The 72,089-nt window shown below is 42.2% G+C and overlaps 3 protein-coding genes and 1 pseudogene across 9 annotated transcripts in view; 2 read left to right on the plus strand and 2 right to left on the minus strand.

The window, feature by feature from the left end:
• The first annotated feature begins 2,224 nt into the window (after window positions 1-2,224).
• Window positions 2,225-24,306, plus strand: LOC115164627 (lysine-specific demethylase 2B). 2 transcript variants are annotated; one of them, XM_029717309.1, is made up of 10 exons: window positions 2,225-2,420; window positions 17,059-17,283; window positions 17,677-17,817; window positions 18,634-18,720; window positions 19,435-19,725; window positions 19,913-20,721; window positions 21,046-21,209; window positions 21,345-21,506; window positions 21,764-21,982; window positions 22,451-24,306. In XM_029717309.1, exons 1-10 carry the CDS (start codon window positions 2,367-2,369, stop codon window positions 22,630-22,632), a joined length of 2,334 nt encoding a protein of 777 aa, XP_029573169.1. In that variant the 5' UTR covers window positions 2,225-2,366; the 3' UTR covers window positions 22,633-24,306. The 2 variants fall into 2 exon arrangements, with proteins under 2 accessions (XP_029573169.1, XP_029573168.1); XM_029717308.1 differs by having other exon boundaries at window positions 2,226-2,420; window positions 19,426-19,725.
• Window positions 24,307-28,392: 4,086 nt separating this feature from the next.
• LOC115164628 (E3 ubiquitin-protein ligase RNF34) lies at window positions 28,393-52,182 on the minus strand. 5 transcript variants are annotated; one of them, XM_029717310.1, is made up of 8 exons: window positions 51,411-51,724; window positions 45,662-45,880; window positions 42,053-42,442; window positions 39,833-39,895; window positions 37,556-37,757; window positions 37,418-37,447; window positions 37,070-37,114; window positions 28,393-29,164 (listed from the first exon to the last, which is right to left on the minus strand). In XM_029717310.1, exons 1-8 carry the CDS (start codon window positions 51,414-51,416, stop codon window positions 28,977-28,979), a joined length of 1,143 nt encoding a protein of 380 aa, XP_029573170.1. In that variant the 5' UTR covers window positions 51,417-51,724; the 3' UTR covers window positions 28,393-28,976. The 5 variants fall into 5 exon arrangements, with proteins under 5 accessions (XP_029573170.1, XP_029573173.1, XP_029573171.1 ...); XM_029717313.1 differs by lacking the exons at window positions 37,070-37,114; window positions 51,411-51,724 and adding an exon at window positions 51,947-52,182; XM_029717311.1 differs by lacking the exon at window positions 37,418-37,447.
• Window positions 52,183-54,375: 2,193 nt separating this feature from the next.
• Window positions 54,376-62,042, plus strand: LOC115164068 (anaphase-promoting complex subunit 5-like; annotated as a pseudogene).
• Window positions 62,043-65,861: 3,819 nt separating this feature from the next.
• LOC115164630 (glutathione hydrolase 1 proenzyme) overlaps window positions 65,862-72,089 on the minus strand; it is a 7,884-nt gene continuing 1,656 nt past the window's right edge. The window contains exons 2-13 of one of the 2 annotated variants that reach the window (XM_029717316.1): window positions 70,330-70,506; window positions 70,076-70,206; window positions 69,900-69,989; window positions 69,341-69,533; window positions 68,825-68,985; window positions 68,540-68,689; window positions 67,311-67,447; window positions 66,968-67,155; window positions 66,619-66,746; window positions 66,360-66,472; window positions 66,114-66,227; window positions 65,862-66,008 (exon numbers count right to left, since the gene is read on the minus strand). In XM_029717316.1, the coding sequence (XP_029573176.1) occupies window positions 65,862-66,008; window positions 66,114-66,227; window positions 66,360-66,472; window positions 66,619-66,746; window positions 66,968-67,155; window positions 67,311-67,447; window positions 68,540-68,689; window positions 68,825-68,985; window positions 69,341-69,533; window positions 69,900-69,989; window positions 70,076-70,206; window positions 70,330-70,502 (1,725 nt within the window). In that variant the 5' untranslated portion in view covers window positions 70,503-70,506. Of the gene's footprint in view, window positions 66,009-66,113; window positions 66,228-66,359; window positions 66,488-66,618; window positions 66,747-66,967; window positions 67,156-67,310; window positions 67,448-68,539; window positions 68,690-68,824; window positions 68,986-69,340; window positions 69,534-69,899; window positions 69,990-70,075; window positions 70,207-70,329; window positions 70,507-72,089 lie in introns of both variants that reach the window. The other variant, XM_029717315.1, reaches the window with a different exon arrangement.

Below are 72,089 nucleotides of genomic sequence, written 5' to 3' on the forward strand. Positions count from 1 at the left end.
TGGATTAATTATGCAATTAAAGGATTTGATGGAAAACATGCTATTGAGCAGCCATCTTTGACTGACACCTAGTGGATGCCATAGGCTATTATGACAACTCAATGAAGCCCTGAGAATAAAGGCCTAGAAATAATTTTGTTGGCGAGTGCTTTTTATCAATTACTTTCATGTGTTTAACTTCTTTATTGGTCTCCCTTTTTAGCTATTTGGTTAACATTTTCTACGAGTACAATATGTTTTGCCCTTTTTATTGCTCTGATTTTATGTGCACTGGATCTCAATACTTGTCTCTTCCCTCACTCACAGGTGCTGCTGGCTTTGAGTATCTGCACTGTGAAACTTCTCATTGTTTTTGAGAGCAGTTTACTGCACTGACCAGGTATTAAAGACAAGGTAGGTGAGGACACAATCATGTACTATGTCCCTGATGTCAGAGAACATTTCACTGCATTTCACTGTCTACACCTGTTGTATTTGGCGCATGTGACAAATAACATTTGATTCGATTTTTGATTTGAACAAGGCCCAGCTAGGCATGTAGAACAATCTAATCACAACTGTTAATGCCAGTTGTGACCAGATTATACTGCCCCCAAGAAAATCCCGTAAATCTTTCTTACCTAAACACACTCTTCAGGGGTTTGTAGAATTGTTGTCCAGTATAATGCACATTATACAGAGTATACAAAATATTAAGAACACCTTTTCTTTTTATTACATAGACTGACCAGGTGAAACTAAGTATCCGTTATTGAGGTCACTTGTTAAATCCACTTCAATCAGTGTAGATGTGGGGGGGGGGACGACGACGACGACAGGTTAAAGAAGGATTTTTAAGCCTTGATACATGGATTGTGTATGTGTGCCATTCAGAGGGTGAATGGGCAGGAAAAAAATGTATGCGCTTTTTGAACTGGGTATGGTAGTAGGTGCCAGGCACACCGGTTTGTGTCAAAAACTGCCACGCTGCTGGGTTTTTCACGCTCAACAGTTTCCCGTGTGTATCAAGAATGGTCCATCCAGCCAACTTGACACAACTGTGGGAAGCATTGGAGTCAACATGGGCCAGCATCCCTGTGGAATGCTTTCAACAGCTTGTAGAGTCCATGCCCCAACAAATTAAGGGTGGGGGGGTGCGTGCAACGCAGTTTGAGGAACGCAATAAATAGAAACTAGTCAGTGTATTTTCTATTTAGTGGGATACTTAGTATGATGGGGGGATTTTGGGAAGGAGTGTGCAGCTGACTCTTTGTCCATCATATTTTAATCTAACAATTGTATTAGAATATCCTACTGTGTAATCTGTTCATATGCATAGATGCAAGAATTACACAAAATGTCAACAAGAACAAATGGGGTTATGGACATTATTAGATCAGACTTAAACAGTATAATGATGGGCATGATGACACTCTTGTTAAATTGGTAATACTTGTGCAGAAATTAGATGTAATTCTTCCAATGAAAGCACTCAATAATGTCCTACATGTGTACTTTAGTTTCTGGCAATTCATTATTTCTGCTTTGAACTACCAAGAAATCATGAGATGGGTACTTTGTCCTCTATCTGTAGACATTAAGGGCAGAGCAATCAAATCCAGAGCAGCTGATGGCTTCCTGTGTCTGTCGCAGGTTAGCGTTTTTCTTCATGAATCTTGTTCTGGAGGCAGTTCTGCAGAGTGGTCACTAGCTGGCACAGCCACAGTCATAACATCTGATTTTAAACCTAACCTTAACCACACTGCTAACCCTACCGCCTAACCTTAAATTAAGACCAAAAAGCAAATGTTTTGTTTTCATGAATTCTTACAATAGAGCCAATTTTGACTTTGCAGCAGGCCTATCTAAAGGGAAATCACTAAATTCTGCCTCCAGGACAAGACTCGTGACAATAAACGTCAACCTGCGTGTCTGTCACTGTAGTAAAGTGAAACATGTCCTCAATCATTATGATTGTTTTTTGTGTGATAACATGCCACTCCCTTTATTCCCAATGAGCCAGATGTTTTCCCATTGCCCATCTGTACTATTTCTGACCATTCCCTCCCTACCACCCTCCAGTCCCACTCTGACTCTGGGTGCCCTTTGTAACCAACCCTGAAAGCAAATGCATCTGCCTCTCCATTGGCTTTGCCTGCCTCCTGTCTCTCCTGACCTTTCCTGTGCATATTCATGAGGCTTCTTGTCGCCTTGTGTGTGCCTGTACAGCTGCTTGGTCCTGAGCTGTGTGTGGAGAGAGGGAGGGAGAGGGAGGGAGAGAGACGGAGAGAGGGGGACGAGTGAGCAGGGAACAGCAGCAGGGCTGGAGGCTTCAGCCATGTCAGTTTTCTCTACAACGCTGGACAGACGATGAGAAGAGAGGAACCATGGCCTTGTCACTGAGTGCAGACGAAGAGGATTATGATTCAGAATCTGAACAGGTCAGAGAACAGAACATTAGCCACGTTGGGTTTCTAATCTGCATGCTGTTTTGTCTTTCTCAAGGGGGGGGGGGGGCTTTAGACCAGTAATCCTGTGAGTAGAATGTATTTCCTCTCCCTGCCTTCTATTTCTTTCTTTTCTCTATCCCCACTCACTCAGCACCATAAGCAGGGATAGGGTAATAATTTGACTAGGGAATGGATGGAAAAGGGAAACATGGTTTGTTGTTTTGGTAAGAGAACTAATCCACTGGGCAAGAGATAGCTATTTAAGAGGTCATACAGACAGACACCTTCTCCTGTCCCTGGCTCATGTTGTTGTATCCAGATGACCTATCTCAGACCCTAGCAAGAAAAGAATGAGCTGCTCACCAAAGTAGTTACTTGATCCCAATAATTGCTTAGCTTTAAATGTGATCCAGAATCCTCTCACCTTTGGAACAAACCTTTCTCAACAAAAACCCTGAAGAGGACACAAAGAATATACATTGTTGTCTACCAGCTATTTGTCACACACTGACCTGTCAGATTGTGTTCTTGGTCAAGTTACTGTGATCATGGAAAAGGATCGGTCATTGTGACTGGTATTTTTGTGTGAACAGTCAGGGTGTGGGAGAGTAGTGTAGGAGGCAACATGACTATACATGTGAGGCCTTTCACTACACTTCACTTGAGGCTCAGTGTTGACTTTTTTTTTTTAAACTAAAGTAAATAGATTATGCTAAATCAGACCATGCCTGATGTAGCACCATTGTCACATTCAGGTCTAGCTCTCTTGACAGACACTTACTCCTTCCATGTCTAACTGCTCATACTCACGCCTAACCATGCTCTGTGCCTTTAAGAGGGCTGGAAGCAATGTTATTTCGCAGGAACCGAACTAGGGAGGGGGATGGGGAGAGGGAACAATGAGCTGCTCTTACAGCGGTTGACCGCTCTTGCCTGTTTGGAGACTTTAAGTTGTACGTTACGCTACAATAGTACTGAACGATTAACCAATATGTCGTTTTTTTCGGTTATTAAACAACAAATTGAGCGACATTGGTTCAGTTACTTGAATTCCATTTAGTTATGTTTATTGTGAGCCCATGGTGTCTTTTCTCAAGGGATATAAAATAATTTACGAGAGAATTCAAGTCAAGAACTATGCGGGACGCTTGGTCGAAGGGAGTTGTAGTTTTCATGAAGCAAATAATCAACATAGTTCAGCGCAGAAACATGGTATTTAACTACACACAGTAGCTAGGTTTCATTCCAATTTGCGACAGATTTTAATGCGAATATTCTAATATTCAGTATGCACATTTTCCCACCAGAGATGTTTAAATCAAGCGAACTTTTTGCGGATAAGAGGCTGGGCGTCATGACGTAGCGCACATACAAATAATTTACCATCAGTCCTATGTACCGAATTAAAAAGTTAAATGGGTTTCCATCGCATTTTCAACTCTGAGGGCTTTTTCACAACTGTTATTATATAGCAAATGTGAACACTCTTGTCTTGGCATATGCGCTCAAGCTAACAGCTCGCAGATACAGTGCGTGTAGGATACCTACATTGAGATTATTATGGATGAGCGCTATTATTTGTATTTGTCAAACGGCAGCCAAGCATCGATCATCATGTCACCAGAATAAGACCCTCGATATTTATTGTAAAGAAGCATCAATCTCATCACCTTGCACATTCACACATTGCACATTCACAACAGTAGCTATCACTACCCTGTGAAGTTCATAATGTATTTGCCGTTTGTGGCAGAACAAGGGAGAGTTCTAGAACACCGGCAAAAAAAGCCTTTATTTACATGTTGTTTATGAGTGCATTTCATAATACAATCAAGAACCAAAACTTAATTGGAAGGATATGAGAAACCAAAAAAAGTTATTTTGTTTAGAAGTAATAACGTAAATGAAGGCTATGTTGAATGGGTGCAGATGGCGATGGTTTCTTACTGCCGCCAAGAGTCGCGCGCATCCGTGTACTGGAAAAGTGTATATTATTCCAGCTGTAGCCTAATAAACTGCATCCTTTCCCGAGTCGCAATGGGAGGACCACACAACATATCATCGCGTGACTCCAAGTTTACTTCCATGTGATGGTTGTAATATCAATATTTGCGCATAAAGGCGTTTCCACCGACATTTCTCCGTGTCAGATAACTTTAACGCCGGCTACAGGTTAGATACACACAGTCCGCATAGACTTTGAGAGAGGAAAGTACACAATACGATGATGAGAGGGACAGACATTTCGTGAAAGTATGCCTCATCTATTTGATGAAATAGTCAAATGATTTTACTGGAGGGAGCTGGTCCCTCCCCTTGTACTGTAAACCCCCCCCTCAGAATGAACTCAAAATAATATTTATGTACTGTAAACCCCCCCTCAGAAAGAACTAAAAATAATATTTATGACCATAACAATATCGACCCAGTGTTTATAAACGTGGATATAGACTATGCCACTTCAGCATGCTCTTGTGGCACAGTTGATGCCACACAGGGTTATGGGCCAATGCACCAAACAACCAATAAACTAAGTATACTGACTTTGTGTGCTTCAATATCATGGTTTGTGTTGTCAACACCAAAATAAATATTCATCATAGTCTGCTGATGGAAAAACGTATGTATGGCTTTACACCCCCTGCTGTATTGTGGATAAAGAGTTACCTGTTTAACAAAACACAGAGGGTGTTCTTTAATGGAAGCGCCTCTAACATAATCCAGGTAGAATCAGGTATTCCCCATGGCAGCTGTTTAGGCCCCTTTACTTTTTCAATCTTTACTAACAACATGCAAGTGTGTCTATGTATGCGGATGACTCAACACTATATACATCGGCGACTACATTGAGTGATATGACTGCAACACTTAACAAAGAGCTGCAGTTTGTTTCAGAATGGATGGCAAGGAATGAGTTAGTCCTAAATATTTTTAAAAAATAAAATCAATTGTATTTGGGACAAATCATTCACTAAACCTGAACTAAATCTTGTAATGAACAATGTGGAAAATTAGAAAGTTGAGGTGAATAAACTGCTTGGAGTTACCCTGGATTGTAACCTGCATGGTCAAAACCTATTGATACAACAGTAGCTAAAATGGGGAGAAGTCTGTCCATAATAAAGCACAGCTCTGCCTTCTTAACAACACTATCAACAAGGCAGGTCCTAAAGGCCTTAGTTTTGTCACACCTGATTATTAGTCAGTAGTGTGGTCAGGTGCCGCAAAGAGGGAATTAGGAAATGTACAATTGGCTCAGAACAGGGCAGCACGGCTTGCCCTTAAATGTACACGGGGCGCTAATATCAATGATATGCATATCAGTCTCTCATGGCTCGAAGTGGAGGAGAGATTGACTTCATCACTACTTGTTTTGTAAGAGGTGTTGACAAGCTGAATGTACCGAGCTGTCTGTTTAAACTACTAGCACACAGTTCGGACACCCATGCATATCCCACAAGACATGCCACCAGAGGTGTTTTCACAATCCCCAAGTCCAGAACCGACTATTGGAGGCGCACAGTACTACATAGAGCCATGGCTACATGGAACTCTATTCCACATCAGGTAACTGATGCAAGCAGTATAATCAGATGTAAAAAAAAAATACAGGGAAAAATACACCATATGGAACAGCGGGGACTGTGAAGGGAGACACAAAGGTACAGACACACATACACACACAAGCGCTAGCACACGCCCTCTACACACACGTACATTGTAATGTTGTTGTATGGTGGTATTATACATTTTGTATTGTAGATATGTAGTGGTGTTATAATGTAGTGGTGTTATAATGTACAGTTTATCTTATGTTTTATATGTAATGTAAGTGCCTAAATGTGTTTGGACCCCAGGAAGAATAGGCAGCAGCTAATGGGGATCCCTAATTAATACAAATAAAAAGACTGTCAATCTGGACAAACAGAAAATTCATCCCTCCCTACCTTGAAGGCCTACCCAGTATCGAAGGTTTGGCTTGACAGTCTCTGAATATCATTAAACGTTTTGGTGTTTATTAACAGATGTCTATTTCCATTCTTCAAATGACCGTGCTGCACAGTTTGGATTGATTAGATTTTTATTTGCCAGTAAAAATAAAAATACATACATATAGAGTAGAACTATTTTTAAAAGTGACTGGGATTACACCATAAAGTTGGGGTTTATTTCCATTGTGGTCCCTATTTTTCTTCACATAGATACAGACACATTACAGAGATTCTACTGTTCACACATAAGCCAGCTTTTGACATTCTTTTAAAAAGTGGTTTTGGTTGGTATGACTTTGAGTTCCTGTGGTAGTTGGTTCCACTCAACAGCGCCAGTATATACAAATGTGTTCTTACCAGTTAGACTCTTAAATTTAAAACAGTGAATATTAGTGTCTCTGGCTCTGGTATTATGCTGACGGACATCTCTGACAAATTCAATATTTTTGGTTAGTACCAGGGGGCTGAGTCTGTGATAATTCTGTGGACCAGACCAAGTTGAATTAATACTACTATTTCTTTCTACAGATAGCCAGCCTAGCTGCTTAAAATGCTCGACCTCCAGATGGGGGGAGGGGGAGTTTTAGTACAATTCTTACATGCTTGTTTTGGCTGGTCTGTATCTTATTCTTTAGATGTTTGGGGCTGCTGGTGAACCATGATGTGCAGGCATAATCAAAGCGACACTGGACAAGCGCACTTGGCAGAGTCTTTAGGGTGTCTATAGCTAGGGTTCCATCCAATTGGCAGCAGATTTTGTTATTTCCATCAAATTGTTGTTTCCATCAAATTGGCTTGTTGCAGATAAAAGTCTGTGCGTAAATACATAGTGCACATGAAAATTACTTTTGCGGTTACATTCCCATGTACGGTTAAAGTTAAATAGGTTTCCATCGCATTTGTCACAAAAAATGTGTCGGTATAGCAAATGTGTCAGTATACCACTATGGTATTGGCACTTTGTATTTGTCAAACAGCAGCCAACCATCGATCATCATGTCACCAGAATAAGACCCTAGATATTTATTGAGCATCAAGCTCATCCCGTGCACTTTCACCACCCTGTGAAGTTCATCATTTATTTAATCTGTAGCCTAATAAATTACAAGCTTTCCCAAGTCTTAGTGGGAGGACCACACAACATACCATCACGTGACTCCAAGTTTACTTGTATAATATGATATAATAATCATGTCTAATCCTGATGGCTGATTGGTTAAAATGTATTACCACCGGCTAAATCTATGACGCTAAAATGCCTGTTTACTCTGTTCCATCTGACTGCGCAATCCACTGTCTCATCAGCCCAGCCAAGCAATTTATAAACTTGATCACTATTAAAAAGTATCTAGACATTCTCACATTTCTTTTAGACTAACATTTTGTTTTCAACAGCAGAGATTTGTCTAAATGTCACGATTGTCGTCGGTTAAGGAGGACCAAAACGCAGCAGGTATGTGCAGGCTCATCTTGACTTTTATTACCTACAAAATGAACGTACAAAAAATAACAAAAAAACATGAACGATCAACAAAAAAACAGTCTAAGGCTAAACACAGAACAATCACCCACAAATAACAAACACACCCTAATATATGGGACTCTCAATCAAAGGCAGATAGACAACACCTGCCTTCAACTGAGAGTCCCAACCCCAATTAACCAAACATAGAAAACGACACACTAGACTCAACATAGAATTCATGAAACTCACCCAGTGCCCAAAACCCCGGAATACTAAATCAAATGCCCTCCTAACTCATACAACACCCAGAACCACATAAAACAAATACCCTCTGCCACGTCCTGATCAAACTACAATACTAATTAACCCTTATACTGGCCAGGACGTGACACTAAACCTTGCTGTCTGTCTCTCCAATATTTTGTAACATTGTTTCAATATTCAAATTCGATCTCCAGCTGTCCAATAGTAATGAACTCAGGAGTCAGGACAAGACAAGGCAGGCAGGTAGCTTTTCTCAGCTAGTCAAATCAAATCAAATTTATTTATATAGCCCTTCTAACATCAGCTGATATATCAAAGTGCTGTACAGAAACCCAGCCTAAAACCCCAAACAGCAAGCAATGCAGGTGTAGAAGCACCTGCATTGCTAGAAAGGCCAAAACCTAGGAAGAAACCTAGAGGAACCAGGCTATGAGGGGTGGCCAGTCCTCTTCTGGCTGTGCCGGGTGGAGATTATAACAGAACATGGGCAAGATGTTCGAATGTTCATAAATGACCAGCATGGTCAAATAATAGTAATCACAGTGAACAGGTCAGGGTTCCATAGCCGCAGGCAGAACAGTTGAAACTGGAGCAGCAGCACGGCCAGGTGGACTGGGGACAACAAGGAGTCATCATGCCAGGTAGTCCTGAGGCATGGTCCTAGGGCTCAGGTCCTCCGAGAGAGAGAGAGAGAAAGAAAGAGAGAATTAGAGAGAGTATACTTAAATTCACACAGGGCACCGGATAAGACAGGAGAAATACTCCAGATATAACAGACTGACCCTAGCCCCCCGACACATAAACTACTGCAGCATAAATACTGGAAGCTGAGACAGGAGGGGTCAGGAGACACTGTGGCCCCATCCGATGATACCCTAGGACAGGGCCAAACAGGTAGGATATAACCCCACTCATTTTGCCAATGCACAGTCCCCACACCACTAGAGGGATACCTTCAACCACCAACCTACCATCCTGAGACAAGGCCGAGTATAGCCCACAAAGATCTCCGCCACGGCACAACCCAAGGGGGGTGCCAACCCAGACAGGAAGACCATGTCAGTGACTCAACCCACTCAAGTGACGCACACCTCCTAGGGATGGCATGGAAGAGCACCAGTAAGCCAGTGACTCAGCCCCTGTAATAAGGTTAGAGGCATAGAATCCCAGTGGAGAGAGGGGAACCGGCTAGGCAGAGACAGCAAGGGTGGTTCGTTGCTCCAGTGCCTTTCCGTTCACCTTCACACTCCTGGGCCAGACTACACTCAATCATAGGACCTACTGAAGAAATGAGTCTTCAATAAAGACTTAAAGGTTGAGACCGAGTCTGCGTCTCCCACATGGGTAGGCAGACCATTCCATAAAAATGGAGCTCTATAGGAGAAAGCCCTGCCTCCAGCCGTTTGCTTAGAAATTCTAGGGACAATTAGGAGGCCTGCGTCTTGTGACCGTAGCGTACGTGTAGGTATGTACGGCAGGACCAAATCAGAAAGATGGGAGCAAGCCCATGTAATGCTTTGTAGGTTAGCAGTAAAACCTTGAAATCAGCCCTTGCCTTAACAGGAAGCCAGTGTAGGGAGGGTAGCACTGGAGTAATATGATCAAGTTTTTGGGTTCTAGTCAGGATTCTAGCAGCCATATTTAGCACTAACTGAAGTTTTAGTGCTTTATCCGGGTAGCTGGAAAGGAGAACATTACAGTAGTCTAACCTTGAAGTAACAAAAGCATGGATAAATTTTTCTGCATACATTTTGGACAGAAAATGTCAGATTTTTGCATTGTTACGTAGATAGAAAAAAGCTGTCCTTGAAACAATCTTGATATGTTCGTCAAAAGAGAGATCAGGGTCCAGAGTAACGCCGAGGTCCTTCAGTTTTATTTGAGACGACTGTACAACCATCAAGATTAATTGTCAGATTCAACAGAAGATCTCTTTGTTTCTTGGGACCTAGAACAAGCATCTCTGTTTTGTCTGAGTTTAAATGTAGAAAGTTTGCAGCCATCCACTTCCTTATGTCTGAAACACAGGCTTCCAGCAATTGCAATTTTGTCGCTTCACCATTATTCATTGAAATGTACAGCTGTGTGTCATCCGCATAGCAGTGAAAGTTAACATTATGTTTTCGAATGACATCCCCAAGAGGTAAAATATATAGTGAAAACAATAGTGGTCCCAAAACAGAACCTTGAGGAACACCGAAATTTACAGTTGATTTGTCAGAGGACAAACCATTCGCAGAGACAAACTGATATCTTTCCGACAGATAAGATCTAAACCAGGCCAGAACTTGTCCGTGTAGACCAATTTGGGTTTCCAAATTAGTCGAAATCATGACTCAGCTGGCATCATTTTTATGGATATATACAAAGAAATGTAAATTGTAAAAAAGTCAAACGAAATTAAGTGCAGCTAGTTTGCAGTCTTTACAGCTTCAGTTTGGAGTGATTTTGTTATCTGTTGTTTTTGCTGTTGTTGGCTAACTCCTCTGAACAACAGTGTCCTGACGAGCGAGCACATTTTCTATGCAAGGCAAAATTGTGCCTCATTAGCTCATTGTTATGGATGTATCCATATATATATTGGCACGGTTAGCAAAATGGCTTGACAAAATGTAATTCTAGCATCCTCAAAATGGCTTCAGATTAACCAGGTTTCCATCCAATCTTTTTATGCGAGTCAAGTAAATGCCGGATAGAAAATGACACAACAGTCCTGATGGAAGCAGCAAATGTCAGTATTTTGTTGACAAAACAAAATACGCTAGACAAGGTGAGATCTGTTTTTGTTGGTAAAATGTGTTATGTGCGAAATAGCGGTTATTTAAGTGATAATGCCCAAGAAGACATGTTTGACTTTTGAAGTAGCCTAATCAGATTAAAACATTGTCTGGTTGTGTGTTTATGCCACACACACAAGGTAATACATTTGAAAAGGTAAATTACAAATATTTTGCTTATTTTGAAGCATTAGGTTCTAGGTGTGCTAGGAATAGGTACTCTGATTGGAGGAGGTAGAGTGCACATTATGCTTCCGGCAGGCCCAGTTATTCAGGTGACCACACCGCGTGCGTTGCAAAATAAATGTACACATACATGTTAATCAATCATTGCACCCACACTGCTCGCGCATTTCAATAAGCGTCTGCGTACCCAGGCGCTTAAATAGAACTTGGTTCTATTTGTGATGCTTGACGCGCTACAAGTCCCACCTTTCCCATCTCCTCATTGGTTTTTAGGACCATATACCCACGTGGGTGATTGAAAGATGAACTGAGGTTTACACTTCAGTCCAGTTGGTGGTGGTAATGCACCTTGCCAACCGCCATATAAAGTCAGAAGAAGAAGAAGCCTGGCTGTGTCAGCTGATTGTAAGTTAAACTTAGGCATCACACTACCCATGAAGGAATACCTAAGACACATTTTTACTGTCAGTCATTAGCGGCCGTTTAGAATCTATGTTCCTTTTTCCTTCTTCCTTTTCCTTTTTTGTCGGAATAAAACAGGATATAATGAGGACTAGATCAAATATGTCTTGCATGTAATGGACATAAAGAACTGGTCTTGTGTGTGTGTGTGTGTGCATATATGTGTGTGTGTGTGTGTGTATGTATATATATATATATATGTATGTATGTATGTATGTATGTATGTATGTATGTATGTATGTATGTATGTATGTATGTATGTATGTATGTATATATATATATATATATATATATATATATATGAAGTGCACCAGTCCCTCCTGCAGCAAAGCACCCCCACAACATTATGCTGCCACCCCCGTGCTTCACGGTTGGGATAGTGTTCTTTGGCTTGCAAGCCTCCCCCTTTTTCCTCCAAACATAACGATGGTCATTATGGCCAAAGAGTTCTATTTTTGTTTCATCAGACCAGAGGACATTACTCCAAAAAGTACTATCTTTGTCCCCATGTGCAGTTGCAAACCGTAGTCTGTCTTTTTTTATGGCGGTTTTGGAGCAGTGGCTTCTTCCTTGCTGATTGGCCTTTCAGGTTATGTCGATATAGGACTCGTTTTACTGTGGATATAGATACCTTTGTACCTGTTTCCTCCAGCATCTTCACAAGGTCCTTTGCTGTTGATCTGGGATTGATTTGCACTTTTCGCACCAGAGTATGTTCATCTGTAGGAGACAGAATGCGTCTCCTTCCTGAGCGGTATGACGGCTGCGTGGTCCCATGGTGTTTATACTTGCGTACTATTGTTTGTACAGATGAATGTGGTACCTTCAGGCGTTGGAAATTGCGCCGAAGGATGAACCAGACTTGTGGAGGACTACAATTTTTTTCTGAGGTCTTGGCTGATTTCTTTTGATTTTCACATGATGTCAAGCAAAGAGGCACTGAGTTTGAAGGTAGGCCTTGAAATACATCCACAGGTACACCTCCAATTGACTAAAATGATGTTGATTAGCCTGTCAGAACCTTCTAAAGCCGTGACACCATTTTCTGGAATTGTTCAAGCTGTTTAAAGGCACAGTCAACTTAGTGTATGTAAACTTCTGACCCACTGGAGTTGTGATACAGTGAAATAATCTCTGTAAACAATTGTTGGAAAAATTACTTGTGCCATGCACAAAGTAGATGTCCTAACCAACTTGCCAAAACTATAGTTTGTTAACAAGAAATTTGTGAAATGGTTGAAAAACGAGTTTTAATGAATCCAACCTAAGTATATGTAAACTTCCGACTTCAAGGTCCTAAACGATATCATAACCGCCATCGATTAGAGACATTACTGTGCAGCCGTATTCATCGACCTGGCCAAGGCTTTCGACTCTGTCAATCACCACATTCTTATCGGCAGACTCAACAGCCTTGGTTTCTCAAATGACTGCCTCGCCAGGTTCACCATCTACTTCTCTGATAGAGTTCAGTGTGTCAAAACGGAGGGCCTGTTGTCCGGACCTCTGGCAGTCTCTACAGGTTTCAATTCTCGGGCAGACTCTCTTCTCTGTATACATCAATGATGTCGCTCTTGCTGCTGGTGATTCTCTGATCCACCTCTACGCAGGCGACACCACTCTGTATACTTCTGGACCTTCTTTGGACACTGTGTTAACTAACCTCAATACGAGTTTCAATGCCATACAACTCTCCTTCCGTGGCCTCCAACTGCTCTTAAATGCAAGTAAAACTAAATGCATGCTCTTCAACCGATTGCTGCCCACACCTGCCCGCCCGTCCAGCATCACTACTCTGGACAGTTCTGACTTAGAATATGTGGACAACTACAAATACCTAGGTTTCTGGTTAGACTGTAAACTCTCCTTCCAGTCTCACATTAAGCATCTCCAATCCAAAATTAAATCTAGAATCGGCTTCCTATTTCGCAACAAAGCATCCTTTACTCATGCTGCCACACATACCCTCGTAAAACTGACTATCCTACCGATCCTCGACTTCGGCGATGTCATTTACAAAATAGCCTCCAAAACTCTACTCAACCAATTGGATGCAGTCTATCACAGTGCCATCCGTTTTGTCACGAAAGCCCCATATACTACCCACCATTGCGGCCTGTATGCTCTCGTTGGCTGGCCCTCGCTTCATACTCATTGCCAAACCCACTGGCTCCAGGTCATCTACAAGTCTCTGCTAGGTAAAGCCCCGCCTTATCTCAGCTCACTGGTCACCATAGCAGCACCCACCCGTAGCACGCGCTCCAGCAGATATCTCACTAGTCACCCCCAAAGCCAATTCCTCCTTTGACCGCCTTTCCTTCCAGTTCTCTGCTGCCAATGACTGGAACGAACTGCAAAAATCACTGAAGCTGGAGACTCATATCTCCCTCACTAGCTTTAATCACCAGTTGTCAGAGCAGCTCAGAGATCACTGCACCTGTACATAGCTCATCTGTAATATAGCCCATCGAACTACCTCATCCCGATACAGTATTTATTTATTTATTGATCTTGCTCCTTTGCACCCCAGTATCTCTACTTGCACATTCATCTTCTGCACATCAATCACTGCAGTGTTTAATTGGTATATAGTAATTACTTCGCCACCATGGCCTATTTATTGCCTTACCTCCCTTATCTTACCTCATTTGCACACACTGTATATACATTTTTTTCTACTGTGTTATTGGCTGTATGTTTGTTTATTCCATGTGTAACTCTGTGTTGTTGTATGTGTCGAACTGCTTTACTTTATTCTTGGCCAGGTCGCAGTTGTAAATGAGAACTTGTTCTCAACTAGCCTACCTGGTTAAATTAAGGTGAAATAAAAAAATTAAACCCACACACCCACTCAGTCATTGTTTATGAAGTGGGTTATTTTGATCTTATTCTTTTGGTGCAGTTGTGGAGATGTCATGGACTTCCCTCCCTTTTGTGTGCATTGTTGTGGTGTGCTGTGGTCCACTGAAGCCAGGCAGATGGTGAACCCTGTGACTTCCCCCCACAGCACTGGGATCCACAGTGAAACTGATCAGATAAGGCCCCCATCTCGGCCTAGTGTTTTAGGGCCTCATCAAACAAACCTAACATTCCTAGCACATTAATCAGCCAAGTTACAGTAAGTGTTGGTAATCAGTCTGGAACTATTATAGGTCAAGATGCTTTTGTAAACAATCATCAAATGAGTGTTTCATAGGCCTACTTTTGACTCAGACAACTTTATTTATTTATTTTTAAAGACGATACACATGTCTTTAAGATTGGAGTTATGATTTCTTGGAAGAGAGGCATAGGAGGAGGATCACTCCTCATTTTAGCCACCATATTTAGTACTTTCTCCTGTAATTCAGAGGTTTCACATAACATGGCATAGATGGACCATACACTTGTTGATTAAAACAAATAAAAGATAAACAAACTCATGCCCCCTTGGCAGAACAGATATTCGAAGAACATCACTCTTTTCATAACTTACATACACAGAACACTTTGTCAAGCATTTTGTCATGCTGTTGCACAATTAACTTGAATATTTGGAACAAGAGGGTATCAGCTACTTTATTCAAGGTCTCCTTCAGGGTAAAGAGGAGTTTGTTTGAGAGGAAAATAGGTCATGTAGCACACGTGGGTTTCTAATAGTCCTACGTTGATTGCTTTGGTGATCTGTTGTGTTGGATATAATGTTGTAGAGATTTCTGTTAAAAGGTCTCTAAAAAATCAGTTAGAGGAATTTCAATATTTTAAGATAATGCCAGGAATGTGCCAATCACACTTGAATGTTGTGCAATGCTGATAGTCATAGCATTTGCAGCCTCTGCCCTCCTTCTGATGTCTTCCTTGTACACCTTTCCATACACTCCTTGGTTGAACAGATTTATTAGGAAAACCATCAGATTGTAGTCTGTTTCCCATTTCCAGTTGGATGTTGCGTCAACAACAAACCCATATGCTTGAGAATCTGTTTAGGATCTGGAATTATGCTTGAGGATGGCCAAAGATGAGATGAAGGTAAAAGGTTATTATAACAACTCTCTTTCCAAACCTGAAGAAAAGCTTCCCGGTGAAGAATCGTCTTGTGGTATGTCTCCCCAGTGACATCTTATTCTAGTATTCATGAAGGAACACTTTGTTCTCATTGACCCTGGTCGAGTGTTTTTATTCTCTCTCTTTAAGCCCTCTGCAAGAATTCCATCTGCTTTTATAAGATGGCGGTTTGGTCCTTATTAGCTATATCTGTTCCAGGAGGATGATTATGTAAGGGCTGTGACATGACAATGTTGCTCAGTATTTGTTTGGGAGTGGAAGGTTTTCACTGTTGTGTATTAATCCTTAACTGAGGAGCATTGCCAGGTGGTAAGATTTTTTGTGGACCTGTGTGTGTTGCTGTCTTGTGATTTAGTTTCTTTAATGGATGGACCTACTGGCTCACACAGTGGTAGATAATTTTCCAGAAATACACACGCGAACCTCCAGATAAAACCATATTTGACACCATGCAATTGGTTGTACCTTTTATTTAGGGGAGTAGGTTGTGTAAACAGCGTCTCAGCCTTATAGATGTCCTTTGCAGGAGATCAGAGGCAGGACATAAATGCTCGACTGGGACTGAGTGACAAGCAGCAGATTCTACACTACACTAATCGATCTCCCCCAATAAACAGTGTTTTTAGTGCCAGTAAGAACAGCCTCCAGGGGAATGAATGACCCAATCTACAGTAGCACATTCAACTCTGTTTTTCCAGCGTGTCTCCTAGGGCCTGAAGCGATATGTGTACTTTATGAGAAAATAAAGTAACAGTTTTCCTTCTGCCAGAGGAGCCATGAAAATGTTCAATTTCAAAACAATCCTAACCTCTCCACAGCCCTCCCATTTAAAGCTAAAGTACAGTATGTCTCTGCTAGTTCTCATCTCCTTTCATTATTCTATTCAAATGGTTAGGAAAAGCAGGGGAACTGTGTTGCCAAGGAAACACTCGCCTCTGCAGCAAAAAAATACATTTCTCAGTAATGGCGTAGGGAATATCTCATTTTTATTGTTCTGGTGGCTCTAGGCTCGGGTAAAGAGGATTGAAATGAATTTTTACCTGTGAACCTCTATTTGTGGTGTCACAGGGTGGGAGAGAATCTTTTTATTTTCTTGGACAGAGGCTGATTTTTAGATTTGGCATTTAGAGAGGTTTAGAAAGGTACTGTATGTGGCTCGCAGCCGGTGGCTTCAGTGCAGTACTGTTTCACTAGCTTTATGACTGTCAGGAGTAGACCATACTAGATGTTTTGTGTTCCATAATGAAGCAGAATGTAGGTTACTGTCTTAGGCAATTGTGCCCATTTGAATTGCCTTTCTAAAGTAGTTTCCAAATACTCAAGATTGAATATTGGTTGGAGAGGACCAGGGAGCCAATGACCGGACTCAAAAAGTCTTCTTCCAGGGACAAGAGGTAATGGATGTTATAACATAAATGTTATTATTTTTCTCTCTGCAGAAACGGGAAGCCAACCGGCCAAAGCCCAAGATGGGGACTTCAGCAGCGGTCAAGCTGCCGTCCAATCGCAGTGCGTCTGGCGCCAGACGCAGGAGAACACGCTGCCGAAAGTGTGAGGCGTGCCTCCGAACTGAGTGTGGAGAATGTCACTTCTGTAAAGACATGAAGAAGTTTGGAGGACCCGGGCGCATGAAGCAGTCCTGTATCATGAGGCAGTGCATTGCAGTGAGTAAAGCCATAGTAACCACACAGGCTTTTCATCATTCATACTATTTAGTAGATAGTTCAGTTAGCCTATATTGTCTTATCCAGTGCTACAGTGCTGTGCCACAAATACAAAAGACTGTGCATTTGACATGAAAATCATAAGACTCATTCATGTGTCAAAGGTCTCTCGATTCTGTTGAGTCCATTCAGTGGATATTTGTCTACGGCTTGGCATAGTCGCCAATGTCTGTTAATGATTTTCCTAAAACAGGAAACAGAATGACCAGTAGCAGCTTATCAACACTATTTGCAAATATTATTGCACACCGGCATAATGGAGACACTGTGTGTGTACCTGTCAATGAGTTTGACAGTTGTCAGTGAATGTGTTTTTGTATTTGTCCTTTGCAGCCTGTCCTGCCCCACACAGCTGTGTGTGTGGTGTGCGGAGAAGCAGGGAAGGAGGACACATTGGAGGAGGAGGACAAGTTCAACGTCATGCTCATGGAGTGCTCCATCTGCAATGAGATTGTCCACCCCAACTGCTTAAAGGTGAGACAGGATGAGCATGTCGAGTCGTGATTGAACACAACCATGACTGAACACGAGGCCAAGCCTCCACCTGATGAGTTTGATGATTAATTATTTGTGTGAGTGAGATTCACCTGAATGTTTATGATACGGTTCAGTGATTTATATGCTTTGACACACACATGAAGGCAAAATCCTGGAATGTTTGCCTTTGTACTAACGGCAGATGATTCACTGTGTTTGACTGTCAAACAGTTTTACAAGGCAACTTAATGAGTCATTGGTGTGGTGGGGACTTCCTGTTGTTGTTTGACACTGAGTCACCTCATCACTTTCCCTCTTCCAGCCAGACTTGCAGAAGGCTGTGTCCAGTTGAAATCAAATGATGCTAGAATACGACTTTGCAGTGTTGTTGACATTGCTGGGTGGAGCCGGATGCAAATGAAATGCAAAGCTGCTCATGCACTCTTAGGAGCCATTCAGCCAAAGCATAACATGTCATAGCATGTCCTTGCTCGAATGAAGTGAAGTTGTGAACTACATCAGATATTAGGAACACAGCCTTTGTGTTTGTTGTATTCCAGGCACATAACACACTTCTGGTAAGGTATTTCTGAAGAATATTGATTTTTCATTGTTAGAGGTTGTTGTTTGCTAGAGTTTCTCACTTTTTAAATGTGTCAGAAATAAAGTGTTAAACTGCCTCACACAAAGAGGTGACAACAGTCACTTTCAGTTCCCTGTTCATTTCTCTCTGTGCTGAACACATTGTACATTAGACTGACTCCCCTTCTGCCCTTTTCATCTTAACTCTCTCTTTTACTTCATGCTTTTCAGGTAAAAGATGCCTCTGGCGTGGTGAACGATGAACTTCCTAACTGTTGGGAATGTCCCAAATGCAACTACGCTGGGAAAACCGGAAAAGTGAGTACCTACAAATGTAGGATCTTAATTTGAGCCAGTTTGCTCCAGCAGGAACTTAATCCTGCAGCAAAAGGATATGCGGATTATAGTTAATTGATATTTTGTAGCGGTTGATAAATTTGAAATTATAAACTTCAGAAGACTTATTAAACCTCAAATTCACTTAAAGTTTTAAATGTCCTGCTTTGCAGGACAGTTCTCCTGCAACAGGGTGATCAGACATCTGTATATGAATGCATCATTTTAAGTACTTACTGTAGGCAGCCCGTCATAGAATACTATCTATTCTGAAGTTCATAAGCATTAATATGAAATTGATATTTTAGTTTCCCCTTTCTCCAAAGATAAAGCACACACCAATTTTGTCATCTGATGTTGGACTAGGAAACAGTGCTGTGAACCATCTTTGGAAAACACTCTCCAAATAATGATTCTTTAAAGTCAGAGGCATTTCATAATGTCTTTACTTTGTGGTTTCTTACTTCCTGTTCATCTACTTACTATATCACATGGTTCAATGCCCTGTGTCTGTTACACGGGAAGGAAACAAACATCTAATTCTCTAGAAGTGGCACAGTCACAGTCTAAGTAGTTTACAATGTCTGACTTGTTTCACCATTGAAACAAGTACAGTATCTCAGTTTGGTGACCCTGTCGTGATAGGCGAAATATATAAAGTTGTCTTCCCTGTTTTTCCACCTTCTGGTCTGCAAGCAAAAAAGGGGACCGGGGTTCAAGTATGCGTCTAACCTCCCTGGCTCCCTGCTGAAGGAGCAGAAGGCAGTGAAGGAGGAGGGTGAGTCCACATCTACGTCTACAGCCAAGAGGAAGCCTGAGGGGGATGATATCTCCAGACACAGACCTGAGGAACGGGAGCCCCTCTACAGACACCCCCCTGTCCTGACCCCCAGCACCCTGCCTCGGCCCAGACCTGAGGACAAACTGAGGAAGAAGAGGAAGCTCTTCGACGATGACGAGGAAGAGGACTTCAGTGTGAGGAAGAAGGTAGATTCCTATTTCATAATGCGGTTTCTGTTTCAGTGTCTGTTAGTATAATGTTACTCATTGACTATGCATGGCAATTTTCATGCTGTGCCAAGCAACTCCTTTTGTAAAATGTTTGGATGTTGATATGTGCTCTGGTATCCATAGTTGAACATGCTCTCTAACTAAACCTCCCTCTCCCCCACAGGGAAAGGCAGATGAATCTCTGTTCCCCAAACTCCTTCATCAGATCAAGACTGAGGAGGAAGACCAGGAGGAGGAAGTGGATAAGGAGGATACAGACTCTCTTTTCTGGCGAGGCCTGGAGAGGAGAGATCGTTTAGGAGACACCGAGGACTGGGCAGAGGACGGGGATGGCAAAGACACAAAGACAAACTTTCCAAGGCCTCCTCTCAAAACTCCTGTTCTAGACAGTGACCAGTCTCACTGCAGCTCTCCACAGGCTGGCCCCAGCAGCGAGGGTGGCAGTGAACCCCAGGAGAAGGGCCCACGCCCCAAAGTGCGCCGCAAACGCCGTTTACCCAATAAGGAGCTGAGCAAAGCACTGAACCAGGAGATCCAAAAGACTGAGGACTGCCTAGCCAATGAGAACCGCCAGCCCCTCAAGGTGGAGCCAGAGAGTGAGAATGAGGAGCCCAAGAGGGGCTTCCGCATCGGCAGTGACCTGGGAGGGGAGCGCCCCCACCTCCGGACCAAGGAAATGAACGGCACCCCCTGGGAGCTGCGCCACTTCTACCCCAGCCAGATCACCCCTCTGGGCTTCAACAGGAGCTCCCCTGGCACCCGGCCCCTGCCCCCACGCTCCCCACCCAAGTGTGTCCAAATGGAGCGCCACGTAATCCGGCCACCCCCCATCAGCCCCCCGCCAGACAGACTGCCCCTGGTGGACGGGAAGACTCATGCGGTGCAGCGAGAGGTCTGGATGAAGCTCTTTGGACACTTCACACACAAGGAGCTGTGTGTCTGCATGCGTGTCTGCAAGACATGGAATAGATGGTGAGAGCTCTTACTATTCCCACTCATATTTTTACTTTACATTTAAGGGCCTATAAAACATAAAATAAAGATGCGTTATAAAAGTTGGGTCCCTGAAAATTGTGCACCATTGTGTACGTCATCCATTTCGTATGATGTGTTACGTCCTGCATAAAAAATTGTTAGGAATTCCAATTCATAAAATATGTTACTAATTTGTAAGTGCTTAAGATCCCATTCAATCTCTTTAACACTCACATTCAAATATACTAATTATCTACAACATTGTGAATTTTAGTCCAAGCCGGATAGCTAGTGTGTATTTCTATTGTCTATCTCTGACAGGTGCTGTGATAAAAGACTGTGGACCAACATCGATCTGAACCGCTGTAAATCTATCACTCCCCTCATGCTGAGTGGCATCATCCGCAGACAGCCCCTCTCACTGGACCTCAGCTGGACCAACATCTCCAAGAAGCAGCTGAGCTGGCTAATAAACCGCTTACCAGGTACATACCAGGACCATGTGAACCTCTGATCTATGGGAGAGGAAAATCTTTTGGCTAGACACCAGAGACTGTCCAAATGTGATTGTGTCTCAGCGTTGAAACCCGTTTAACGCTACTCCACTCTGTGTCCTGCAGGTCTGCGCGTGTTGCTGCTCTCAGGGTGCTCGTGGGTGGCTGTGTCTGCCCTCTGCACCTCTAGCTGCCCTCTGCTGCGCACCCTGGATGTGCAGTGGGTGGAAGGGCTCAAAGATGCCCAGATGAGGGACCTGCTCTCGCCCCCGACCGATAACAGACCAGGTAACCACCTGCAACAAGAGGGGAGAGTTAGGTGAAATTGACATGAGTGTATTATTAGCAACCTCTGGTGGTTCTCCTGGGTGTGACAGGACTGGGAGGCTTTTCTTTCTAAAAACCCATTAGGAAGAAAAATGAGTGTATCTTAAGATAGTTCACGTTTAATTGAAGGATGTTAACGAAAATGTATCAGATTACTTGCCATGTTTGACTGCGAGATGAGAAATCACTCCTATTTTGTTCATGCTCTCCACCCTCAGGTCAGTTGGACAACCGCTGTAAACTGAGGAACATCCTGGACTTGCGTCTGGCCGGACTGGACATCACAGATGCCTCTCTGCGTCTGATTATCAGACATATGTCGTTACTTTCCCGACTGGACCTGAGCTACTGCAACCACATCAACGACCATTCGGTCAACCTGCTGACGGCCGCAGGGACCACAACCAGAGATTCCCTCACAGAGATCAACCTGTCAGGTATGAACCCTGTCAGTCACACATCTCTCACAACCTCAGTATTAGCACCAGGGGCTAGAGTGATACAACATTTACTCTGCTATGTCACTTGTTTATTTTTTGGGGCTACCTTCGGAGGACAAAATGTAACTTTTTACAGCTTTTTCTTTTGTTGTTACATGTACATTCTAAACACATTTTAGATACATACCACTTATTTTAACTTTTTCTTTACAGTAGTGACATTATACAATTTTACATTATACATCGTGTTTTCAGTCATAACTATTATAGAATAAGCTATTTAACTTGTTTTTCTCTTAATATTAAAGAATATCGAAGATGTATTTATTTTCTGTCTTATCTGATTTCAGTTATTTTTTATTTTTATTATAGTTTGCAAGTCTGTTGCATTTAGGCTTCATAATATTCAATCCGGTTCTCTACGGGTTTCCTCATGCCTGGCTCTGTTTTTGTCTCCACCTCAAGTTTGTAATAGGGTGACAGACCATTCCCTTACCTTCTTCAAGCGCTGTGGAAGCATCTGTCACATTGACCTGCGCTATTGCAAACAGGTGACCAAGACGGCCTGTGAACAGTTCATAGCAGAGATGTCTGTGAGTGTACAGTTTGGACTCAAAGAGGACAAATTACTGCAGAAACTCAGCTAGACACTGACATTAAGGCCAAAATGTGCACAGCAAAAAAGAACTACTCTTTGCACTTAATGGAGCAAGACAAGGTTTCCCCATCAAGCCTGCACTGGTTGGTTTTGTGTTTATTTCTTCTTCATTGGAGAATCTACTGTGTTTAGATTTGTGAACGAACAATGTCATATAAGTTTATGAGAGAAGCAGAAGTGTGTAAATTAACAAGGGGGGTGGTCAAAATGTTTGCATCAATGTCTTTCTGGATGTTACAAACCCATTATTGTACTGAAAGGCAAATATGTACTGGACAGGAGATGGGGAGGGAAAACAAAGCATGCATTAGTTTATTTTTGTGTTAAGATTGTACCTTTTTCAAAGGCTTGTGTTTGTTGCATTTAATTTGTTGGGGGATTTGTTTTCTATTACTTATACATGTTAAATGTTTAAAAAAAAATTATACAACAATAATTCACACATTGGGCTAACATTTGAGGTCATAGTGAAGCTTTATGTGTGCAGTACCATACACACCCCAGATTTCAACTCCTAGAACTGAATATTTGCCTATAGTACTTTAAATCAGTTTGCCTTGACACCGATGGTAATATGTATTTTTGGATGCTGTTTTTTTTACCTGATATCATGTGCCAAATTCTGAAGGTGACATTACAAGTTAATGGTAGTTACTGACTTGGACTGGATTTAATTTAATACTTTACTTAAAAAAATGAACATAAGACTATTATTATAAAATAATACATGTTTTAAATGTTTAAATAAATAAGAATTAAATAAATGTTGCAAAGATGGTTAGGTTAATGAATATATCTTGAAATTAATCAGTCAATAAATATTGACATAAGGAATGTTAGTCAAATGTATTTTTTCAATCTCTCAGTACCTTCTGCATTTTCCTATGTTTCGTACATATGTCAATCTCATTGTGCTTCACATGTTTTAGCACTCAAGAGCCCATAATGTGAGATTCTGTCAAGTAATTGAGTCATCTGCTTTAAAGGGCCAATCCACATTTAAAACAATAACAAAGCATTCCCCCGCCTCTGTTTTGGTAAAAAGCTGAGGGCTGGGCCTGGAGAAATGTAATCCCTCTCAAATCGAGGACTTACAAGAATGCAAAGACTGACCATCCACGATATCATAATTATAGTTTTAACCATGTTTTGTGGCAATACAGTTTGTTTACATTTGTTTACAAACATTGGAGGAATACAAGCTTATATTTTGAGTTCTGATGGGATACGACAGTTGAACTAAGCTCATGAGGCATTTGTAAGGTATATTCAAGAATCAATGAGTATATATCATTCATTTCTAAGTCCAGAAATGGGTGTAGCAACTGCAGACTGCCCCTTTACTGTTTCCACAACTGCATACAGTAACAGTGGCCTCCACGGACTTGGCATGTAATGAGTTTCTTTGAAAGAGCATTTGATCATCCTATTATTAATTCAAGATTGACTATCTATTCATTTTGTATTTATTTATATTAGTTATCATCCATAATTGTGATGTAATTATAATTTGCCATTATCTGTTGACCGTGACCTACAATGTCACAAGTGAATGATATTGGCCACCTTGAATACAGATGCACATGATGCAGTTGTTTATATTTGTAAATCTAAAATCTAGTGCTATGATTGTCATTAAAAGTATATTTCTATGTATAAAATGTATTTTCATATACTATAACATTTTTTTTTTACCCTCAGTTGTGTGGCCTTTTGATAGGGCACAGCAGAGACCTCGGGTGGCTTAGCTTCCAATGAGCAGGAAAGAACATTGGTATATGGACATTTCTGGAACCTTCTCGCCCAACTCGGGTCATGTTTTAACCATGTTTTTTAGTTTTACATTCAAGCGTTTGCCACATGGAAGCTGCTATCTGCAGCTGTCCTCTCCTAGACAAAGGCATAATCTGGCACTCTAAACACTAGTTCAACCTACAGCAGGTATTCCCAAACTGGGGCAGGTGCAATGCCGTCAGGGGTACTCCAAATAAAAATGTGATTCACATAACTTTTAATTTTTATTTAAAAAAAAATTCTTCACATTTTCAAACAGTCCATTTATATATTCCAACGGGGCTATACATTTGGGTGAGTTTTTTTTCTCAACTGAGTAGCCTCGTTTCACTGCCAAAAATAAAATTAAACCATCTAGTGTTCAGTGAAATAACAACAATGTCAAATACAGGTAGCCTAGTCAAATAATTAACATCCAATCACATTAACCGTTACTCTCTCGCGGAAATTCCACTAATGGTCCATATGTAGCCAAATGTAGCTGCTGTTCATTCAGTTTGCTCGAAAAATTTATAAATGGTTAAAAAAAGTAAGGCCCTCATCCATAGAGACACATACCAGCTCTACTAGTAGTACTGCTACTACCAGCAGTACTACACCTGCACCTGTCAACGACACAAGTTGTTCTGCTTCCACGAGCACATCCAATGCTAGCATCAGTAATTCTACATTTGTTGTTAGCCCAGGTAGCATGGACACTGACAGTTGTGAATCTGATGCAGCCGAAGAGCTACTGCCCCCTTACCCGAGAAAGCACCGAACAACAGACAGGGATGTTGGACCATCGAAGAGGCTCAAATATGATGAGAACTACATTGATTTGGGGTCCACTTGTATTGGGAGTAGGGCCTTTCCTCAGCCACTGTGTGTTATAGTACTTTTGCACATATTTCACAACACGATGAAACCTTCATTCACCCTTGCGCAGACATTTAGAAACATAACATGCCAATTTGAGCGAGAATTAAGATGACTTTCGAGTAGTAAGACATGTATAAAAGCAACAGATACCATTAATAAGAAGGGGCTAGAAGCGTCTTATATGGTGAACTACTGAGTGGCTAGGACAGGCAAGCCCCATACTATTGTGGAGGACTTAATTCTTCCTGCTTTCGCGGATATGGCTGGAACAATGCTGGGGGCCCAAAAAATGATAGACAATGCCTTCATCAAACAACACTGTTTCACGACACATCAGTGACATGGCAGGAGATGTTTTGAAACAATTACTCCTTTGCATACAAGCCAGTGAATTCTGTGCGTTACAGCTAGATGAGTCAACAGACGTGGCGGGCCTGGCACAGCTCCTGGTATATGTCCGTTACGTTTATAGGGGGTCAATTAAGGAAGACGTCTTCTGCAAACCACTGGAAACCAGGACAACAGGAGAGGATATTTTTAAAGTACTGGACAGCTTTGTGACATCAAATGGACTTTGGTGGTCAAGATGTGTTGGTGTCTGTACTGATGGCGCAAAAGCCATTACAGGGAGACATAGTGGAGTGGTAACGCGCGTGCAAGCAGATGCTCCTGACGCCACTTGGGTACACTGCAACATCCACCAAGAGGCTCTCACTGCCAAGGGAATGCCTGACGGCTTGAAAGACGTTTTGGACACTACAGTGAAAATGGTTAAATTTGTTAAAGCAGGGCCCCTGAACTCTCGTGTATTTTCTGCACTATGCAATGATATGGGCAGCAACCATGTAATGCTTTTACAACATACACAAAGAAGTGCACTGGTTATCAAGGGGCAAAGTACTGACACGTTTTTTTGAATTGAGAGACACAGGTCTTTCCATCAGTGTATGATTTTTTGTGTGCAAATGAACTCAAGCTAACGGACAATGTCAAATGTGATATAACGAAGCACCTGAGTGAGTTGGGTGCGCAATTACGCAGGTACTTTACCGAAACGGATGACACAAACAACTTGATTCGTTCTGTTTCATGCCCTGCCTCCAGTCCACTTATATCTGAACAAGATAGCCTCATCGAAATTGCAACAAGCGGTTCTGTGAAAATTGAATTTAATCAGAAGCCACTGCCAGATTTCTGGATTGGGCTGCGCTCAAGAGTATCCTGCCTTTGCAAATCACACTGTTAAGACACTGATGCCCTTTGCAACCATGTACCTATGTGAGAGTGGATTCTCGGCCCTCACTAGCATGAAAACGAAATACAGGCACAGACTGTGTGGAAAAAGACACTCTCCAATACAGCCCAGAGTTATGTGCATCCTTTCAAGCACACCCTTCTCATTAACCTGTGGTGAGTTATTCACAAGTTTTGATGAACAAATAAGGTTGTAAGATGGCTAAGTAAAGAGCAAAATTGATTATTATTATATTTTGTACCCTGGTCCTATAAGAGCTCTTTGTCACAACCCGGCTAGAGAGAAGTGACAAACTCACACTCTTTCTTATGTTTAATAAATGTATCGTACAGTGTGTGTGTGTGTGTGGCAGGCTTACAATGATGGCAAAAACATTTGAGATTGTGCTGAGCGTACCGCAGCTGGAGGTTGAATGTTTGAAGGGGTACGGGACTATAAAATGTTCGGGAACCACTGCCCTACAGGATTGCTTTCATTTTCCTAAAGCATTTCCCCATTAATCAAATTATGTCAATTTAGTTTTTCAAAGGGGTGCCAAGAACAAGTGGTCTGGGCATCACAGCATACTAGACAAGTAAACAGCAATGTATTTTAATAAAAATCTTTAATTACCAAAATATAAAGTTCAACATTCCCAAAGACCAGACCTTACTGTTTAGCATACCCTTCCAAAGTGAAGTGCAACCTGCTCAGCTACTCTATATGCTTGCATGTGACATTTTCTGAAATAGCAGCAACGTTGACTTTGTGTGATACAGTACAGTGCTTAGTATTTTAAAAGGGTAGAAAACAAACAGATCAGTATGCAAATAACATCTCTAACCCTATGTAAGAAATGGCACCCTATTCCCTGGCCTATATAGTGCACTACTTTTGACAAAAGCCCCATAGGTTCTTGTCGAAAGTAGTGCACTTGATCAGGAATAGGGTGCCATTTCAGACGCAACTGTGCATGTCTTTATACTCTGCTTCTCATTTGGGAACACAGCTCAAGCAAACCAATGCAGTAACAACACATTTCAATCCACCTGACAGTGAAACAACTCTTTAATTATAAACTAGCCTAATCTGAGGGACATCTTAAATAATTCAATATTACACGTTCAAATCAAATGGAAAAAAATAGATATGAACATCTCATAGTGATATGAAACATATGCAAATGTACAGCAAGTCACCTCTCTCTCACTCGCACTCTCAGTTTTGACACCTACTCATTCAAGGGTTTCTTTATTTTTACTATTTTCTACATTGTAGAATAAGTGAAGACATCAAAACTATGAAATAACACATATGGAATCATGTAGTAACCAAAAAAAGTGTTAAATCAAAATATTTGAGATTCTTCAAAACAGCCAACCTTTGCACAATCTTGGTATGTGTTATTTCATAGTTTTGATGTCTTCACTATTATTCTACAAATGTAGAAAATAGTAAAAAAGGTTCCAAGAGTGTGCAAGGCAAAGAGTGGCTACTTTGAAGAATATCACATAAAATATATTGATTTGTTAAACACTTTTTTGGTTACATGATTCCATATGTGTTATTTCGTAGTGTTGATGTATTCCCTATTATTCTACAATGGTACTAATATTATATATATATATATATATATATATATATATATATATATATAAATAAAATGACACACTTTATATTTCAGTGTCAGTTAAGTTGCAGCTCTCTTCGATTAGTTAGTTCTGTGTTAACTACAATCATTTATCAATTAAAAACAAACTATTCCTTCCACTTTCAAAAGAAAATGGAAAATATTAATGAAAGAAAATCTAAAATGTTTAAGTTGGAAAAACATTTGAATGTATTTAGCACCTGTTTTTCTTTTCCATCTTAACACTCAGTGCTAAGACATGACAAAAGAGCAAATGACATTGGATATTGCTGTTTTGAATTAAAATCCAAATAGACCTCTAATTTGCTCATCCCCCATCCCGTTGCACAGTACAGTATTTTCTTCAGAATTACTAAGATATGCAGTTATTTGCAGCAAATGCTACAGTTCATAGCAGGCAGATTCGAAAGTGATATGTCATGTTAGACAACAATGCACATGTGATTGAATAGCTCACATTCTTGATAGGAACAAGTCAAGGATGTGTTTAGTAATGAAATGGATTAATACGAAGGTAGACTGCTGCCCTTTTTTTCCTTCAAACACTGATTAGTCTGACTAAATAATACAAGGTAAAAAGAGAACACTGCATTTTTAATATTCACGTTTAAGTGTGCAAATAATGTAAGCGTTTCAGGAGATGATAACAGAACACCCACAACAAGAAGTACTGGTGGTGAGAGCATGGAGGCAGTCTCCCAGTATGGACTGTGACGGAACAACAGATCTCCGTTTCTCTGGAGATGAATGTTTTGTTGAAGATGTTCTGAGACGGTGGTGATGGGTTGAGACATTAGGACTTGAAGACGTGCACAGCTCTCAGAACGTACTGCCTGCAGATGGGACACTCGCTCACCCGCTTACCACACTTGGTGCAGGTGACCATGTGACCACACTCCAGAAGAACGCAGTCAATCGCAGCGTCCATGCAGATCCTACACAGGCTGTCATCCACGTTGGTCAGCTGGGCCTTCTCCCCATCTGGAGGAAGACAGAGGGGAGGAATCAGAAAAAATAAAAAGAACAACATGACATACAGATCAGAGTGGAGGAGAGCAATGATGATGTCATGCCCCGAAGAGGTAGAAGAGAGTGACACTGCCTTGAAGAGAGATCACAATATCTCCTCTCTCTCTTATCTAGGGTGCCTTATCTTAGATAGGTAAAACAACAAAAAAAAACAGACATTGAATATCCCTTTGAGCATGGTGAAGTTATTAATTGCACTTTGAATGGTGTATCAATACACCCAGTCACTACAAAGATACAGGCGTCCTTCCTAACTCAGTTACCACAGAGGAAGGAAACCGCTCAGGGATTTCACCATGAGGCCAATGGTGACTTTAAAACAGTTACAGAGTTTAATGGCTGTGATAGGGGAAAACTCAAGATGTATCAACAACATTGTAGTTACTCCGCAATACTAACCTAAATGACAGAGTGAAAAGAAGGAAGCCTGTACAAAATACAAATATAACAAAACATGCATCCTGTGTGCAATAAGGCACTAAAGTAAAACTGCCAAAAATGTGGCAAACAAATAAACAAATAAACTGAATACAAAGAGTTATGTTTGGGGCAAATCCAACACATCACTGAGTACCACTTTTCATATTTTGAAGCATGGTGGTGACTGCATCATGTTATGGGTATCATCGGCAAGGACTAAGGAGGTTTTTTTTTATAGCATAAACAGAAACAGAATAGAGCTAAGCACAGGCAAAATCCTAAAGGAAAACCTGGTTCAGTCTGCTTCCCAGCAGACATGGAGACAAATGCACCTTTCAGCAGAACAATACCCTAAAACACAAGGCCAAATATACACTGGAGTTGCTTACCAAGACGACATTAAATGTTCCTGAGTGAACTAGTTACAGTTTTGAATCTGCTTCAAAATACACGTAGCAAAAATATAAACGCAACATGTTAAGTGTTGGTCCCATGATCTAAAAAATAATAAATCTCTGTACAGATGAACATGCTCTGCATGGTACTTCACTGCCTCAAACCAGCTATTCCATCTGGAGCTCACTGCTTCAGGAGGAGCCTTGTCCTGCACAAACTCCTTCATAATGAGGAAGCTCACCCATCTTCTCTTTCTGGCAGGCTTCTCGAAGAAGACAGATCTCATCCATGTCACAAGTGATGCAACTTCAGAGAGGTATTTGTAGTGCTGCCAGGTCTCACCCACCAGATTGATGACATGGCAGAGACAGGTTATATGGACACTGTTGGGCATCACTCCTTTCAGAACCTCCTTGTATGCCTTCAGGCAGTAGGATGCATTATCTGTGACCACTGCCCAGGCATCATTCCGGTTCAGATGGTTGCTGTGGAGGGAGGCTAGTATAGATTGGGAAAACGTTGGGTAGTTGGATTTGTCCATGAAAATGACATCCACCAGAAAGTACTGGTTTTCAACACCTGCAATTAAAGATAAGGAAAAACTTTGATTTAACCTAAAATAATATTGTGACAAAATAAAAGTCTTATTTAAATTCCAAGTGTAAACACAATATAGATACAGCGATAGTTAGCTAGATGGAGAGGCAGACAGCTGCTAACATTATGCATCACTATATTTCAACACGATAGCTCGTCGTTTGGAATATCACAATTTGCATGCGGACAATTCACATTGCAAAATGTAAATGTCGGCTAGTACAACGGTATATTAATAGGCTGTTAAGTTAACTCACCAATGACGATGTTTAGAACGCTGCAAATCCCTTGCATCTGTTGTCTCGTCAACAACCACCGCAAACTTCTTGCCACGGATCTTCTGTAGAACGGCAGTCATATGTTGGTCGAACACACGGGCAGGTGAGTTTGACAGAGGCTGCTCTCATTTTCGGACAACGGTCCTCCCTGTTTGCAATGCTTCACTAGAAAGGGCCGTAGCTTTCTTAGCTTTTCTAACATGCTGACCACACAGCTCGCGTAGCAAAATACATTTATACAAACTTAGCAAAGAAAGAAAAGTCCCCTTTTCAGGACCCTGTCTTTCAAAGATAATTCATAAAAATCCAAATAACTTCACAGATCTTCATTGTAAAGGGTTTAAACACTGTTTGCGATGCATGTTGAATGAACCATAAACAATTAATGAACACGCACCTGTGGAATGGTCGTTAAGACACTAACAGCTTACAGACAGTAGGCAAATAAGGTCACAGTTATGAAAACTTAGGACACTAAAGAGGCCTTTCTACTGACTCTGAAAAACACCAAAAGAAAAATGACCAGGGTCCCTGCTCATCTGCGTGAACGTGCCTTAGGCATGCTGCAAGGAGGCATGAGGATTGCAGATGTGGCCAGGGCAATAAATTGCAATGTCCGTAATGCGAGACGCCAAAAACAGAGCTACAGGGAGACAGGACGGACAGCTGATCGTCCTCGCAGTGGCAGACCACGTGTAACAACACCTTCACAGGATCAGTACATCCGAACATCACACCTGCGGGACATATGTGAATTGATTGCCCCCATCTATCTTCAGAGTTCGTTCTGTTAGGTGACCTAAACTGAGATATGCTTAACACCCCGGCCGTCCTACAATCTAAGCTAGATGCCCTCAATCTCACACAAATCATCAAGGAACCCACCAGGAACAACCCTAAATCCATAAACATGGGCACCCTCATAGATATTATCCTGACCAACTTGCCCTCCAAATACAACTCTGCTGTTTTCAATCAGGATCTCAGCGATCACTGCCTCATTGCCTGCATCCGTAATGGGTCCGCGGTTAAACGACCACCCCTCATCACTGTCAAACGCTCCCTAAAACACTTCTGCAAGCAGGCCTTTCTAATCAACCTGGCCCGGGTATCGTGGAAGGATATTGACCTCATCCCGTCAGTAGAGGATGCCTGGTTGTTATTGAAAAGTAATTTCCTCACCATCTTAAATAAGCATGACCCTTTCAAAAAACATAGAACTAAGAACAGATATAGCCCTTGGTTCACTCCAGACCTGACTGCCCTCGACCAGCACAAAAACATCCTGTGGCGTACTGCACTAGCATCGAATAGTCCCCGCGATATTAAACTTTTCAGGGAAGTCAGGAACCAATACACACAGTCAGTTAGGAAAGCAAAGGCTAGCTTTTTCAAAACAGAAATTTGCATCCTGTAGCTCTAACTCCAAAAAGTACAGGGACACTAAAGTCCATGGAGAATAAGAGCACCTCCTCCCAGCTGCCCACTGCACTGAGGCTAGGAAACACTGTCACCACCGATAAATCCACAATAATCGAGAATTTCAATAAGCATTTCTCTACCCCGGCCAACAGCTCCGCACTCCCCGCAGCTACATGCCCAAGCCTCCCCAGCTTCTCCTTCACCCAAATCCAGATAGCAGATGTTCTGAAAGAGCTGCAAAACTTGGACCCGTACAAATCAGCTGGGCTAGACAATCTGGACCCTCTCTCTCTAAAATTAGCCGCAGCCATTGTTGCCACCCCTATTACCAGCCTGTTCAACCTCTCTTTCGTATCGTCCGAGATCCCTAAAGATTGGAACGCTGCCGCGGTCATCCCCCTCTTCAAAGGGGGTGACACTCTAGACCCAAACTGTTATAGACCTATATCCATCCTGCCCTGCCTTTCTAAAGTCTTCGAAAGCCAAGTTAACAAACAGATCACTGACCATTTCGAATCCCACCACACCTTCTCCGCTGTGCAATCCGGTTTCCGAGCTGGTCACTGGTGCACCTCAGCCACGCTTAAGGTACTAAACAATATCATAACCACCATCGATAAAAGACAGTACTGTGCAGCCGTCTTCATCAACCTGGCCAAGGCTTTCGACTCTGTCAATCACCACATTCTTATCGGCAGACTAAACAGCCTTGGTTTCTGTAATGACTGCCTCGCCTGGCTCACCAACTACTTCTCAGATAGAGTTCAGCATGTCAAATTGGAGGGCCTGTTGTCCGGACTTCTGACAGTCTCTATGGGGGTACCACAGGGTTCAATTCTCGGGCCGACTCTTTTCTCTGTATATATCAATGATGTCGCTCTTGCTGCGGGTCATTCCTTGATCCACCTCTACGCCCCTCTTCTGTATACATCTGGCCCTTCTTTGGACACTGTGTTAACAAACCTCCATACGAGCAATGCCATCCAACACTCCTTCTGTGGCCTCCAACTGCTCTTAAACGCTAGTAAAATTAAATGCATGCTCTTCAACCGATCGCTGCTCACACCCACCCGCCCGACTAGCATCACTACTCTGGACGGTTCTGACTTAGAATATGTGGACAACTATAAATACCTAGGTGTCTGGCTAGACTGTAAACTCTCCTTCTAGACTCATATTAAGCATCTCCAAACCAAAATTAAATCTAGAACTGGCTTCCTATTTTGCAACAAAGCCTCCTTCACTCACGCTGCCAAACATACCCTCGTAACACTGACTATCCTACCGATCCTTGACTTCGACAATGTCATTTACAAAATAACCTCTAACACTCTACTCAGCAAACTGGATGCAGTCTATCACAGTGCCATCCGTTTTCTCACCAAAGCCCCATATACCCCCTACCACTGCGACCTGTATGCTCTCGTCAGCTGGCCCTTGCTACATATTCGTCACCAGACCCACTGGCTCCAGGTCATCTATAAGTCTTTGCTAGGTAAAGCTCCACCTTATCTCAGTTCACTGGTCACCATAACACCCACCCGTAGCACACGCTCCAGCAGGTATATCTCACTGGTCATCCCCAAAGCCAACACTTCCTTTGGCCGCCTTTCCTTCCAGTTCTCTGCTGCCAATGACTGGAACGAATTGCAAAAATGGCTGAAGTTGGAGACTTCTATCTCCCTCACTAACTTTAAGCATCAGTTATCTGAGCAGCTTACTGATCACTGCAGCTGTACATAGCCCATCCGTAAATAGCCCATCCAACTACCTACCTCATCGCCATGTTGTTTTTATTTACTTTTTTGCTCTTTTGCATACCAGTATTTTTACTTGCACATCATCATCTGCACATCTATCACTCCAGTGTTAATTGGCTTATTTGTAATTACTTCGCTACTATGGCCTATTTATTGCCTTACCTCCTTACTCCATTTTGCACACACTGTATATAGATTTTTCTATTGTGTCATTGACTGTACTTTTGTTTACCCATGTGTAACTCTGTGTTGTTTTTTGTCGCACTGCTTTGCTTTATCTTGGCCAGGTCGCAGTTGTAAATGAAAACTTGTTCTCAACTGGCCTACCTGGTTAAATAAAGGTGAAATCAAATGTTTAAAGAAAGGTACAGGATGGCAACAACTGCCCGAGTTACATCAGGAATGCACAATCCCTCCACCAGTGCTCAGACTGTCCGCAATAGGCTGAGAGAGGCTGGACTGAGGGCTTGTAGGCCTGTTGTAAGGCAAGTCCTCACCAGATATCACCAGCAACAACGTCGCCTATGGGCACAAACCCAACGTCACTGGACCAGACAGGACTGGCAAAAAGTGCTCTTCTCTGACAAGTCGCGGTTTTGTCTCACCAATGGGTGATGGTCGGATTCGCGTTTATCATCGAAGGAACGAGTGTTACACCGAGGCCTGTACTCTGGAGCGGGATCGATTTGGAGGTGGAGGGTCCATTATGGTCTGGGGCGGTGTGTCACAGCATCATCGGACTGAGATTGTTGTCATTGCAGGCAATCTCAATGCTGTGCGTTACAGGGAAGACATCCTCCTCCCTCATGTGGTACCCTTCCTGCATGCTCATCTTGACATGACCCTCCAGCATGACAATGCCACCAGCTATACTGCTCGTTCTGTGCGTGATTTCCTGCAAGACAGGAATGTCAGTGTTCTGCCATGGCCAGCAAAGAGCCCGGATCTCAATCCCATTGAGCACATCTGGGACCTGTTGGATCGGAGGGTGAGGGCTAGGGCCATTCCCCCCAGAAATGTCCGGAAACTTGCAGGTGCCTTGGTGGAAGAGTGGGGTAACATCTCACAGAAAGAACTGGCAAATCTGGTGCAGTCCATGAGGAGATGCACAGCAGTACTTAACGCAGCTGGTGGCCACACCAGATATTGACTGTTACTTTTGATTTTGACCCCCCTTTGTTCAGGGACACATTATTTCATTTCTGTTAGTCATATGTCTGTGGAACTTGTTCAGTTTATGTATCAGTTGATGAATCTTGTTATGTTCATACAAATATTAATATTTAATATTTACACAATAAACGCAATTGACAGTGAGAGGACGTTTCTTTTTTTGCTGAGTTTACATGTTATGCAATCATTGCACCCACACTGCTCGCGCAAGCCAACACGCATCTGGGTTGCCAAGTGCTAAAATAGAAGTCAGTTCTATTTGTGACGCTGAACACGGTACAAGTCCTGCCTCTCCCATCTCCTCGTTGGTTTATAGAGCATATACCCATGTGCCATCTCCTCATTGGTTATACCCAAGTGGGTGATTAAAAGATGAACTGAGTTCGGTCGGTCGTGGTAATACTATGAAAGTTTAGATGCCAATCGCCATATCAAGTCCAAAGAAGAAAAAGCCTGGAAGGAGGAGAGATGACTAGAAACGATTCGGTTGACCGTTTTATGTGTCGATTAATTGTCGGAGTAGAGGACCTTGTGCATTTCACATAAAATAACAACTCAACATTTATATCCCAGGGCAAATTAGCTAGCAACAGCAAGCTAGCTAACTAAATTGCCATAAATGTTTAATGCTTTTCGACCTGTCCCCAAATTAATATAATTGGGTCAGAGTTTGTTTTAATATTTCAACCTGCGTGTCGTGATCACGTTTGGTGTGGGGGGAAAATCAATTTGCGCACGATTTCACGCGCACGTCCAGTTTGGGTACGGTGTAAGGGGATGTCAGATTCGGCGCACACAGCCACAAAGTCCTGAATAAATTTTCGTCTTGAATCTGCTGATGCGCTTGCACAAGTAATGGTCGTTTGAAGAGGCATGCTCTGGCTAACACGGTGCTTTTCCTTGTTCTTCATATGAGCTTTACACTTTAAGTGGTCGCCACACATATTTTAACGGGTCCAATCAATAGCATGTTGACCTAATTTGCAAAACAGCTTATCACCTGACTCATAATAGTCCTTTGGGCATTGCTCTGCTCTGAATTTAGGGGTTAGGGTCAAATCTTTCTGTTTTTTTGACGACTTGGCCTCTTCGAAATGTTTCTCAACAGCCTCAAGTTGTGAGGTGACGTAAGGGTCCCACGCACGACCGACCCCCCCTTCTCAAAACACCCTAATCAAAAACGGAATTATTTCTCCTGGCCTAATCACCTGTAATTTTACAATTATTAAATAATTTAGGTTACTACAATAATTAGGCCTACTTATTTTATTTTTTTAAATACATTTCAGGCAAATTATGAACAATTCTGCAATATTTCACATTTTACATTTGATTCCATTTTTATTAGCAAATTCCGCAATTCCATCCAGGTTTTCCGCATTGTGGAAATCATAGGGCCCTAATACTTTCTGAACCCACTGTATGTGTGTGAAGTTATTAAATACCATCTTGGGCTTTCCAAGAGGTAATACACCTAAGGATTTCACTTGGGTGACCGGTTCTTATACACCAATGGAAAGGGGCAACAATGGCGTCCAATAGCTAGACATGCTCAGAATGCATGGAGGTACCCTTGGTATGGATGAGATACAAAAACACCATGACTGATGTGCAGCAGTAGTAGTGGTGGTGGTGGTGGAACCAGACGTAGTAAGTAAGGTGAAACTCCTGCATGCATCACTAAGGGCTGTATATGAGGATGGATGCCTGTGTTACATGCATGCTGAGGGGCCGGGCCATGAGATGGTAAGAGTGACTAGGTCAACAGTAGGAGTGACCAGGGGAACACTTGCCTTTTTCAGATACCTTACCTCCAATCTCTCCAATGCAGATGGGAGGAAGGGGCAAGGCCACCACTTGAAAGGAAGGAGTAAAGCAACTGTCATTAAATACTGATTCTGATTTTTTTTTAAACACTACAGAAATCACCTCAGAATCAACCCCTGGTAGAAAGCATTGATGGTATACAGGAACTCTGAAGGTACAATATTAAAGGCAGCTACAGTAATGAACATACTGTACGTCCTGAGCTAGAATATCACTGACGAGACAGAAAATGAAGGGTTACATGTCAAGTAGCTGTACTTTCCATTCCTGTTCCAAACGTTACATATCGTCATGTACCATCACAAAAGACAGACAGAGCAGTGATTTCTTACCTGAAGTTATAGCTGTGTTCACGTTTTCCACTAGAGGAAAGTAAGAAAAATTTCAATCGGCAAACACGGCGCGGTAATGACCATACGAGTTGACGGGACAGCTTAAACAGATCTGGGACCAGGCTCACTGCTACTCACATGACTTCCTGTTCTCCTCTGTCTCTCTGTACAAGCGGCTGACGCGCTCTACCAGCTCCCACTTCTCGCAGCAGCCTGAATAGTTGACAAAATTCCTGGCCAGGATCTCCTTCAGTTGTCTGACGGACAGGCCCTCGATGTCCCTCAGGCAAGAGATGTCTGAGAGAGAGGCCCGTGCTCGCTGCCACGTCTGAGGGATCACCTGCAGGAGGAGAGAGGGGAGCCATTAGCCATTACATACAGTTGAAGTCAGAAGTTTGCATACACCTTAGCCAAATACATTTAAACTCAGTTTTTCCACAATTCCTGACATTTAATCCTAGTAATAATTCCCTGTCTTAGGTCAGTAAAGATTGCCACTTTATTTTAAGAATGTGAAATGTCAGAATAATAGCAGAGAGAATGAATTATTTCAGATTTTATTCATTTCATCACATTCCCCAGTGGGTCAGAAGTTTACATACACTCAATTAGTATTTGGTGGCATTGCCTTTAAATTGTTTAACTTGGGTCAAACGTTTCTTGTAGCCTTCCACAAGCTTCCCACCATAAATTGGGTGAATATCGGTCCATTCCTCCTGACAGAGCTGGTGTAAGGCCTCCTTGCTCGCACACGCTTTTTCAGTTCTGCCCACAAACGTTCTACAGGATTGAGGTCAGGGCTTTGTGATGGCCACTCCAATACCTTGACTTTGTTGTCCTTAAGACATTTTGCCAGAACTTTGGAAGTATGCTTGGGGTCATTGTCCATTTGGAAGACCCATTTGCGACCAAGCTTTAACTTCCTGACTGATGTCTTGAGATGTTGCCTCAATATATCCACATAATTTTCCTACCTCATGATGCCATCTATTTTGTGAAGTGCACCAGTCCCTCCTGCAGCAAAGCACCCCCACATCATGATGCTGCCACCACCGTGCTTCACAGTTGGGATGGTGTTCTTCGGCTTGCAAGCTTCCCCCTTTTTCCTCCAAACATAACGATGGTCATTATGGCCAAACAGTTGTATTTTTGTTTAATCAGACCTGAGGACATTTCTCCAAAAAGTACGATCTTTGTCCCCATGTGCAGTTGCAAAGCGTAGTCTGGCTTTTTTATGGCGGTTTTGAAGCAGTGGCTTCTTCCTTGCTAAGCGGCCATTCAGGTTCTGTCGCTCTAGGACTCGTTTTACTGTGGATATAGATACTTTTGTACCTGTTTCCTCCAGCATCTTCACAAGGTCCGTTGCTGTTGTTCTGGGATTGATTTGCACTTTTCGCACCAAAGTACTGTAATGACCCTGGGTTTATATGCACGGACATCGACTCTGCCGCTCGAGAATGCTTTTGGGGCACAGTCGATAGCGCGCTGGACTTCGGGCTAGAAGGTCGAGGGTTCGAGACCTGCTCCCTGCCTGTTTCATTACATTGGTGTCAGAAGTGGGATCGGACCTTGCATCCACAACAGTGCGTGTGCTTGGCCGGTGAGCACGTTCCTGTAAGACGTAGAGTCGCAAGCTAGCACGAGGACGCGCTCTTTGAAAGGAGGGAGTAGTGTAACGACCCTGGGTTGATAAGCGCGGATATCGACCTGCTCCTTGCCTGTTTCACTACAGTATGCTCATCTCTAGGAGACAGAACGTGTCTCCTTCCTGAGTGGTATGACGGCTACATGGTCCCATGGTGTTTATACTTGCGTACTATTGTTTGTACAGATGAACTTCGTAACTTGAGGCGTTTGGAAATTGCTCCCAAGGATGAACCAGACTTATGGAGGTCTACAATTTCTTTTCTGAGGTCTTGGCTGATTTCTTTTGATTTTCCCATGATGTCAAGCAAAGAGGCACTGAGTTTGAAGGTAGGCCTTGATATACATCCACAGGTACACCTCCAATTGACTTAAATTATGTCAATTAGCCTATCAGAAACTTCTAAAGCCATGGCATCATATTCTGGAATTTTCCAAGCTGTTTAAAGGCACAGTCAACTTATGATCCACTGGAATTGTGATACAATGAATTATAAGTGAAATAATCTGTCTGTAAACAATTGTTGGAAAAATTACTTGTGTCATGCACAAAGTAGATGTCCTAACCAACTTGCCAAAACTATAGTTTGTTAACAAGAAATGTATGGAGTGGTTGAAAAACGAGTTTTAATGACACCAACCTAAGTGCATGTAAACTTCCGACTTCAACTGTACATGACACATACTGCATTGGAGAGAAAGTTGCACCCCTCTGAATAAACTCCAGATGCTGTGAGAGGTAGAGCCTACTGGATGATGTTTATTATTTACCTCTGGTGTGTGTTCACTGGGTTCCAGGTTCAGGATGGAGAGAGACGTGGCGTCTCCTATATCCTGTACAGCCAAAACAAACACAAAACACATGACTCAGACGGAAACCTCCACAGAGAACTATAAATACTTACTGTACAGTCCAGGCAGGGATTAGGATTAGTCACCCGCTGCTTAGTCCATAGATACCTTGGGGACTACTATGTTTACCTTCCATTCATAGTAAAGCTTCTACTGCTGTCTGCACCAGATGAGCTTTTTGTTTACAGGAATAGAAAAACAGGACAGGGCTACTTCCTACATCTTTGAGAGAGGAGGCTAGGGGAGAGTCCAAGAGGAGGCCTCATCTCTCTATGGGTGTGGGGGGGGGGGGAGTCCAACAGGAGGCCTCATCTCTCTATGGGTGTGGGGGGGAGAGTCCAACAGGAGGCCTCATCTCTCTATGGGTGTGGGGGGGGGAGAGTCCAACAGGAGGCCTCATCTCTCTATGGGTGTGGGGGGGAGAGTCCAACAGGAGGCCTCATCTCTCTATGGGTGTGGGGGGGGGAGTCCAACAGGAGGCCTCATCTCTCTATGGGTGTGGGGGGGGGGGGGGGTGAGTCCAACAGGAGGCCTCATCTCTCTATGGGTGTGGGGGGGGGGGGAGTCCAACAGGAGGCCTCATCTCTCTATGGGTGTGGGGGGGGGGGGGAAGAGTCCAACAGGAGGCCTCATCTCTCTATGGGTGTGGGGGGGGAGAGTCCAACAGGAGGCCTCATCTCTCTATGGGTGTGGGGGGGGGGGGTCCAACAGGAGGCCTCATCTCTCTATGGGTGTGGGGGGGGGGGGGGGGGGGGGTCCAAGAGGAGGCCTCATCTCTCTATGGGGGGGAGGAGGAGTCCAACAGGATGCCTCATCTCTTCAAAGGGGGAAACACTCTAGGCCCAAACTGTTACAGACCTATATCCATCCTGCCCTGCCTTTCTAAAGCCAAGTGAACAAACAGATCACCGACCATTTCAAATCCCACCGTACCTTCTCCGCTTTGCAATCCGGTTTCCAAGGTCCTAAATGATATCATAACCACCATCGATAAAAGACAGTACTGTGCAGCCGTCTTCATCGACCTGGCCAAGGCTTTTGACTCTGTCAATCACCACATTCTTATCGGCAGACTCAACAGCCTTGGTTTCTCTAATGACTGCCTCGCCTGGTTCACTAACTACTTCTCAGATAGAGTCCGGACCTCTGGCGATCTCTATGAGGGTGACACAGGGTTCAATTCTCGGGCCGACTCTTTTCTCTGTATATATCAATGATGTCGCTCTTGCTGCGGGTGATTCTTTGATCCACCTCTACGCAGACGACACCATTCTGTATACATCTGGCCCTTCTTTGGACACTTTGTTAACAAACCTCCAAACGAGCTTCATTGCCATACATCACTGGTTCCGTGGCCTCCAATGCTAGTAAAACGAAATGCACACTCTTCAACCGATCGCTGCCCGCAACCATCCGCCCGCCCGACTAGCATCACTACTCTGGACGTTTCTGACTTATGTGGACAACTATAAATACCTAGGTGTCTGGCTAGACTGTAAACTCTCCTTCCAGACTCATATTAAGCATCTCCAATCCAAAATTAAATCAGTGTTCACCTGCTCCAAAATTAAATCAGTGTTCACCTGCTCTTTGCTAGTCTGAGTATCAGACATTCCGGATTAATCCATAAGAATCACAACCCTGAAATGTATACCTCAGTCACAGAGTTTGAGAAGTCAATGAGAAAAGTGAAAAGATCTTCCTTAGTTGTTAATTTTCTCGAAATCTAAAGGCACAATTCAATTCGAGCCAATGTCATAAGTAGTTTAACATCTTATTACTCAAACCTCTTGAAAGTGTCAAACTGACCCGTTCTCATTTTTGTCAAAAAACAACTTTATATTGAAGGAATGCCTTTGATTTACCGGCCTGCACATGCGCAGTTCGGCGTGAGATGACCGTTAGACCCGATTACGTGTTTCTGTGCATAAGCTTTGAAAGCGGACGTCGCCATGACATCGCCTACCAGTGTGATCAGGATTTCTATTGGAGAAGCAGTTTCTGCCTATCTTCATACTGTACCGTCTTTGCCTCAGTCACTTCCAGAGCAGACCTAATACCTTTTACACACTCTCTACCTGCATGACGTGTACTGTACCTGGTTGATAGTTGGGGAGGGAGTAGAAGAAGTATGTGTACCTGGTTGGTAGTCCCTGAGCTGTCGCTCCTGCTGAGCGCTTCCCCCTGAGAGACGGAGAGCGTAGACAACTCGGAGGCGGACCGTGTGGCGGAAGGGGGCGGGGTGTAGAGGGAGCGGGAGTTGAAGCTAGCCATGTCGGGGTCCCCCTCCCTTTCGGTCCCCTGGTGACACAGCACCAGTTCCACCAGGTCCTCCTTCTCCCTGCATGTGTCTGTGGGGACGTTGCGTAGCAGCAGGTACTGCCGCAGGTCTCTGACCCTCAGCCGCATCAGCTGTGGTCTCTGGAAGGCTGTCCCCTTCAGCAGGTGACACGTGGCACATATACGCAAGTTCTCCTGAAGCATGGAGCACAGCGTGCAGAAGCTCTTCTTACAGTCGCAGCAGATATACTGGGGGAGAGAGCGATAGAGAGAGTGTAGGCATTAAGCAAGAGAAGATACAGGAGAAGTGACATGGACAGTAATGTAGGCTCCAGGGCACACTGTGCCTTAATAGGATCTGCAAAGCCTGCCCAATATTCAGCATTTAGAATGTATCTCCATTAAAACATTAGTGCGGAAGGAAGATTCAAAATGATTAAATCTCAGATAAGCAATCACCTCCCTCATCTGGCTCTATATACAGTACCTTGAACGGTCGTTTGTTCTTAACAAAGCTACACTCATGTTTAATCTTCAATAGAACCTTCACAGGCTGTGGTGGACAGATGAGAGGAATGTGGGGTATTGGAGCTCAAACAAGGCATGAGGAAGCAGAATATCAATGTCTTGATACTGTTACCGCATTTTTCAATCATGTGCATCTGTTCCACTCCCTCTCTAGACAGTCGGGAGGCAGGCAGTTCATTTCTTTCATGTCACAAACATCAAACAGTAATAACATGCAAGCCTCGAGATTAGACGCTGTATTGGCATGGTGACTCAGAGGGACCAAACATCAGAGGGACCAAACCAGACAAGTAATGGAATTCAACCCTGCAATATGGAGAGGATCTCTCCCTCTGTCATCACAACAGAACAACCCCCCCCCCCTCCCAAATAACAGACAGGTGTGTCTCGCCAGTGGGAGGGGACCACCACACATTTAATTCAATTCTGGCTAGAAGTTTGATGAGGTACAGTGGCACACTGCTTACCTGCCAATTCTTACTTTTTAATTTTATATTTTGTTCTAACAAACTTTATAAAACCATAGCATTAGGGTGTATCATCAACAAAACCCCAGACTGATCTACAGTGCATTCCAAAAGTATTCAGAGACATTTACTTTTTCCAATTTTTTTTACTTTACGGCCCAATTCTAAAATGGATTTAAATCTTTTTTTCCTCATTGTAAGAATATTTCCAAGATAAATACACAATGCAGAGGACAAGCGGTCAATAGAGTACTAAAGGTCAAGAGGAATAAAAGTCAATAGAGTACTAAAGGTCAAGAGGAATAAAAGTCAATAGAGTACTAAAGGTCAAGAGGTATAAAAGTCAATAGAGTACTAAAGATCAAGAGGAATAAAAGTCAATAGAGTACTAAAGGTCAAGAGGAATAAAAGTCAATAGAGTACTAAAGGTCAAGAGGAATAAAAGTCAATAGAGTACTAACGATCCATGGAAATAGTGGTTTTTCTGTAATAGGGGATTAATGATCAATGGGTCAGAGATATGGGAGGAATTTCAGTCCGGGACCCATAGCTACATGGCAAGTTCTCATTGGTCCAAATTGTTTATACATTGAACCTGAAATAGGATACTTGTTATTTGGCCATTGGCCCAGTTTTATTGCAAGGAATTCTAATTGGTCAACCACAGGCTAGGTTATAAAACTACATCCTGTCCCTTTGTTCTGAAGAGAGAATCACAGGAGAAAATGACTGACGGGAGAATGAACATCCCCTCCCCGCATGACTTGTCCTATTTGAATAAACCTATTTTCCTCCCCCTGATTTGCTTTGGGGTCTGTGTTATTGAAAAGTAACATCAACTGCTAACATCATCAATCTACACACAATACCCCATGATGACAAAGCAAAAACAGGTTTTTAGACATTTTTGCAAATGTATTAAAAATAAATTACAGCCTTCTTGGGTATGACGCTACAAGTTTGGCACACCTGTATTTAGGGAGTTTCTCCCATTATTCTCTTCAGATCCTCTCAAGCTCTGACAGGTTGGATGGGGAGCATCGCTGCACAGCTAATTTCAGGTCTCTCCAGAGATGTTAGATCGGGTTCAAGTCCGGGCTCTGGCTGGGCCACTCAAGGACATTCAGAGACTTGTCCCAAAGCCACTCCTGTGTTGTATTGGCTGTGTGCTTAGGGTCGTTGTCCTGTTGGAAGGTGAACCTTCACCCCAGTCTGAGGTCCTGAGCGCTCTGGAGCAGGTTTTCATCAAGGATCTCTATGTACTTTGCTCCATTCATCTTTCCCTCGATCCTGACTAGTCTCCCATTCCCTGTGCCAGGTTTCCTCAAGTGACACATGGCATTTAGCCCAAAGAGTTCAATCTTGGTTTCATCAGTCTTTAGGTGCCTTTTGGCAAACTTCAAGCGAGCTGTCATGTGCCTTTTACTGAGGAGTGGCTTCCGTCTGGCCACTCTACCATAAAGGCCTGATTGGTGGAGTGCTGCAGAGATGGTTGTCCTTCTGGAAGGTTCTCCCATCTCCAGAAAGGAACTCTGGAGCTCTGTCAGAGTGACCATAGGGTTCTTGGTCACCTCCCTGACCAAGGCCCTTCTCCCCCGATTGCTGAGTTTGGCTGGGCGGCCAGCTCTAGGAAGAATCTTGGTGGTTCCAAATTTCTTCCATTTAAGAATGATAGAGGCCACTGTGCTCTTGGGGACCTTCAATACTGAAGAAATGTTTTGGTACCCTTCCCCAGATCTGTGCAAAAAAAAATTGAAAACGTTTTTTTTTTAATTTGTTATTATGAGGTAGTGCGTGTAGAATGATGAGGGGGGGAAAACAATTTAATCAATTTTAGAATAAGGCTGTAATGTAACAAAATGTGGAAAAAGTCAAGGGTTCTGAATACTTTCCGAATGCACTGTAAATCTACACTAAATACATAGCCTAAGTCGTTGTCTATTTTTAGCCCACTTAATTAAAACGTGGTTTTCACAAATTACCTATGGTGGTGGAGAGTAGCAATTACAACTGATGTGCCCTAGGCCTGTAGTAAGTGCAGTCTCATGACGTAACTGGCTGCTTTTGGCGTCTCTTATCTTGGCTCTCTGCAAGGACAGTTTATGTATTAGGACGTAACTAATCAATACTGGCCCTCCCTTTACAACATGTACTGGAGTAGAGTGTGTCTGTTTGAGGATGAGTGGCAAAATAAACATGGGGGCTACTCAAAAGCCTACTCAAATAAAATATCAAATAATATTGGTGTATTAAATGTAATAGTCTCTCAGTCCATACCAACTATAAACTATTCCTTGGATCAAAAACCCTATCAGGTTCCTTCTTGATCACCCCAAGCCTATCAAACAACCCCTAACCATCACCCCAAAGCCCATCAAACAACCCTTAACCATCTGGGACTGGCCTACAATCATATAGGACATTCACAGTCAGTCTACTAGCTACCCCAATAGTCCCCAAACCAAACACCTACCTTCCTCCTGAAGACAGAGAATGCCTGGCCACAGGCCTTACATACAAGGCTGGGGCTCCCTGAGGTTGTGGGCGGGTATGTGGAGTATCCTGCGCTGGGGGCAAACCGGAAGGGTCCAGCACTGGCTCCGAACCCGGGCTGCTGGCCTCTCACTGCCCCTGTGCCCATGACTTCATTCAGCAGACCACAGCATGAAGCCCACATGGACGAGGCCCCCGCCTGGAGAGCACAAAACACAGACAGCAGTTTTCAGACTGCAGAGCTCCACAGATGTGCGAAGGGGTCTCCCCCTCTTCTCCTTGAGCTGAGACCTATCTGCGCAACAACACACAGCCTATAGTCATTTTCACAGTGATACCTACAAACGGATTGGCTAGGTTCTGCAATGTATTGCACAGGTTATTGCAAGTCTGATAACATCTCCTAAAAATAGAGTGGTCATGGAAACACCGACTATTATACTATTATGCAGCCACATGAGAAACTGGGGGCATCACGTTGTTATGGCTGAGGAAATGAAAAGCATAAGTTGAGAATGGCACAATAGAATAGACATGCCCAGGGACCGCATGCAGACCAGCCCTAATAGACCAACATCTAGCACAAATTGGATACTTTGTCTGCAGGGGAAAATTTGTGAGAAAGCAAAGGCATGTAGCGGAGATATGATTCATGTATCAGATAAACTAACCTTGATGAGTGGCTGCAAATTATAACTCCATATCTGTTCCCTGGAAATATAACACTAGAGAATGCATTCCCCTGTATTACCATGGGAAGATAATTCCACATACTAAATTTCAGTTCAGCTCCTATCTCTATTAATGTTTCCAAACTAGGCTCTATCAAATGGCCATTGCATATTATAATGGTCTCTGTTACATGAACAATAGTACAGTCGTGGCCAAAAGTTTTGAGAATGACACAAATGTTAATTTTCAAAGGCTGCTGCCTCAGTTTGTATGATGGCAATCTGCATATACTTCAGAATTTTATGAAGAGTGATCAGATGAATTGCAAATATTTGCAAAGTCCCTCTGCCATGCAAATGAACTGAATCCCCCAAAAACATTTCCACTGCATTTCAGCCCTGCCACAAAACGACCAGCTGACATCATGTCAGTGATTCTCTCGTTAACACAGGTGTGAGTGTTGACAAGGACAAGGCTGGAGATCACTCTGTCATGCTGATTGAGTTTGAATAACAGACTGGAAGCTTCAAAAGGAGGGTGGTGCTTGGAATCAATGTTCTTCCTCTGTCAATCATGGTTACCTGCAAGGAAACACGTGCCGTCATCATTGCTTTGCACAAAAAGGGCTTCACAAGCAAGGATAATGCTGCCACTAAGATTGCACCTAAAGCAACCATTTATCGGATTATCAACAACTTCAAGGAGAGCGGTTCAATTGTTGTGAAGAAGGCTTCAGGGTGCCCAAGAAAGTCCAGCAAACGCCAGGACCATCTCCTAAAGTCGATTCAGCTGCGGGATCGGGGCACCACCTGTACAGAGCTTGCTCAGGAATGGCAGCAGGCAGGTGTGAGTGCATCTGCACGCACAGTGAGGCAAAGACTTTTGGAGGATGGCCTGGTGTCAAGAAGGGCAGCAAAGAAGCCACTTCTCTCCAGGAAAAACATCAGGGACAGACTGATATTCTGCAAAAGGTACAGGGATTGGACTGCTGAGGCCTGGTGTAAAGTCATTTTCTCTGATGAATCCCCTTTCCGATTGTTTGGGGCATCTGGAAAAAAGCTTGTCCGGAGAAGACAAGGTGAGCGCTACCATCAGTCCTGTGTCATGCCAACAGTAAAGCATCCTGAGACCATTCATGTGTGGGGTTGCTTCTTAGCAAAGGGAGTGGGCTCACTCACAATTTTGCCTAAGAACACAACCATGAATGGCACCAACACATCCTCTGAGAGCAACTTCTCCCAACCATCCAGGAACAGTTTGGTGACAAACAATGCCTTTTCCAGCATGATGGAGCACCTTGCCATAAGGCAAAAGTGATAACTAAGTGGTTCGGGGAACAAAACATCGATATTTTGGGTCCATGGCCAGGAAACTCCTCAGACCTTAATCCCATTGAGAACTTGTGGTCAATCCTCAAGAGGCAGGTGGACAAACAAAAACCCACAAATTCTGACAAACTCCAAGCATTGATTATGCAAGAATGGGCTGCCATCAGTCAGGATGTGGCCCAGAAGTTAATTGACAGCATGCCAGGGCGGATTGCAGCGGTCTTGAATAAGAAGGGTCAACACTGCAAATATGGACTCTTTGCATCAACTTCATGTAATTGTCAAAAAAGGCTTTTGACACTTATGAAATGCTTGTAATTATACTTCAGTATTCCATAGTAACATCTGACAAAAAATATCTAAAGACACTGAAGCAGCAAACTTTGTGAAAATTAATATTTGTGTAATTCTCAAACCTTTTGGCCACGACTGTACTGTGCGGTAGTAAAAATAAATACAAATTTAATAAAATAAGGAATATGACCAAAAGTGGACACCTGCTCTCATTCCAAAATCATGGGCATGAATATGGAGTTGGTCCCCATTTGCTGCTATAATAGCCTCCACTCTTCTGGGAAGGCTATCCACTAGATGTTGGAATATTGCTGCAGGGACTTGCCTCCATTCAGCCACAAGAGCATTAGTGAGGTCAGGCACTGATGTTGGGCGATTAGACCTGGCTCGCAGTCGGCGTTCCAATTCATCCCAAAGGTGTTCGATGGGGTTGAGGTCAGGGCTTTGTGCAAGCCAGTCAAGTTCTTCCACACCGATTTCAACAAACCATTTCTCTATGGACCTCGCTTTGTGCACGGGAGCATTGTCATGCTGAAACAGGAAAGGGCCTTCTCAAACTGTTGCCACAAAGTTGGAAGCACAGAATCGTCTAGAATGTCGTTGTATGCAGTAGCTTTGTGACATCCTATGTCAGTGCCAAGTTGAAAGGTACAGAGGTCTTCAGTAAGGCCATTCTACTGCCCATATGTGTCTATGGAGATTGCATGGCTGTGTGCTTGATTTTATACACCTGTCAGCAATGGGTGTGGCTGAAATAACAGAATCCACTAATTTGAAGGGGTGTTTACATACTTTTGTATACATTAGTGTAGTTACTCAGGCAACAGGTCAGTTGGTATATTACGATTGTTACTACTGTTGTAATACCTTTGCATTTTCTGCTCTCAAGTTGTTAGTCTAAATGGGAGTCTGTATTAACTTATTTTTTAATGGATGTGTTGCCGGGGTGTTTCTCTTGAAGATGCAGTTTCTCCTGGTAAACAAGCTTGTGTACATTGACCTGTATCTGCATTGAGTCCCCTGCTAGTTCTACCAATAATAGTTCTACCAATAATCATTCATTCATATCAGCAAAATGCCTCAGTTGTCTCTCAGTTTGAGATTGTATTATGATGAAATGAAATACAGTACTCGTTCAATAATCTTTACTAATACATATTGATTGAAGAGAGATAGTACAACAATTACAAAATGGCATTAGGTGGGCAACAATGTGATGATTGTCTTTGAACATTATAACTCCCGCTATAAACTTGGCTAAACATAATTTGATAGATGCGCGCGCGCACACACACACACACACACACACACACACACACACACACACACACACGTGTTAATGTTTTTAAATGTATGTAAATTGTGAAGTCTTTTGTCTGTAATTATTTTCAGCATGTGTCGGACCCCAGTAAGACTAGCTGTCGCCATTGGCGTCAGCTAATGGGGATCCTAATAAATCAAATCAAAATTATGCCCAATGAATGAACTTCATGATTTCTACAGATGTGCAACCAGCCTACAGACAACGGTAACATACATAAAAAAAATAGAATCATTAATTGACAGGAAGCGTGCTTCCTAGGGGGGAGGATTTGAACTATGCTATAAATATCCATTCAAATCACAAATATCAGTCACAAGCAAGGAAAGATTTCAATCAATCTGCTGTGCTTTTACAAAGCTGACTACAACTAGCAGTAGGTACAGATGCAAAACATCAAGCTACCCTTGGTCTTGGGGGCAATCTTCAATAGTACTGATATTGCAAATTAAAGCTGGTTAATGAGAAGCTCTTACAGTTAGAAAATAAAATCTAGCTAATAGTAGCTAGCTAACCTTATTTCGGCATCATTGTAACTTAGCTAGCTACAGTGCCTTCTGAAAGTATTCATACCCCTTGACTTATTCCACATTTTGTTGTGTTGCAACTTGAATTCAAAATGAATAAAATATATATTTTTAAATCTCACCCATCCTCACACAATACCCATTAATGACAAAGTGAAAAAAAAATGTACACGTTTTTGCAAATGTAATACAGAAATATCTCATTAACATAAGTATTCCCACCTCTGAGTCAATACTTTATAGAAACACCTTTGACAGTGATTACAGCTGTGAGTCTTTCTGGGTAAGTCTCTAAGAGCTTTCCACATCTGGATTGTGCAACACTTGACCATTATTCTTTTCAAAATTCTTTAATCTCTGTTAAATTGGTTGTTGATCATTGCTAGAGAACTATTTTCATGTTTGCCATAGATTTTCAAGTACATATAAATAAAAACTGTAACTAGGCCACTCAGAAACATTCAATGTCATCATGGTAAGTAAATGTCGTCATGGTAAGCAATATCTGGCCTTGTGTTTAGGTTATTGTCCTGCTGAAAGGTGCATTTGTCTCCCAGTGTCTGTTAGAAAGGAGATTGAACCAAGTTTTCATCTGGGATTTTGCCTGTGCTTAGCTCTACTCTACTTTTTTTATCCCAAAAAACTCCCTAGTCCTTGCCGATGACAAGCATACCCATAACATGATGCAGTCACCATGTGGTACTCAGTGATGTGTTGGATTTGCCACAAACATAACACTTTGTATTCAGGACGTAAAGTATATTTATTTGCCACATTTGTGCCTTATTGCAACAGGATGCCTGTATATTTGTAGTGACTGGGTGTATTAATACACCATCTAAAGTGCAAATAATAACTTCAACATACTCAAAGGAATAGGTGCCCTACTTTGCGAGGCTTTGGAAAACTTCCCTGGTCTTTGTGGTTGAATCTGTGTTTGAAATTCACTGCTCGACCTAGGGACCTTTTACAGATAATTGTATGTGTGGGGTACAGAGATGAGGTAGTCATTCAAAAACCATGCTAAACACTATTATTGCACACAGAGTGAGTTCATGCAACTTATTATGTGACTTGTTTAACCTATTTTCACTCCTTAACTTATTTATGCTTACCATAACAAATAGGTTGAATACTTACTGACTTAAGACATTTCAGCTTTTAATTTCTTATTAAAAATAATCTAAAATCATAATTCCACTTCGACATTATTGGGTTTTGTGTGTTGGCCAGTGACACAAATTTCAATTTAATACATTTAAAATTCAGGCTGTAACATAAAATGTGTAAAAAGGACAAGTGATGTGATACTTTCTTTAGGCACTATACATACTGACAGTACAGTAGCTGGCAATAACGTTAACTGCATTAGCTAGCGATGCCAAGCATCTATGCCAAGAGCTAGAGATGATTGAGCTAAGATCATTTAACACAGCTAGCTAGCTATATCTATCTGGGTAGATAGCTAGAGCTAGCTAGCTAGCTAGCTAACACATTTGCTGACAGTCAACTAGCTTGACAGCAATCACCTATTGATTATTGAGGAAAGTATAATTTCAACTAGAAATAATTGGGAAATAATTGTACCTTCATAGCAACTCCGAGTTGTGGAATGTGTGGCAATAAATGGATAGTCTGACCATTGCAAAAACTCAGGAATCCTCACTTCATGTACATCTTCCTTCTTTCCACCAGCATTTTGAGCGTTAAACTAGACAGCGAGAGTAACAAGATGGACATAAATTCCACCAATTGAATCGAAGTCTCGTGCAGCAGTACCCATAATGTCCAATCACAATTGTAAGGGCGTTAACTTTACTGCTGCTGTTCACTGCTTATCCACCATTGTACGTTTTAATCATTTAGCAGACGACGTACAGGGGCAATTAAGGTTAAGTGCCTTGCTCAAGGGCACATCGATAGCTTTTTAACCTAGTCGGCTCGGGGATTCGAACCATAACCGCTAGGCTACCTAATATTTGTGCCCGTTTAATAGAGAGCCGTCTTAAGCTTAATTTGTGTCGGTATGTCTTCTTCACTAGCTAGGTTTCCATCCAATTGTCGACAGATTTTTATGCGCATATTCTCAAATCCGCATAAAAACAATATGCAAATTATCTCACCAGCGATTGGTCCCATCAAATTTACTTTTGCTGTTACATTTTCATGTACCAAATCAAAATATTTCCACCGTCATTTCTTGCATAACTAATTGTACCACAACAAAAATATCCCGTCGAGTCCAACTGCAGCCCGCAATTAGGGGCGTTTCTGCATGTGGGCATCGAGCATGAAGTGTCCTTCGCTCCCAACTGCCGAGCACCTGCCCTCACTTCGTTTCATCCAACCATACATTAATCCCTCCATCCATTAGGTGTTCCACCCCTGTATCCTTACTTTATTTATCTATCTTTCTTTATCTATCCAGTCATAACTTTATTTTAACAGCTTTATCGTTTGATTAAGAAATGTATGCATGTTTGAAGTAAAGGATAAAGTTTTTTTAACTTAAACTTGGCTTAAATTGTATTTTTAGGGGGATGATCAGCTTTAATATTGCATATAAATTGTGGCTTCTATCAATGTAATGTCTGCATCATTTCCAAACGCGCATATATATATTTTTTTGTAAATATATCTATATAAAATGTATACTTTTAACATTTATTTTCCTTTATTATTTTACCCTAACTCGACCCTAATTGGAGTAAACTAATGGACAACGACACTTAGGCTTCTACTTCCAGCTTATACATACTATATACATTTTACAGACACAATATATTTTACAGTAGTTATCTTTTGTTTGTTTTTAGTCCTAGCCTTCAGCTCCACTCAACCCCTCCCATTAATCTATCCCTGAACAAATCAAATGTTATTGGTCACATACACGTGTTTAGCAGATGTTATTGCGTGTGTAGCGAAATGCTTGTGCTTCTAGTTCCTACAGTACAGCAATATCTAACAAGTAATATCGAACAATTTCACAACAAATACCTAATACACACAAATCTAAGTAAATTAATGGAATTAAGAATATATACATATATGGATGAGCAATGTCAGAGCGGCATAGACTAAGATACAGTAGATAGTTTAGAATACAGTATTAGAGCATTGGACCAGTAACCAAAAGGTTGCTGAATCGAATCCCTGAGCCGACAAGTGAAAAATCTGTCGTTCTGCTCCTGAACAAGGCAGTTAACCCACTGTTCCCTGGTAGGCTGAAATTGTAAATAAGAATTTGTTCTTAGCTGACTTGTCTAGTTAAATAAAGGAAACAAATAAAATAAAATAAAGAAATAAATAATACAATGAGTAATGCAAGATATGTAAACATTATTAAAGTGACATTATTAAAGTGACATTAATAAAACACCATCCAGTTTTGATTTCTATTTGCCATATATTGTGATGTGTCACAAAAGTTCCGAACCTTTCTTTTCTCATAGTTTCTACAGATTGTAAATTAAAGATAAACATTTCTACTAAGAGTATTATTAGATTTTTGATCCAGGTAAATGTTGCAATTCTTCAGCCGTTGCTGAACCTGCGAACCTTCTAACGTTTTTAAATTTATTTAAACTTCAACAATGCCTACTTATCTTCTGTACTCTATTATTACAGGTGCATATACTGTGGTATTCTAGTAGGATAGTTTATAAAAGTGTGGTAGGCTAGTCTGAGTGTAGTTATTTGTGATGTGATCTAAGTGCCCCACAATCCAAAGTAATATGGTTGATAGTGTAGACTATCAAACGAATCAGACCAATTATTTTACTAAATGTAACTTTGACTATATTTAACTGCTTGGTTTAAGTAAAACATTTTAACCTACCACTACCAGAGAAGTACTTAAAATACTTATTAGTTTTCTATTATTTCTCTATTTTCTCTCTCTCTGCATTGTTGGGAAGGACCCGTAAGTAAGCATTTCACTATTATTTGTTCACGAAGCATGTGAGTAACACAATTTCATTAGATGAATCTGTAATCGACTCTACAGTATGTACTGACATGTAGAGGCGTGGTCATATAGCTACGTCACTAGGTAGGGACAGAAAAAGGGCAGGGTGTTGCGTTAGATAGATCAGTAACGTTAGGTTTTTTTTTTTTTATTCAACAACAATTAAGCATAATATAAGGGAGTTATAGTCCAATCTAGTAGGTGGCGGCAATGGAACATTTATTGGATGCCAACCGTCGTTCAAACTCATCGAAGAAGTTAACATATTTTCAAATTCATACAAGTACTACTGTCAATAATGCCATATGTTGCAGACTTCAAAATTGCACACTACAGTATAAGACAGTTAGCTAGTCTCTCAAGTAGTTAACTAACAAGCAAGGAAATCAGTCTAGCTTGCTAACGTTAGCTAGCTACAGTAGCTTGATAACATGGTTTGCGAACAGTTGCATGTTTTTTCTTGATTATTTGGTTTCATACAACGTTGAAAAGTAAATGTATAATATTTAGAAGCTAACTTAGCTCGTTAACTTTTCAATTTAAACAATGTCAAGCGTACATGAACGTTTGTATTTCAACCCAATGATGACCAATGGGGTGGTCCATGCCAATGTGTTTGGCATCAAAGATTGGGTGACTCTGAACAACATCTCCGTTCTGGCCTACTGTACGAGATGCCCACGTCAAAAACAATTACTCTTCGGGAAAGAAGGGGCTTGAACAAACTCATCCTGCCTCTACAACAGGTTGGAATAGCTTACTGTTCACCTTTACAGCTTCTACTGTCCACTGTAAATTGCTTGTTTTTCTTTATCAAAGGTTTTGTCTGTGTATTAGGGTCCAGACTTGACTCATGGCCAATTCCTGAAGACTGGACGAATTTTGCCCTCAAACAGCATATGCTGTGAAACTGCAGTATGGATGAGTCCTCGATTCAACTGCAGTTACCTAGGCCTGTAATGTAAGAGGTCAGTGCTGCATGTTATCTGCTCTTTCATCACACATCCTTACAGATGACATGAAATTGCTGATGGAGATCTGAAGGACATGGACTGCTTCTTTGCCACCCTCCCCACTCCTTTTAGTGCTATTGATTCTGAGGCGTTTAAGACCAATGTTGTTGGCAAGTACACATCATTTGATCCAAAGGTCAGTTGGTAGAGCATGGTGTTTGCAATGGTGTTTGCAACGCCAGGGTTGTGGGTTCGATTCCCACGGGGGCCCAGTAAGGAGAAGAAGAAAAAAAAATGTATGAATTGAAATGTATGCATTCACTAGTGTAAGTCGCTCTGGATAAGAGCGTCTGCTAAATGACTAAAATGTAAATGAACACTGTGTCTAGTTAGAGAGCACTGCTATATGAATTTCCTTTGAATTTATGGGACAGATTGTAGGATTGCTCACTGAATGCTAGTCTCTCATCATGAATGCGTCCTCTATGTTTTTAGGTCTGTTCATGAGATACATGCTCCTGGCCTACATCAAGCTGCCCTTCAAACAGGTGTACAAATTGTACAAAGCCCTGCAGCACTACTACCACAGTCACTACGCCCAGCCTGGTGATGGCCAGGTGGGGCTGCCTGCCCTGACTGCAGATGACTCAGATGGACCTCACCAGCACAGAGGACACTGTAGGGGAGAGGATGGAGGAGGAGGAGCTGGACACAGCACCACTGCATGAGTTATTAAAAGTAGAGGTGGTAGTAGCGGGGAGTATCCTTTGCAATTTGCATATTTCTCATTTTCCCTATTTGAGACCTTGAAGTCTCCGCTACGCTGCCCTCAACCTGGCAGCACTGCACTGTCGCTTTGGTCACCAGTGAGTAGTGATGGGCATAGATATGGAAAGTATCAATATCAGTTGCAATTTATGTATGCAATATTGATTTATGTCAAAATGAAAATCAATTCCAACTCTTGACTCAGTCAACAGGCTGACCTGGCTCTACATGAGGCAATCCGCATCGCCCAGGAGTCCAATGATCACGTGTGCCTGCAGCACTGCCTGGTAGGAGCTTTTACGTTTGTGTTATATGCCCAACATACAGTATTTACACAATGTGTAGTCAAGGTTGGTCAGTGTCTATTTCACTTTCTCAGCACCAATACTGTACCTGTGTAGTCATCCATGAATGTATTTATCTCTTTCAGAGTTGGCTTAACACGCCGGAACAGATGAAAGGACCTGACAGCGCTGCGCTAATTGAAGACTTTGGAAATGGCCGTCCACTTCTGTCTACTGGTAAGAATTTCATATGCCTGCAGATGAGACTGGAGCACTCCAGGTTTACTTACCGTTTTATGCAATAGCCTCTCAGTTTCCTGAATCTATGGCGGTTCAGTAGATCCAGGTGATTACTAACCCTCACATTACCACCATCCTCCTTACCAGTGCACCAAATCTGGAACCAACAAGACCCTGAACAGCTTCTATCCCCATGCCATAACACTGCTAAATAGCTAATAAAATGTCTACCCGGATTACCTGCATTGACCCTTTTTTGCACTGACTCTATGCACCCACACACACTGGACTCTACCCACACACTCACACATGCTTATACTGACATCCCAACACACAAATACACACACACTCTACATACGCCAACACGCACACACATGCATACTGATACCTCACACACACATACACTTTCACACTCACCACATACGCTGCTACAACTTCCTATTGTCTATCCTGTTGCCTAGTCATTTTATCCCTACCTATTTCTATATAGCTACCTCAATTATTTTGTACTCGTGCACATTGACTCAGTACTGTTACTCCCTGTATATAGCCATGTTATTTTTACTCATTATTGTTATCTGTTGTTCACTGTGTAATAATTCCTCTTCACACTATTTTTCTGTAAAAATTAAAAAAAATAAAAAAAATAAATAAATAATATATATATATATATATATATATATACATACTGCTCAAAAAAATAAAGGGAACACTTAAACAACACAATGTAACTCCAAGTCAATCACACTTCTGTGAAATCAAACTGTCCACTTAGGAAGCAACACTGATTGACAATAAATTTCACATGCTGTTGTGCAAATGGAATAGACAACAGGTGGAAATTATAGGCAATTAGCAAGACACCCCCAATAAAGGAGTGGTTGTGCAGGTGGAGACCACAGACCACTTCTCAGTTCCTATGCTTCCTGGCTGATGTTTTGGTCACTTTTGAATGCTGGCGATGCTTTCACTTTAGTGGTAGCATGAGACGGAGTCTACAACCCACACACGTGGCTCAGGTAGTGCAGCTCATCCAGGATGGCACATCAATGCGAGCTGTGGCAAGAAGGTTTGCTGTGTCTGTCAGCGTAGTGTCCAGAGCATGGAGGCGCTACCAGGAGACAGGCCAGTGCATCAGGAGACGTGGAGGAGGCCGTAGGAGGGCAACAACCCAGCAGCAGGACCGTTACCTCCGCCTTTGTGCAAGGAGGAGCAGGAGGAGCACTGCCAGAGCCCAGCAAAATGACCTCCAGCAGGCCACAAATGTGCATGTGTCTGCTCAAACGGTCAGAAACAGACTCCATGAGGGTGGTATGAGGGCTCGACGTCCCCAGGTGGGGGTTGTGCTTACAGCCCAACACCGTGCAGGACGTTTGGTATTTGCCAGACAACACCAAGATTGGCAAATTCGCCACTGGCGCCCTGTGCTCTTCACAGATGAAAGCAGGTTCACACTGAGCACGTGACAGACGTGACAGAGTCTGGAGATGCCGTGGAGAACGTTCTGCTGCCTGCAACATCCTCCAGCATGACCGGTTTGGCGGTGGGTCAGTCATGGTGTGGGGTGGCATTTCTTTGGGGGGCCGCACAGCCCTCCATGTGCTCGCCAGAGGTAGCCTGACTGCCATTAGGTACCGAGATGAGATCCTCAGACCCCTTGTGAGACCATATGCTGGTGCGGTTGGCCCTGGGTTCCTCCTAATGCAAGACAATGCTAGACCTCATGTGGCTGGAGTGTGTCAGCAGTTCCTGCAAGAGGAAGGCATTGATGCTATGGACTGGCCCGCCCGTTCCCCAGACCTGAATCCAATTGAGCACATCTGGGACTTCATGTCTCGCTCCATCCACCAACGCCACGTTGCACCACAGACTGTCCAGGAGTTGGCGGATGCTTTAGTCCAGGTCTGGGAGGAGATCCCTCAGGAGACCATCCGCCACCTCATCAGGAGCATGCCCAGGCGTTGTAGGGAGGTCATACAGGCACGTGGAGGCCACACACACTACTGAGCCTCATTTTGACTTGTTTTAAGGACATTACATCAAAGTTGGATCAGCCTGTAGTGTGGTTTTCCACTTTAATTTTGAGTGTGACTCCAAATCCAGACCTCCATGGGTTGATAAATTGGATTTACATTGATTATTTTTGTGTGATTTTGCTGTCAGCACATTAAACTATGTAAAGAAAAAAGTATTTAATAAGATTATTTCTTTCATTCAGATCTAGGATGTGTTGTTTAAGTGTTCCCTTTATTTTTTTGAGCAGTATATATATATATATATATATTTATTTATTTATTTAAAACATCTTTTTTTTAACTCTGCATTGTTGGAAAAGGACCCGTAAATAAGTATTTCACTGTTAAGTCTACACCTGTTGTTTATGAAGCATGTGACAAATAAAAGAGTTTTCAGAGGGGCTTTCCTTTCATTTGATTTTCTCTCCTCAGTACCTGGCATATCTGGGCATTCAGTCCCTGGTCCAGCAGGGGGCGATCCAGGGCAAGACAGCCCATGAGCTCATGGATGCTCTGAAGGACACAGACATCCTGCAAAGTGCTGGAAGCACAGCCTGTCAGAGCTCATAGACATCAGCCTGGCTCAGACTACATCCATATGGATGATGTATGGCAAGAGGTGGTTCTCCTTCACTCATTCTGACATTCCCTGACATAAAGAATCCACACTGAAAATAAAAGATTCAAACTGCAATGAATTTAATATAAAATAACAAAACCTGGTTGTCACTCACATATTTGGCAGCAATGTGAACCACAATACCCTCTGCCACCTGGCTGAGTTGCATGCTGAACAGATACTGTAGTTAGTACACCTCTTCCCACCTCTGTCTCTGGCTCCACTTCTGTCTCTGGCTCTACCTCTTATCTGTCTTCTGTCACATCTCCCTCAGGGCTGTTTCACAAGCATTGATGTGATCCAGATTACATCTCAGGAGATGTGCACTGGTACTGACTGTGAGTGAGACTTGTTTTAGTTCCTGTCCCTCTCCCTCCAGGGCTTGTATGGGGCTGTGTCTGAGGTCCTGAAGCATCTGAAGGGGCAGTTTCCCCCTCACACCCAACATGCCAAGGTGAGGCAATCTGAACTCCTACTCATCTCTATCCATCAACTTTAGACTTGACCTCAATCACCATGTTTGGCACTTTTCTATCGATATTGTATACAGAATCACCATTGCCTCCTTATAGTAGGCAATGGCACTGACATGGCTGGTATGAAGTGGACTTTAGTCAATTGTAAAGGTTTGTCTCCTCTATCACCCAGCTGCTGATGCTATGTGACCTCAAGATCCAGTTTGACAGAGCAATGAATGATGGGAAATACCACTTGGCAGAGCCCCATGTCACAGCCATTGCTGCCTTTAACAAAACAGAGGGTTTATAGCTAAGGAAGTGTCTTGACTCAGAACACCTTTACACTTTCTTCCAGTGTTTTAGTTCAGGGGTTGCCAAACTTTTTCACTCAGGCCCCCCTCCCAGCAATTGGACCCCCCCCCCCCTGCGCACGCGCCTCGTCTATTTCTATAGGCATTGTTCACACCCCTCTTGTTGGTGAAGAGAAGTTTGCCGGTTTAAAGCTTATTTCCTGCAATTCTACACAATTTGTCATGGGGTGCAAAGAAAATTGTGAAATTGTTCTTGCAATTCTATGCATTTTGCCATGTCTACTGTGTATTCATGTGATATTTGAGTCACAAAAAAATTACAGCAATATCTATGGGCAAAAAAAAAAGAATAACATTAGCTGACATGGGCTAGTTGATCTGGACTTTTCTGACATGTTATAAATGTTTCTCTAAGGTATACAATGACTAACATGACAAGAGGAACTGATGATGCACTACCCAATTTTGAAATTGCACCTTGTGCATTCTACTATTACAACTTTCAAGAGTAAGTTTAAAGCCGGGCTGAGCCCCCCCCCCCCCCGCCAACCCCTCGGTCCCACAGTTTAGGAACCACTGTTCTAGTTAACTGTATGTACAGGTACTGCCAAAATAAGGGAAACACTTGAGTAAATGAGGGTTCTGGCGGCTCTGTTATGGTGTGGGGTACATTTTTCTGAAATGGTTTTGGTCTACTCAACCCTTTAATGGGCAAGTTAAACGGCAATACATTCACAGCCGTTCTGAGTGATCACCTTTAACCTATGGTGAATCATTTCTATACTGATTGGAGTGGTCTCTTCCAGGATGACAATGCCCCCATCCACAGGGCACGAGTGGTCAATGAATGGTTTGATGAGCATGACAACTATGTAAACCATATGCATGGCTGTCTGTCATCACAACCTAGTTGAACACTTATAGGAGATTCTGGAGCGGCACCCGAGTTCTCCACGACCATCAACAAACACCAAATGATGGAATTTCCTGTCAAAGAATGGTGTCGCATCCCTTCAACAGAGTTCCAGACTCTTGTAGAATCTATGCCAAGGTGCATTGAAGCTGTTCTGGCGGGTCGTGGTGGCCCAACGCTTTATTAAGACACTTTATGTTGGTGTTTGCCTTATTTTGGTAGTTATCTGTATATGTGTTGTGTAAACAGGAAAGCTCAAGTGCTGAAGGCACTGAACCGGACCACTAAAGCGTACAGTATCCTGCAGAGGCTGCAGCTGTACTGTGAGAAGACCAAGTACTCAGAGATGATCATCAGGTAGGCCAAGACACTAAATGAAAACACCAGACCTCATCTGTCGATAGAGTCCTAGAATGTTGTTTGAATATGTGTTTATCAATTTGTCAAAGCTACAGTATTTGTTTGGCTACGGGTTGTGTGGCTGTGTTTATATTTGTGTGTGTGCCTTGTGCAGGGTGATGCTGGCCATTGCAGAGTTGCATTGAGAGTCGTCAGGTGTTGCCACAGCCCTTGCTCTCCTGCTGCAGGCCCTGGCCAGACAGCACCATCTACATGCCCTGGTCTCTGACTATCCTGCACCTGGCCTTCACTCAGGTCAACACACACAATATATAAGCCCGGTATGGCCTACATACCACTGTGTGCTTGATGTATACACACATATTCTCAAATATACAAATCTTTAATCTCTTGACCTTAGACGGAACTGCATACTGTATGCAAAGCAAACTCCCACATGTAGGTAAAACTAGGGTTATATATATATACTACTGGGTTATATTTAAAAACTCCATCAATAGTTTGTGTTGTTTTCTGTCACCCTGTCCAGTTGGTGCTGGGAGTGCTGGAACAGACTCTGGGTGTCCTTCATCATCCCATCCTGGCCCGTGAGCAGTCATGGACAAGGGCAGAGCTCTGCTGTTGGCAGCCCGCTGCCAGGTGGCCACTGCTGGGTCCCAGCCCAGTGGTCAGAGGCATGCAGGTACCACACATCCCCAACAGCAAAACTTCATATCACTGTCTCAAAGAAATGTACATGTTTGTTGGTGGTTAGGAGGACTTTACCATTTGAGTACACATAGGAGTTTTCCCGCATTGTATTTTGGTTTGAGTCACATAAGCAGTATCAACAATGAAAATTACACTACAATTCTGGATATTTACACAACCCAAACGTCTGATTCCCTGTTGTCTCCCTCCAGGTCTGGGCATGGCTATGCAGACGCTGGTTGAGGATGTAGCCTACTTCTCCATGCTGGACTGTAAGGGGCGTCTGTGGGACGTCCACTACCTGCAGGCCCGACTGCACCACTCCCTGGGCCAAACCCCCCAATGCAACAAATATGCCATGCTGTTCCACCTGCTGGACCAGGAGCTGCAGGCGCCGAGGGCAGCCGTCGCCATGCGACTCTGAACAGTCATCACCACCCTGTCTTCACCACCCTAACACAGACCGGTACATATACTGGTGTACTCTGTCTTTGTCATGGACTTCACATTTCATGCTATCTTTTGTTTTAAATTGCTGCATTAGTAGAGAAACAACTGGTTTAGGCACTCCCGATTTACATTGCAAATGTGTATCATTTTTAGACGATATAAAGATCAAACTTCAAGTCTCTATAATCTTATCTCCCAAGTTTGTTGTCCTTTTTTCTTGTGAAACTGCGAACCTGAAAATCACTATAATTTGTTCCACCTGAAAATGTTTCTGACTACACTACCACTAGATGGCGATCACAGCTATTGGAGAAGAAGTGCAGCCTGGCTGGGCCTCCCCACAATATTTGTGTATTTTAATTTGCATACATAACACCCACATATTATTTGAATTTCAGGTTAGGGTACATACCAGTAGTCAACAATGAGTTTAACCTTCTTCAGGAAAGGATCTTTTCGAGGTTGTCATTGCCTCTGTTGTAGGATGTCAATAGAATAGATATCATCAACATATTTTTCAAAGTCCCGGTGGTATGATCTCATCAGAGGTCAAGACAAAGATGTCTAGCATAGAGCATCTAATCATCTATGCTTAGAGAATGAGGAATGCTTACCCGAGCTGTCAGGGACAGTCAGTTTTACCCACCACGATATGATGAATGACCGTAATATCAGAGCCGGGCAGAAGATGAATACGTTTTAGAGAGCAAGGTGATTTTTCTTCAGTTGGAGCATGCCAATGAACAATGTAATTTCAACTATTTTAATGAAGTGAAAATATTTCCTAATTTTAATGGGATAGTTCTGAGATTAACTGAAATTAGATCTCCGTGTGTGTGCCATAACGTAACATTCTGTGGGAAACTGAGCTAAGCAATGACACTGCATATTGTTTTGGTCAGTCTGGTGTAGATTTATGCAACCTCTAAGAGTGGTTATTTTTTAATGTGCCAGTCATGAGCGCCACTACATTCACATTATCTCTTCATAATAACACTGATCCAAGAAAAGGTCTTATGAAACAATTTTGTATATTTTGAATATCCTTAATTGCCCTTTGGTTTGTATACAGAAGAAGCTTAGTCTAATAGCATTTAAAACATTACCTAACGTTGGTTTGCAAACACAGAAGTCTTATTACTGAAAGGAAGCAGTGACATGCTGAAACAGCCCTGAGCCTTCAAATATTTCATTCTGGCTCTTTAATAATTTCAGAGGTACAAACTAGAACCAACTTAGGTAAAAGGCAATTGACTATTTAACATTTGAGTGGGTTCGTTTTTGATAAATTCTTCATGTCCCTCTCGCATGAAAAATGAATTGTCATCATTACTTGAACTTTTTTGGTTGATTTCAACAGTTTACATTAGACAGGAAGAATGTTTTTCTGTTGAATTGCTCAATCACTCTTACCATTAACATGTAGGTTTAGTCCAGGTGTTGAAAGTTTTACAATTTAAGTTGTATCTTTCTGAACGTTTGCACAAGAAGCACTCTGTAAGGCACCAGGCGTGTTTAGCTACCTCACTCTATAAACACACAGATGGTGGGCCTCATGGAACAGAAACGGGACAGAGCCTGTGTAAATACACACAGTAAATATACACACGCTGCATAATTCACTCTGCTCTTGTGTGTGTGCGTGTTTATATCTCTGGAGATGGAGAAAGCTGCAGCCGTGGGAGGGCTGGTCTTATCATCAGACAACTCTAGATGGGCTATGTGATCATTGACGCTCGATGTTCTCTGCACCAGTGGCCCCTGTATGTGAGCACTGAGCCTCAACGCTGCCACTAGACTCTGTTCAGGCCTGTGCTGTCATGAGGATCACAGTAGTCGGGGGCATGGGATATGTTCTATTAGCACAGTTAAGATGAGCTGTGTCAATGGATTGAAAAACACTTGCTTTACTATTCATATAATGTACAGCTTCATTAGCCATCCTTTCCCATCTGCCCACAGGCCGAATGCTGTCTGAATGAATATGAATAATTTCACTCTCACAAGGAAGCAGAGAGTAGAGTATACACAGAGTGTCTCAGGCCACATTCCTTTCATTTGTCTCATCCCTTTCATCTACACTGATTTTGAAGTGAATTTAACAAGTGACATCAATAAAGTATCATAGCTTTCACTTGGATTCACCTGGACAGTCTATGTCGTGGAAAGACCAGGTGTTCCTAATGTTTTGTATATTTAGTGTATATCATTCTCATGGAGATTTTCACATCTATGTTGTTAAATGTTTGACTCTTTATTCAACTGCCAAGTCACCAACTCTGCCACCTATAGTGCTACTGGTGAGGTCTATTAGCATGCTTGTCTTTTCACTTATTGAGAACCTCATAACAGAGAAGAGCAGTTTTTGATAGAGAGGAAGTATTTAGGGTGAGTCCTATATGTGTGATTTGTTATCTATTTAGCTTCCTATACTTTACTGGTCTATGGAAGCACAGGCAGTTCAATGGCTTCAGTGATTAATCCAATTGGAGGTTTTTGTAAAAGCCACAGCTGGTGCCAAATGCCACATCTTGCCAAGATTTGTCAGAAGGAAACTGCTGGGTATTTTGTTCTTCAAACTGTTAAAGGAAGTTGAGCCAAACGTTTTGGTATGAAATGGTACTTCAGTCAGTTGGTCAGACATAATGTACCTGTTATTAACATATTGTGTACTGTAAAACATTCTGCTAAAACCTTGCTTCAATCATTTGATTTCATACTACAGTAACATTAGTTCAGCAGTTAGGTTACAGTTATCAAAGCAGAGAAGGATGTCCCTAAGAATATGGAGAACAGGCAGAGTAATGTGAAATATGTATTTGTTTAAAATGTTTAATAACAAGCATGGCAACAAGCATGGCATGAGAACAATGCAAGTTTAAAAAAATATATCTGCACATGTATTTTTTTAAATACACTACATTCACTTACTCGATATTAAACATTAAAAATGTGTCTTTCTTAACAATCCTCATCAGAAAAAATATAAAAATACCATTTGAATAGGTCAATGGCAGCCGTATTTGAGCCCTTATTAACAGCAGGCCCCCATGGGCAATGGGCAGAGTTGAGATGAAATCAGTAAAACAGAAATCACCGTTTTAGAGTTACAGATCAGAATTCTCATGAAAATAAAAATGTAGCTACCTGTGACCAACATCTTCATAAGGCAGATGGTAGACCTGTAGCCTGGTTGCCAAATCTGTTTGTGCTTTAGCCAACCCATAAAGCACAAACAAATCTGGCAACCTGACCTGTTAAGACCTGAGGTGGAAGTCGAGGAGTTTTCAGTGACCAACTGTGGTATTTTACATGGTTAAAAACAAACAACACCATTTTTCCTTGATGGAGAGACAAAACAGTAATTTCTCTATATTTGATTTGTTCAATGGACAGAGACAAACTACTTTGACAACCTTTCATATTGGTGTTCACATTATCCCCTAAAACATGACCTTTCTTAAATCTCAGATAAATGGCTATTTTTCTGTCAAACAGAATGATTGCTCATCATCACAGAGTAATTTGACTAATATGTTGGCTAATATTTCATAAGCAAACTATTTCAGAATGTACATCAGGTGATCCATGGCGTCCATTTCAGTTCTGGCCCATTGGTATTTACATCCAGCAGGAAACGACAGTTACAGTCCAGCGTTCTGCTACCCCACTGCATCGCATAAATAAACTTCTTTCTTCAGGATAATTGACAATGATCTCTTGATACAGCAAGGATTTAAAAAAATGCCACTCTCAGAGTTGCAATCGCACTTCTTTTTCAAAACACAAAAATAAATAATGCTGAAATAAAAGCAGAAATGTTGCCGATTATTTGGTGTGAAGGGAGGAGGTATTGATGTGGAGTAAAGTCATTTTCCATGTCTTGAAATGAATTTAGGCTGAAGAAAAAGTGGCTGTGCCTCCTTGAGGAGCCATTGTTTGCGTCTCATTGCAGATACATGGCCTCTTTATGGCCCTGTCTCTTAATGGCCCTGTTTCTTTATGGAGACTCAGTAGCCCGCTGGATAACCCCCTTTTCTGGGGTCGGACTCAGCACAGAGCCGCTCCCCCTGTCGCACCACCGCCTGAACCACTGATCCAGGAGTCATCAGCAGCTCTGTTACATGGTTCTTCTGTGCCAGACCATCTAATACACTCTATTACACACACACATAGATTACATTTCAGTTACCCAAAAGCTTTTTCAAATGAATTTGTATTTTTTCATCGAACAATATGCAATATTGTTCAAAATTACCCACCTTTTCAAAGCCATGCTCCACTACTGTCATATTTGGGTTAAGTTGATTGTGAATTCGAGGTTGTGTCACAGCTTTTTTGAGGTCGTAGTCAAAGAACAAGGAATTCAGAATCACCTATGTAAATGAGAAAAGGAAGCTACTTATACTCTGATTCATCACAATATCACAATGTAAGGATACATGGCTGTCATGTGTAGGATTTATCTGTTTTAGATTAGCAATTTATTTGTATGGCTCAAGACTTACTAGGGCAGTCGCTGTGGTGATCTTTGTTCCACCAGAGGCTCCCACCACCATTTTCACTCTATTGTCTTTGTCCAAGATAATAGTTGGGCACATAGAAGAGAGAGGCCTTTTACCTAAAACAGAGACAGCTAAATATTCAGACAAAGTTATTCTCAGAAAACAAACCAGCCAAGGCTCAAACTGGGGACATGTGTAAATTGAGAACTTTCAGTAGCTTACCGGCAATAAAGATATTGATTTAGTTCCTATACTATCTCACCAGGCTGGATGAAGTTGTTAGGAGATGGAGAGATTCCAAAGCCGTTGGTGATGTGTGGAGAGCTGAAGTCATCCATCTCATCATTGAAAATGATGCCAGTTGACCGGGACATGACTTTGGAGCCAAAACTGAAGATGGGAAATGATAGGAGTTACGTATCCTATGAATGTTATTTAACTGTTAAATGAAAACAGAAAATTCTCAGTAAGACCATTGGCAAGCAAAGGGTGTTTAGAGTGCACGTATGCTATATTAATGATCTGTCTCTGGATATCGATAATCTACCCTGTGGCATTATGTATTCATCAGTCCTATTGTCTCAGGAGGTCTTGCCTTGTAGGACTCTTACTATAGATTGATTGTGCTGGTGGCAGCCACAGCACTTCCATCCTCTGCTATGACGGACAGGTGTGCTGTCCCGTGATTGTCGGGGACAAAATAATCTGGCTCATAGTAGCTGTCGGGATGAGTGGTGTCATCTGTGATCTTACTCCTGATCCCATCAGCAAAGTAGTCTGAGGTCATGTTGTGGATGAGCTGGAGAGAAGATGAAATGATCAGTAAAAAAAAAAAAGGAATTCAGTTGGTGAACAGCCTATTCTTTATACAACTACAAGTTGTGACAACTCAAAGTTAAATATATATTTGTGAGTGAAACTGTGTATTTGAAAAATGGGAATCAGGGTTCTCACATCAGTGATATTGAGATAGCGCGGGTCCCCTAGTCTGCTTCTCTTGGCATAAGCAAACCGGAATGCTTCCACGATACGGTGATATGTCAAAGTCTTTTTCTCGGCCGTAGAGACACTTGTGCCAGTAAAATTATACCCTGAAGAAAAAAAAAGAAAAAATATTTATGTAATATTTCAGCATAAAAAATAACTATTTGTTCATTTATCAGAGATAAAGTAGTTTTAATGTACAGTACCAGTCAAAAGTTTGGACACACCTACTCATTCCAAGGTTTTTCTTTATTTTTACTATTTTCTACATTGTATAATAATAGTGAAGACATCAAAACTATGAAATAACACATATGGAATCATGTAGTAGCCAAAAAAGTGTTACGCAAATCAAAGTATATTTTGTATTTGAAATCCTTTAAAGTAGCCACCCTTTGCCTTGATGTCAGCTTTGCACACTCTTGGCATTCTCTCAACCAGCTTCATGAGGTAGTCACCTGGAATGCATTTCAATTAACAGGTGTGCCTTGTTAAAAGTTAATTTGTGGAATTTCATCCTTCTTAACGCATTTGAGCCAAGTGTTGTGAGTGAGTGTTGTGACAAGGTAGTGTTGGTATACAGAAGATAGCCGTATTTGGTAAAAGACCAAGTCCATTTTATGTCAAGAACAGCTCAAATAAGCAAAGAGAAATGATCGTCCATCATTACTCTAAGACATGAAGGTCAGTCAATCCGGAAAATGTCAAGAACTTTATTTTCGCTCTTTTCACTAACAGCAAATTATTGCATCTTTTATTATATTTAGCTACCTGTTTTTTTGTTATGAATAAGTCATAATTTATTCCCCATTTGGACAAGGTTACTAGGCTACTGTTGCCTTCTTGCAATGCAATACTTCAGCCACTGCAAACTGTGCCTTTATATGGTCTAAAGTTTGCGGGAGGATAAGTACATTCTCACAGTCAACTTCAGTTTTTATAAATGTCAACTTTTGCGAGAAAACTGGCTCACGCATGTTTTGGGGCATATTTTGTGCATATGCAACGTTCATAAATGAGGCCCCTGGTGAATTAACTGTGGCTGGATTAGTGTAGAGGGTTGGTGGTGGTTACGGAGGGGGCGGAAACAGTGTCCAAGCGGAGTACAGTGGAAGGAAACCTGACAGGGGAAGGAAACCTGAAATCCTCTGGTCTGCATGGCTGAGTTCAGATTCAGAGTTAGCTAGGCTGCTGCTCACCGTCCACTATGTTGAGTATGAGTGCCAGGACTGGGCCGCTGGAGGGGGCGTCTGGGACGTGCATGGTGTACTCGCCCACGGTCAGCTTCAGTGGGTTCTCATTCAACACAGGCCGGTACTCCAGCAGGTCCTCCAGGGTTATAATCCCACCTGAGAAGGGGAAATAACTGCTCAAGAAGCACATCGACACACTGCCTATAAGATCTGTCTCGCTTGATCATCCTCATAGTGTACAACAAGAATGATGAGATGTAATAGGATTTTATAATGCACAAATATAAATACCTGCTGCCTGGATGTCATCCACAATTGTCTGTGCCATTGTCCCATTGTAAAAAACATTTGGTCCCTCCTCTGCTATCCTCTCGTAGGTGTCTGCTAGTTTGGGAAATTTAACGATGTCATTTTCCTTCAGGATGTTTTTCTGGGAGTCACAGAACACTTCACTGGAGTACAAAAACAAGAACAGGGAACTTATTATCAGGAGTTATTCAAGCAAACCCATAGAATAAAAGGACCAGAATTCCCATGGCTTTGTCATCATAGGTTTTACAGTGGCCAATCAAATAAATCATCAGTGGTCATAATAAATCACAGAGGAAGCCATCAATGACATCAAAGTAATCACATTTTATTGGTTGAAATATGTGGTACTCTGTGATAAAATCAACTAATCCTATTACAGCACTTCATAGAGCATTACATTCAGGCTGACATTAAAAGGTACATTTGTAGAAGTGGTTGTAGTAGTAATATAGCATTTACAGATAAAAAACATTTCAGTGTTTGTCCTGTCCTCACCACATATTGGCATCTCCTTGAATAGCGTCCTTGTTCTTGGAGATGGCTTTTGCCAGGGCTTTGCCTATAGGGAAACCAATGCGTGCCAAAGCAATGCTTGGCTCAAAGAGCACCTTCCATGGCAGCCTGCCATGTCTCCTGTGTGCCATCTCGTAACCACGGATCTCCCCAGGAATGGCAATAGACAATCCACCTGTTATGCAGAGAAGACTTTACCACCATTTGCACAAAGTTGAAACCCTGCTCACAAAGGATTTGAAATACATATCAGTATATTTCCTCATTTTGACAGGTGAAACTGTTGCCCCCTTGTTGTAGCCATGCATATGATGCAGACAGTTAGACCTAATGTTCCTTAGAATGATGGAAAACCAGGGAAGAGGATGTCAGAAGGTTCATACTATTCCCACAGTGTTATCTTCTCTCTATCCCCATGTCACTATGATACACTACAGCTACCGTATTACTGTTCAGCTGTTATCTTAGGATGGATTGAACCACAGAACCTGCCTAACCTATCCTGTACCTGACGTACATTCCAGAACAGTAGAACTGGTACCTTTCCGAGAAAGCTGGGTGTTATTGCCAAACATGTCTTCTGTTGCGTTCATGGGTGCCGTCTCCCTCGCGTCAATGGTTTCAACCTTCCCTGTCGAGCAGTGATACAAAATGCAGACATGGATGTGTTTATTAGCATTTTTTCATTTGTGGAGGCTTGAGGACACACTGACTCACCTGTGGAAGCGTTATAGATCGTGAAGAAGAGCCCCCCTCCAATGCCCATGCTGTGAGCGTTCAGGAGGCCAACACACAGAAGCGCGGCGATAGATGCATCCACCGCTGAGCCATTCCTCTTCAGAATGTCCCTAGGTACACACACACACACACACACGTAATGCTCTTTGTAGAGCTTAATCATGTCCTGTCATTTGACTGTGTACCATGAATCATCTCAGTGGGAATTAGTCGGCTAGCGTAACATTACTTACCTCCCCACCTCAGAGCACGTTCCAGCATCTGCAGCCACGGCAGCTTTGGAGTAGAAATGGTCTGAGGGGGAGATGGGGCTCTTGTTTCCCACCCCCATGAACACCCCCACGAACACTCCCACTGCAGCCACCAGCAAAACTACCAGCCCAGCCACCAGGGATTTTCTAACCATTTTCCTGCCCAGGGGAACCAACACACCAACACATCTTACAGTTAGACAGGAGCCTTACAGGTATATTTATTCTTGATTGATTGAATTTATTAGATCATTAAAAATAGTAGGCTGTGGGTGGGTGATCTAGCGGTTTAGGTTACAGTACCATTCAAAAGTTTGGACACACCTACTCATTCGAGGGGTTTTCTTAATTTTTTACTATTTTCTACATTGTAGATAATAGTGAAGACATCAAAACTATGAAATAACACATATGGAATCATGATGTAACCAAAAAAGTGTTAAACGAATCAAAATATAAATAGATTCTTCAAAGTAGCCACCCTTTACCTTGATGACAGCTTTGCACACTCTCTCAACAAGCTTCATGAGGAAGTCACCTGGAATGCATTACAATTAACAGGTGTGCCTAAAAGTTAATTTGTGGAATTTCTTTCCTTCTTCTTGTGTTTGAGCCGATCAGTTGTGTTGTGACAAGGTATAAGGAGACTGTGTGAATCAGGCCTTCATGGTCGAATTGCTGCAAAGAAACCACTACTAAAGGACACCAATAATAAGAAGAGACTTGCTTCGGCCAAGAAACATGAGCAATAGACATTAGACCGATGGAAATCTGTCCTTTGGTCTGATGAGTCCAAATTTGAGATTTTGGGTTCCAACCGCTGTCTTTGTGAGACGCAGAGTAGGTGAACAGATAATCTCAACATGTGTGGTTCCCACGGTGAGGAGGAGGTGTGATGGTGTGGGGGTGCTTTGCTGGTGACACTGTCAGTGATTTATTGTGATCACACTTACCAGCATGGCTACCACAGCTTTCTGCAGCAATGCGCCATGCCATCTGGTTTGTGCTTAGTAGGAGAATCATTTGCTTTTCAACAGGACAATGACCCACAACATACCTCCAGGCTGTGTAAGGGCTATTTGACCAAGAAGGAGAGTGATGGTGCTACATCAGATGACTTGGCCTCCACAATCACACGACCTCAACCCAATTGAGATGGTTTGGGATGAGTTGGACTGCAGAGTGAAGGATAAGCAGCCAACAAGTGCTCAACATATGTGGGATCTCCTTCAAGACTGTTGGAAAAGCATTCCAGGTGAAGCTGGTTGAGAGAATGCCAAGAATGTGCAAAGCTGTCATCAAGGCAAAGGGTGGCTACTTTGAAGAATCTCAAATATAAAATATATTTTGATTTGTTTAATACTTTTTTGGTTACTGCATGAGTCCATTCGTGTTTTTTCATAGTGTTTGATCTCGTCACATGAGTAGGTGTGTCGGAACGTTTGACGGGCACTGTATATATAAAAAAATGAAGTCTTTGTATGCACCGGAGGCAGCGGCCTAGACCGCTAGACCAACCTATGCGATGTACATACATAGATGTACACTACCGTTCAAAAGTTTGGGGTCACTTAAAAATTTCCTTGTTTTTGAAAGAAAAGCAAACAAAATTGTCCATTAAAATAACATCAAATTGATCAGAAATAAAGTGTAGATATTGTTAATGTTGTAAATGACTATTGTAGCTGGAAATGGCAGATTTTTCATGGAATATCTACATAGGTGTACAGAGGCCCATTATC

This window comes from Salmo trutta, chromosome 27, assembly GCF_901001165.1.
Source record: "Salmo trutta chromosome 27, fSalTru1.1, whole genome shotgun sequence".
Lineage (NCBI taxonomy): Eukaryota > Metazoa > Chordata > Actinopteri > Salmoniformes > Salmonidae > Salmo > Salmo trutta.

Bases quoted from the DNA above. Each gene is read 5' to 3' on its own strand.
- LOC115164627 (XM_029717308.1), top strand. From the start codon at position 2,367: ATGGCCTTGTCACTGAGTGCAGACGAAGAGGATTATGATTCAGAATCT. The intron at 20,722-21,045 runs GTGAGAGCTCTT...TATCTCTGACAG, and splicing joins TGCAAGACATGGAATAGATG to GTGCTGTGATAAAAGACTGT. The intron at 21,983-22,450 runs GTATGAACCCTG...CTCCACCTCAAG, and splicing joins CACAGAGATCAACCTGTCAG to TTTGTAATAGGGTGACAGAC.
- LOC115164628 (XM_029717310.1), bottom strand. The intron at 37,758-39,832 runs GTAAATAATAAA...CTCCTCCTGCAG, and splicing joins CCAGTGAACACACACCAGAG to GTGATCCCTCAGACGTGGCA. The intron at 37,115-37,417 runs GTAAGAAATCAC...CTTCCTTTCAAG, and splicing joins GAACACAGCTATAACTTCAG to TGGTGGCCTTGCCCCTTCCT.